The following is a 71923-nucleotide window of genomic DNA, read 5'->3' on the forward strand; positions in this document are numbered from 1 at the left end:
GAAAAATGACTTTCAGATGGAAGGGCTGACACAGCCAAATGCAGGTGGACCTCACTTTGAGAAAATTCCATAAACGATGTAAACTTAGAGACACTCCACACAATTCTTCCTGCATGGTGGGCAGAAAGGATTCACTCCAGCAAGTGACTTCAAGTTCTTTGTACGCTTCAAAGAGGTATTTAAGGGTTGGGAAGGAGGTGGGATATCAAGTTAAAGATCATCGGGGATGAAGAAAATTCCTGAAGTTCTGATGCAAGTCAGAGGTGATACAGAACCTGAAGTGTGAAAATCCATCCCTTACCATGATAGGCAAGGTTATGTAAAGGAAGAGTACTTGACCCTCAGGGGCCAGGGCCAAGATATGGGTCAAGTGCCTGTCTTGGGAAGGTGAGAGCTGACTGGCCACCCCTTGGTGGAGTGGTCGCAGCAGAGTGCTAACCACACAGAGACCCGAAGCAGAGCCCTAACCCTCCCTCCGTTCCTTTCTTGGGAACTACGTGGACCTTCGATTGCCTGAAAGTGAGCAGCCAAGAGAAGCTGTAGTCCAGATCAGTGCACAAGCTCAGTCAGTATTCCGCCCTGAACCGTAACACACTGAGGTCTGGCTCCCCTTTTTTACAGGACAGGAGGGTGGAGTGGGGGTTGGCAAGGAGATTATCCAGTAATCTGCCAGGGTCAGATCAGCTGTGGGGGAGATTTATAGGCCCAGATGGGGACAAATCGCCTTCTTTCAGGCTACAGGACTCTTTAAGGAGGAAATGGAAAGGGTGCAGGGCTGAAGGCCAGACTTTATTAGGACTGGGAGGGGAAAGTTCAATGGTAATTCATGAACATATTGGACTGTCCTTTAGTCCAATGTTACTTGAGGATACTATAGGGAAAACCTCCTGAATCCAAGTCTGTGAGAGGACCAAACTGCAGGGCTCCCTGAGAAGAGCAGAAACACCGGGACAGTAAGCACTGTTAACTAGCAACTCAGTGAAATGACACTTCCCATTCCAAACAAAAGCAACGTAAGAAATTCTTCCTCCAGCTGTTTTCACTGGGTCAATAAAGAGACTAAAATCAATTATCAGAGGAAGTTTGGAAAGCCTCAGTTATATACAAAACAGATGTAGGTATCCAAAGCTTTTTATTAACTGGTGTCAGATCCATCTTGATTTGCTGTCTGCTGATACTGTCACTTGGGAACGTGGCGTTCTCTCTCTTAACAGCCTTCTTGGAGGCAGCCACCAGTTTTTCATCTTTGTATTATGCCCTTTACTGCCTAACAGTGCCTGGCACGTTGTTCGCACTCAGTAGACATCTGATGAACCTTGTGGAACACAAATGATTAGGCAACCCAACCTAAAACCCCTTTCAGGTAAACCAGCTGGGTTTAGAGCATAAGAAAAAAAAAAAAGTTTAAAAAACCATCTCTGGGAATACTTCAGCTGACTGGTGGGGAGTAGTTTTCCTGCAGCCAGCCTGGTGCAGCCCCACCCTCTCGGCCCAGGGGTCACTAGTCCTTCCCTCTCTCTGCCACCCAGTATCAAGATGTGTACACCTGGAGAAGCAGCTCTTCAAAAATTTCTCTATCATCATGGTGAACTGGTGAAGCTTCTGAGGTATTAAGCAATCCATCATAACATTTGTGACTGGTTAACTTTAATTTGTCAAAATAAATCTGCAGTTTTTGCATGTTAATAATACAGTGCTGGTATTGACAGGAAAAATCATCCATCTGCTTACATAGAAACCTTTGTTTAGGAGCACACCTTAGGAGGGAAATGGATACAATAAAAGGCAAAATGCAGGCCAAGAAGCGAGCCCTAGAGCGTAACAGGCTGGATGTCAGATTTGAGGATTATCTAATACAACTCTTTAGCTGCCAATCTGATAAAGGGGACGCTCTTAACCAGGTTACAACCAGAAGAGAAAAACAAACTCTGCTTTTTTGTGAGCGATGGCCGTCGTGCCTTTAACACTTGGTTGAATCAGTTCATCAGCATCAAAACTCAATTCCAGTTCCAAGACAGAATTTCACCACAACCTACTTTGGTGGCCCCCCACCCCCCGCCACGCCCGCCATTTCAGCGGCCCACTGCCACCTCCATCCTGCCAACTCTCTCCCTCCCAAAGAAGACACGACGTGGCTTTATTATTGCAGACAAGCTTGAGTGAATAAAGGATGCATACAAAATAGCATTTTAACCGAAGTCATACAATGAAGTCTCACTCCTGTTTATTATACAATGAATTGATAAAGCAATCATTTCTAGCATATATCTTTTTTTTTTTAAAGAACTAATACTTTCAGGGTTCTGACGACCACACTCTAGCCTGGGGGTAGCGTCCACACCTGCCCCCACTGAGGACTGCTCCTTGGGCCATTGTGGAGGAAGCCGGGCTGCGTCCATCCTGGAGGACTGGATTGCCCTGCTGTCAGAGACGACACGGCCCATTAAGCAGAGCCGGAACCCCATACTGGGCCTGCGTGCCAGGAAACATGGGCTTCCTCCAAATGTGGCCACTATCTGCCCACTCCAGGCCTCAGCAGGGCCATGCGTGGGCCTTCCCTACACGAGTCCTTCCAGTAGTCCACACATAATGCTCTACATATTAAAACAAACCATCTTGGTACTGTGGATAGGAACAGTTGTAACAAAGTCATAGCTACATATTTTTCTCTACATTTTGTTTATTGAGACAAACTAATTAAAAGGCACAAACATAGGGCATGTTTACATGGACATTATAACAAACATATACATTAAAAGTGTAGGAATGTGTTGCCTTCCTGCTAAACAGAAAGTTCCTAAGCTTTTATATATACAAAAGTTGTACAATTTAATGTCCTAAAGTACAAAAGATCATTTATAAAATTATTTTACACTAAGTACTATTTATTTTATTTTTTACTACGTAGTTCAACCCCCTCGAACTGCTTTGTATAATGACACACAGATACCTGTCCCTGATGTAGGAAGTCTGCCTCAGATGCAAGGTATTTTGATGCTAGAACTGACACAGTGGGGCATAAATGGAAGTCATCCAGTTTGATAGTCCTGCAAACATTTTGCAAGATTAACACAACTAATGTCCACTTCTCTTAACTGCAAGATTAAAAAAGGAAAAAACCCAAAAACATATTGCAACTTAAAAAAAAAAAAATCACAGCGTCTTGGTTTTAGTAACTTTTTAAAAAAACACAATGCTTTAAAAACATCAATGTCTGGCATGATGGTGGAGAGTATCTGTTTCCCTAGCTTTTGGTTTCTACTTTATGTACAGAGATAAAAACATCCTGCTAAGAAATAAAAAGCACATGTCTTAACGTGCACAATCATTGCTGGGTTTCTACAGGGAGTGCAGACAGCTGTCTCCCTGAAAACCCCACAAAGCTGATACAAGTGTTTTCTCAAAGGAAAAAAAAAAGTGATGTCTGTATTTACAAAGTTGAACAAATCTGCACAATACTTGATTAAGAAATGGAAGGAGAAATTAAAAAAAAAAAAAAAGATAGACTCTGCTTGTTCTGAAGGGGCATACTACCTAGTTAGTGGTTAGAATAAAAACTGTATACAATTTAATATAAGACATAAACTCTAGTGAGCAACTAACACATCTTTCCCTGCTGAAACATCAACAGGCTCTGATTGGGAGAGAGAGGGGCATATCACATCCCAGTGCCTCCAGCGTCTTCCAATTTAAAGCAAATACATTTTAACTGTTCCGAAGTACTCCGTGACCCCTGAACAGGAGTCCCGCTGGCATCCGTTTGTTAGGAGTCTGCCTGTCCGCACACCTGACTTCTCCTCTGCCAGTTGCGGCCTTTTCTTACCAAAACACAATGTGTATTTTTTTTTTTTTTTTTAAATTTTTTTAAAAAGTCGACTACAATGCTGTATTTCATCAGGATTAGTATGCTGAGCAATATTTACATCTCCAAATATCAGGTCACAATCCCTATTACATGTTGAAGTTAGAATGATAAATTATCATATGCTTTGCATATCAGAGCTGGTATCACCTTTCCCATAGGGAATGCTGCCTGAAATTAACGTATTCCCAAAGGTAAAATGCATATTCTCTGAAATGCATTTTATTACGACAATGCATGTATTTACTCATGAAAACACACACAGACAATTCTACACTAGCTCTCAATCCATGGATTTAGAACTTCAGGTTAAAGTCAGCCATCCACCTTGTTCAATTCGGGAGAAGAGCTCTGCTAGTGTTTAGAATAAAATGATTTCTTGGGATTAGAAACAGTAATGCTGTTTTGAAATGGATTTTGCTTTTTTATGATTGGTTTTAATTCTGACATTTCATCTTGCCAACTACTATCCTGTTTAAGCAATGCTGTCAGCTAAAAGGAATTTCTGATTAAACTAAAGTGGTCCAATGATAAGTGACATACATACCCTACTTTGAACAATCCCAGCCAAATTGGAGAAAAATGCTACTACACTATTATTAACTAATAAAATTTCCCAATTTCATGGTTTACTTTTTGCTTTAATAAACTAAAAGTAAGTTGCTGGTAAATATTTACTTTATCCCATATTCTGATTTTATAACACTGTTTACCAAGGTGGTGATGTAGGCAAAGCTTGGGGTAAGAAAGGCATGCTCTCTACAGGTCTCATTGCTATATTGAGAGGGGCAGCCAACGTCATAGGCGTGGGCAGGTTCATTGGAGACGTGATCGTGACAGGGTGTGCTATATTCACCGGGGCAGTGACGGGGGTGGGCAGGTTGACGGGGGTAGTGAGTGTTAAAGGAGAGGTCATGGATAATGGGCTGGTTATAGTCACAGGATGCCCTATGTTCATTGGGCTGGTTATGTTAACAGCACTTGAAACATTTACTGGACTTCTCATGCTCATTGCAGCTGCCACTGTGACTGGGTTTGACATAGTCCCAGATGACACAGAGGACGTTATATTGAATGGAGTAGTGAGAGTCACAGGTGTCGTAGCAGCCGTGGAGGTTTGGCACAGGTTAGCAGCTTCTAAAATAAGAAGACAAAAGGGCCTTTAGACTCTAAACACAGTGAACACAATTCAGTTTCTGAATCAACTTCTCTTAATTAAAAAGGACAAACATTTAATAAGTTAAATTACAGTTTTCTAGCCCATGGTCAACTGGAAGGGAGGCTCCTTCTGAGCACAAAATTGGGGGTCAGGAATCCCAGCGTGAGGGCAGTTCTCTTTTCTGACACTGGGCCTTCCACAAGGACTGAGCAAACTGGCTTAGCCTTGATGCTTTTGGTTTCAAGTTTAGATTTACTTACCTACTTCACAATGATGCTGGTAGATCAGGTAATTTCTACAAGGCACTCTGCGAGGCAGAGATATCGAGTAGGGCTAAGTATTATCATTACGCTTCATGCGGCTCCTCTGAGTTCTACAGACTTTCCAGGGAAGAGCCAAGCACCCGCAGGCCAGGCTAGAAGAGCTTGCTTACACAGAGCTGAGCTGATGATTACACACCAGATAATTGGAAAAACCTTCTTATAAGGCACACTGTAACTAGCAGATAGAGGTGTGTTCTCGATGCTATGGACTCTAAAGCTTTCTCAGAGGTGAAGCCACATTCTGTTAAGGGTTTAAAAATCCATTAGATAGGGATGGGAAAACAAGCTATTTTAATAATCATCTGTTTATTTCAGTCTTAGACAAATCATTTTAAATAACCCTGTTGTTTCTGCTTGCATTTATTAATGATGTTCAGAAAGAACAAGCATCCCTCAGTAGGTTTATGTTCTCCTCCCCTCTCATTTTTCTCTCTCTGAAACTGACATAATCACCTACTTTACCCCCAGTGACATTTAACTGTACATATGACAAACCACCAACCATGCCAAAGGGGACTAGCGAGGCTAGCAGACCCTGCAGTGAGCTGTGGGACCGTGGTCCTTCTTATCAGCAAAGCCCGAGCACTTCTTAAGGAAAACTTTCCTCTGGGGTGACACCCCCCTACTCCACCCCTCAACCAAAATTCAGCATCATCTGCTGGTGTGTCAGCAAAGAGCAGTAAGAAGATGGATGGGGGTGCTGTGACTTGGTTGTCGAAATGGAGAAATGCATTTGAGACTAAAGATAGAGGTCTGCCTGCATGCCACGTGTTGTCAAATCATCTCAGGTGGACCCTTGTGTCAATGAGCAGCACTTCCTTGATGAGTATGATGTAACCTTGGCACTGCTCCATACTCCTTATCAGGGATTCCCAAACCTGGCTGATGATCAAAATCATTTATCTAGGGAGCACTTAAAAAAAAAAAAATTGCTCCCCAAGAAATTCAATCTTGAGATTTAGATGGAACCTGGGAAATCTGTACATCTAAGAAGCTCCTGAAATGATGATCTGATTGTCATCCACGTTTGGAAACTGAATTACCTTATTTAAACCCAATATTTAAAAGTGACGTGCTGATTCAAGTTCAGGTTTTCAGGTCAGGAGTCTCTTCTCCCCCAAATGTGACATTTACTAACATGAACACAGAAGTTTCTAACACCAGTGGCCATTTCCAAAGAGATTCACATTACAGATGGGACTATAATAGCATTCTGTTTCATGGAGATCAGAAGATGATCTAAACAACTGAGTCTTATTGTGCAAGCACACTGAAATACAATACCAAACAGAAGTGTGCAGAAAAAAAGAAAGAATGAGGGAGAAGCCGGCTCATTCCTGAGGCGATGGCAGCACTGCTACATTCTCCTCCTGCTGCAGCCCGTGAAGTCTCACTCCCCCGTCCTCCGTCTCCCCGCGCCCCTACCATGCTTTCTCTCGAATCGAACCCTGTCCTTCTCTGTAACTTAGCCACGTTTACTTCTTCTCTGAATAAAATATCCTCCATAATGTTTCCAACCCACCAAGCGACTACCATGGTAGGGACACACAGACACACTTTCCTCCCCTACCCACCGTTCTCCACTCCGCCTAGCACAAAACCTTCTATCAAAATGACAATGTCCATCCGGAAGACAGAAGTAAGCAGCGCCAAGCGGAAAGCCCACCCGAACGGCTCCCTTCTTTCCCTCCAACGCCAGTGCGCGCTAGGTCGCTCCAGTCGTGTCCGACTCTTTACGACCCTATGGACTGGGGCCCGCTAGGCTCCCCTCTGTCCACGAGACTCTCCAGGTGAAACTGTCCTCCTCCAGCGGATGTTCCTGACCCAGGGATTGAACTCGTGTCGCCTGTGTCTCCTACGTTACAGGCAGATTCTTTACCTCCGAGCCACCAGGGAAGCCGTCCAATGCCAGCTGATGCATGAAAAAGAATGCTATTCCTTCTATCTTTATCCAAGTCCAGGCTGCTCGGAAGGGATCTGAGAGGAAGGGAATAGCTGCACTCCGCGAAAGCAGAGGGTGGAAGGAACTACACAGCAAAGGGATTACAGCAGAGCCTACACGCAGGGGATTCCTCAAGAATTTAAAATAAGACATGACAAGGGAGAGGGAAGAAGAAAGGAACTTAGCAATCTGTCCTGTGGCTGATGAGACTCTGACAAAATGATTTAACTGCAACGGCTGCACAACCAAAGCTATAGCTACGAAGTCAAAAAGCTGTGTTGAAAACATACTCCACTGCTTCTTTATAAGATATATATGGGAGGAAAGCAAACCATTCGCAAAATTTCAGTAACAATTACAGTCAAGTCACTGCCAACTGAAGTACACACATGTTAAGCTAATGCCAGCCCCAGTGACAAGACTGAAAGAAATTAAGGGTGAGACTGAGAGAAAAGACACTGGCATTACAGAGTCTGAAATACATACAAAATAATACGATTCACAAACAACTCTAAAGAGCAGAAAATAGCACCGTTGTAAGAAAATGAACTTATGTACGCAGAAGGATAGTTCAGCTACCTCTAAGAGTGAGAATATTTTAGAAAGAAAAAAAAAAAAGGAGCCTTTAATGCATGGAGGCTGACGTAAAAAGAACATAAAAAGGAACTCTGAGTGTACATAGCAAAGTACCAGACGTGGCTCCAAATTTTAACGAAAAGTAAATCGAAAGAAAGAACATGGTAAGAAGAACTGAGAACTTTTATTTCCTAGGAAAAAGAAAACTTTATCCAGAAGCTTAGAAGCTTTGCTGCTAGTAACTCAACCAGATACTTCCCAGCATAGAGAATCTCCATAAAGTGTTTCCATAAAGCAGGAATCTCTGAGCTGTGGCTACTTTCCTTTGCTACTTGGCATGCACTAGATGCAAACACTTTTCCAGCCATGCTGTGGGCACCGGACACCTCATCTTACCTTTCTTTCTTGCTTTGACAGCTTCTTCCCACAGTCTCAATGTCTCTACCTGCTTCCCTGGCCAGCTTGTCACATGTTGCTGTTGCTGCTGCTGCTGCTGCTGCTGCTGTTGCTGCTGCTGCTGCTTCTGGTTGCTGGTCTCTTCACTCATGCACGCTACTCCAAAGACAAACCAGACAAACCATATTTACCCTGAAAAAGTGTGGGCTACTTTTCGAAAATCCAAAACTTAGATACCTTGACTCCTCACGCCTCTACCATCTTTATCATTTGACCCAATAACTTTTTTACTCCAGTACATCTTTTGTGCTGCTATGTCTCTATTGGTCAAAATATATAAATTGAAAAAAAAAAAAATCCAGAAAGCTAAGGAAAATCAATATAGAAGAATTCTTTGCTACATTAAAAAGCAAGTATCTTTCAAAATTGAACTTGGGTAATAATATTAGCATGGAATACTTAATGCTCATCAAAATATCTAATATACTTAAGCTATTTGATCACAACAATGTACATTAAAAGTAAATTTCTGTAAAATTAACAAAGTTTGACATGCTAGATAATAAACCCAACATACTTACAAAGACGCAAAAAAAAATGACATTAAAACACATTAGCATTCTTTCCCATTCACTTTTGGCCAGCTATTTTGAGAATCTGATGTTTCTGCCACATAAAGCACATATATAACAGAATACAGAATTAGGAAAACACTTTCTTCTAGTGGTTAGGGAGATCTTAAAGAAAAGGCCTCGGTAAATGCAAGTACGGAATTTTATCCACAGGTCCGTGGAATATTCTGTCTCCGGCTCTGAATTTAAGGTAAGCAAAGCATTTAAACATTTCAAGGGATATGATAAACCTTTTCTGTATACATTTGGGTTTGGAAAGTAAAATTATTTAACACTGCTTTTATCTTTAGGTTATTGAGGACAGGCTATTAATGCAATCAGGAGTTAGGAGGCACTTCTGCCACAATTCTAACAAACTAAAGCCTTCTATTCCAACTCCGCAAGAAGGGACACACTGAAAAACAGCTGCAGGGAAACTGTGCTCCTCTGAGATGGGTATTATTAGTAGACGGTGCAGGAGTAAAGGCAGAATTAGTGGCGAGTTTATCAGTGTTGCCTGTATACATGCATGTTAAGTGTATTTCCAACAGTAACATACACTCTCCACTGACGTCTACTTGTGTACTTTAGTAACAGGAGGAAACAAGTAAGACGAATATGAGTACAGTCCTGAGAACACAAGTGAAGACATCTTCAATATACTATTAAGAAAGAGATCTATACTCCCATCGACCTGAAACACAACCGCCTGAAAGCAAGATACGGGCCGAGGCGCTGCCTACTTTTGCTGACGCCCTGTTTGCAGGTGTTACAGTTGATGCTTTGGCTCTGCCCGTGCGTCTTCAGGTGGCTGGTGATGTACGCTGCGCTCAGGAGCTTCCCACAGATGTTACAGGACACCTTGCCTTCGTGGCGCACCATGTGCGTCCGCAGCCTGTCTTTGGTGGCAAAGGCAGCAGTGCATGTCTGCATGAGGGAGGAAAACTTTTTTTAAATATAGACTATCCTGTTCTACTCATTTTAAAGTACGTTATATTCTAAGGTATTACCCTACCCAAGCAAGCAAGCAGACTGAAATCAGTTGGGTTTTAATTGCATGTCTTACGTAAAACTGTCCTCATAACAAAACACCTGGTCAATTTTGGACTCCACATTTTGAGGGAAAGAAAAAAGTATCAAACGAGTGGTGAAAAGATGTGAGCTGTAGAGTACGTCAACCTTGGATTTAAATCCAGCTTCCTATCTCACTGAACAGTGTAATACTCAGCAACCTAGCTAACCTATCTGAATTTATTTCATCTGTAAAATGAAGGTAATACCTACCTCACAAAATTACTGGTGGATTCAGAGCCTGCCCATGGCCTCATAGCAGGTACTCACTCAATGACACTAGTCTGCTTCCTCCAACTGGGTTTTTCTTAGAATTCAAATCATTTACTTAGTAAAATGTTAGCAACAAATTTAACTAAAAGTAGCACAAAAAGACTTTCTGTGTAAAAAACAGAGTAACTGACACCTGACACAGTCATTTCATCAAGATTCTCAAGCTTTTCGGTACCGTAATTTACGTCATTAGAAATGCTCCAATGTGGCAATGGTAGACAAAAATCCAGGAAGTGGTTACATTTGGGAAAACATTCCTATTTTCTTCTATTATAGTTCAAACCACCTCAACCATCAGCCCAGAAATTAATTTAAAGCACTTCATTCATTTCAAATACACAGTGACCTTTGCAAGACAATACATTGCTTTTTTCTTATAACTAAACACTGCTGCCCAAGAAAAAAGGAAATGTAGCTTAACAAAAACAACATTTATTCACATTTTTAAATGATCTTGCCTCCCAGAAACAGAAGCTGTCATTTATGTTTTATAAAACTAGAATTCAAAAGGACCACATTTACTCAAGTCAGTGATTTTAAGACTACTCAAGAATGGTCAGATTTGATTGGCTCAGACCTTCTGGATAATGTGCATTAAGCGCTACACTAAGGATAAGTCATTTTAACTCTTACTTGGCATTTGAAGGGTCTTTCTGTTGAATGGACATGTTTTACGTGACAGCTTAAGTGGTCAGGCCTGTGAAAGAGAGAGTTTCAACAGAAGATGTAATGGAACACACATAGAGAAATGCTACTTACTGTGATGTTTACATGCTTGGCAGATACGGGTGGGGGGCATTTTAAAGAAAGCTAGCAGAATTACCAACTCCCCCACCCCCAGTGCAAGCCTCCTTACCTCTCTTACCATAAACAAAAGCCTTAGTCCTTTCCTTGTTAATTTTCTCTTCTAGTCAACATCAAATCATTCTAGGGCTTGGCTCTTTACAGTTACAGAATACCCCAAATTTACTACCACTTGCCAGAGACAACTGCTATTAATATTAACTTTAAAAAGCCTTTACAAATGAGAATTAGTGAAATGTTAGTAACCACAGAGAAATGGAAAAACACGCTCTCTTAAAAGTTTTAAGAGTATCCAAGGTCATCCCAGCTTCCAGGATATGTTTCCTTGATTTGTGCAGTGAACCTCATGACCAGTCACCCAACTGAACTGAAAATTCAGCACTGGTTTTGCAGTGATAAGAGGTATTGATATGCTGAATAAAGGCCTGAGTCCACCGAGGCACTTCTTAAATGAAATAATTAGTTAATCCCTATGCCACACTTGTCAACCACACCTAACTGGAATTAGCCCTGGAGGTATGATACTTTATCTGTCACCAACCTCCTCTAATAAGCCAGGCCTGCACATATCTAGCCTCACATAAACATTCTAGATCTAGAGATTGTACTGATACCATAATAGGAAAAACACAAAGCAAAGAGCACTACCTGGAGAAGCCTTTCCCACACACACTGCAGGTATAGGGCTTGGTGATGCCGCCTTCGTGGGACCTCACGTGGTACGTCATGCGGTCCTTTCTCTTGAAGCGCTGATTGCAAATAGGACACTCGAAGGGCTTTTCGTCCGAATGGGAGAGCTTGTGCCGGTTGAGGTGGTACACGTCTCGGAAGGCCTTCCCACACATCTCACACGCGTGGTTCTTCTTGACAGGCTTACTGGGTTTCTTGACAGACTGGGTCACGGGCATAGCTGTGCTGCTGGCACTGCTGCTGGGGTTGGTGCCCGAGGAAGATGTAGTGACTGTGGACAAGATGCCTGCGATGGTCGACACCAGCGAAGTTCGGCTGCTGTCCCCAGCGATGGTGGAGATGAGGGGGACCACCGTGGTGGGGGCTTTCTTTGGCCGGGACACCAGCTTGATGCCTGTGTGGCAGGACTCGTGGCGCCTCAGGTGATAGCTGTCCCTGAAAGCTTTACTGCAGTAAGTGCACACAAAGGAAGTTTTGGGCTTTTCTTTCTTAATCCCAATGGCATCCTTTAACGTTTCTGGAGCAGCCTGAGGTTTCTGAGTTATCGGTATTGGAAGCAATGGTTTCTGATCAGGGGGCTCCACAGCAGAGCTCAGAAGGGGCAGCAAACTGTTCTGTGCTGCCTGCTGCTGGTGATGGGAGGCTTCATGGGCCTAAAATCAAACATTCACACTTCAGAAACTCAGCCTCTCACAACGACCCTCAAAATACAACATGCTTCAGACAACAGAGACCAGAAGAAACAATCAATGAGCCTGTAAGCTACGCTCTGCGGCAGAGATCCAGCAACTACCTAGCTACTCTCAGAGCTCCCGTTACAAAGCATTTAAAATCACTGCACAGACACAAAACTTTTGCAAATAAGTTGCTGACAGTGATCTTGCTCTCAAACAGCTGACTAAACTACACACCACCCTGGTTCATAAGGGATATACCAGCTGACGAAATCAGTTTGCCTTAGTCTGTCAGTGCTGAAACCAAGTTTAAATAACTTGTCAAAAAAAATTACACTTCAGACTTAAGTGTTTAACAGTACCTTACTGCAGTGATGCACAAGCCACACACTCACATACATACACATACAGACATATTATCATCTACTTGTTTATTTTACCTAGGAAAAGACAGGCACTAGTTCTCTGATTATATATGCCAGTTGTTAAGTTTACTTTTAAAGTTTTCACTTAATTCTACTAAAAGATTTGGCTGAAATGAAACCTGGAAGGTGTCTGTGAAGGCAGCCCCCAGCAGACACCTGTCAGTTGCTTTTCAGTTCATCTCATCTCATCCTTTAGCAACAATAGTTCAAACCCTAAACTCAAACTAGTAAGAGAAAACGAGATATAAATAATTTAAATTCCTTTCGTTTTCATCTACTTCTAGTGGTTCTAAGTCCTGTTAAAGTACTGGACCTTCGCTGTTATAAAGTGCTTTCCACTCCTCCAAAACTGGGGGCTGGACACTGTTTGGAAATTTTCTTTAGCTGCACTGAAACCAACATTTCATTGTGGATCAGGTTCTTGGTATTTGTGAGTAATTACTTTCTTGGATTTGATTCTTCCAAAATTGTCCATATCTCCATAATGATAAACATTTAGGAAATGATGGGAAAAAAAATTCCTGAAATAGTTCTTTCTAATATGTTGTACTTGATCAACATGAATTTTGAAACTCTTGACAGTAACCCTGAGCCCCTATGCTTAAGTTTTGTAATCCTAAAAGGATATATGCACTCAGAGGTAAGAGTTCCAAATATTTTAAGGATACAACATCTTTGGAAGGGTCCATCCCATCATCTTAGAGACTCTAGACACTTATTTACCCTTCGTACTCTATAATTCCAAGTCCTACAGTTCACTCCATTAAGGAGAAAAAACCATGGAGACAGACAAGACACACACACACACACACACACACACACACACACACACACCCCCTTTTGATGAATAAGAACATCTACCACATAGCCCCATATTTACTTGATAGCAGCACAATAGTTAACTAAGCCTAGAACCAGACTCCCCTAAATCATCAGGAGATATTACTGAGTTACCATTTTCAATTTAATAATTTTGACTGAATCCTCCTTGTGTGCTTACTTATGAGTTCTCTTTCTGGACTTAGTGCTCATACTGAATTACAGTCCACTTTTAATTTAATTTAGGGAGCTCCTATAATTTTCAGAATCTACCCAAGTGACCTCAGTAGACACTTTTACAGATTTTGGACTCTAATCTTACCCCATCTCCAACCTGGTGTAGGATACCCAAGCTTCCATATAGTACATAAAAGGTTAATAGCTGAAGATAGCTCAAGATATACAATTTCAAAGGCTATCAGATCAGATACTAGGAAACGCAAATCTTCTGGACAAAGCTCAGACTTAGAGTGTTCAGAGGCATTTCTCAATCTAAACAGCCGTGAGTTCGAGGGAGTACTAAAAGCACTTACTGCCATTTTACCAATTCAGATGTCTGTGGCAACATAAAGTATTTTTACAGCATTGCTGACGCTCACTCTCACACGAGGGTCACACCAGGTCCCTGCTTCTCGGGTGAAATGCTGTAGAATGCCTCGACCACTACGGGAATCACTCTCTGAGGATTCCTAGGATCCCCACACTTCTATATGAAGCCTTCTAAGAGGGGAACTGGGTTTCCCCAACTTGTTCTCTGGGGAAGAGACAGAGTAAAATAACAACCATGGCCTGTCTTCAGTTAGGTGATTTTAAAAAATATATAACTTCTGCGTAGACTTTTATTTGACTAGCATCATCAAACCAAAATTTATCTCCCATCTCTTTCAATAGCAAAGCTTTTTTTCTTTTTTAAAACCCTGCCCAAGCTTTCTTATGGGGCTGGCAAAAACAAAACAGAAATGTTACTTCATCACCCAGGGTGGTAGGATGTGGCACCATGAAATCTCCAGTGCCAGAGGGTAAAAGATTTTGTACTGAAAGAAATTAGCATCAGTGAGTCATATCTTGAATGTCCTGTTAGGAGAATCATCCATCAAACATTTTAACGGCTATGGCTTTCACTTTCCACCAGGTTATTTGGAAAGCAAGCAGGTATTAAAATTGTTTTAAAATAGAAATTCAATAAGATGCTCCAGGAAACAACAAGAGAGTCCAACTCTCCATTTCCCCAGTGAAAATTACTTAAAACTGGAACTGAGTAAGTCTATTCATACCTTTCCAGAGAAAAGACTGAAATATTCTCTTTACCCATTCAACTGTCCTCGGCTCTAAATTATCACTGCACACATTGCCAAGCCCAGGATCAAATATTAGCTTTCACACTTCTCCATCAGGTGGAAAAAAAGATTTTAATAGCTGAAAAAAATTAAATAATATAAAATCTAATTAAAAAGTTGATCAATAAATGCCTGGCATTTGCTTCCCCAGGAAAAGAATAATAAAAGTATTCCAAAAGATTTTTCAACAGTTTTCCAAAAATCGGTAAGGGGGTTTTCTTTTACATAAAGAACTCTCAATTTTTTCCAATCTCCATTAAGAGAGAGCACGTGTAATATGGTAAATCTAAGTCATTCCTCATGTGAAAAATCACTTCAGTGGCCCATTAATCCCATATTTTAAAATGACCATTTGAAAGCTTTTTCTCAAGAGGGCATTTGCCACCTTCACACCAACCTGGATGCAAGCTGGTTATATATCATTTCTTTTCCAATGCATTTTTAAGTTGACTTATCTCATTATCAAGCTCATCAAAGCACGTTAAAACAATACTAGATCAGAATGAGAAAAAGGCCAAGTTAGTGAATTCCATAATTTTGAGTATGCTCAATTTTAAGAAGCCTGAATATAATACAACAGTTATTTAAAAAGCAAATTACATTCGAAAGAATATGTCTTCAAACAATAAACCATCTCTACACAATAGGAAACGCTTGAATTATCCAGTTCCCTATATTAACTCCACTGGGATGGGTCCGGGGGGGTGGGAGGATTATTTTTGAAAATTCTGCATCCGTTCTTGGTTAGTCACAAAAGGTTTCAAGCACCCAAGCTATGCGTTTGGGATTTCGCGAAGTTATTCAAAGAAGGAAAATAACTCAAAGAGGCGGGAAGAACGCACTTAAAGTGACGAGCTTCCTAGCCTCCGGTTCCAAAGTTTCCCCGTGAGCTCATTACTACTGCCCACCAAGTGCTTCGTTTGCAAACAGAAACGGAGCAGAAAAAAAAAAAAAAGAAAAAGTTCTCGGTCTTCTAAATAGGGGTCCCCACCTCAAGTGGGCCGACAAGAGGACTGCCAACATATCGGCTACAGTCACCTTCAAGTTTCTTGCAAAAAATGAAGACCAACAGCCCACGAATGACTCATCTGGGGGCTCTGTAAGCGGACTTTGTTTGCTCTCTCCACTTGCCGTCTCCCCCACTTGGCTGGAGGAGACGCTCGAGGTGGGACGAGAGAGAAGCGCGCCCCGGGAGAAGGTGGGGCCTCCCCGCGTCCCGGCCCCCCCGCACCCCTCCCCCCGGCCGGGGGATTCCCCGGGCTGAATGGGACGGCGGGAGAGCTGGACAGAGGGAGCGGGCGTCAGCTGCCAAGGCTCGGCGGAGGCTTGCGAGAGAAAACACGTAAAGCCAGTGAAAAAGTTTGGGGAGGGGACACACAGTCACAACACCCCCAACTGGGTAAACACGAGGGGGGCGGCGGGAAGGGGGAGTGGCGGGGAGCCCAGGGATAGCCGCTATCCGCGGGGACGGGGAGGGGGGGTGTCAGAAAGTCAACACACGCACAAAAAGAGAGAGAGGCGGAAAGGACGGAGAGCGAGCGACAGACAGACCAAGCAGGGGGGGACTGAGTGGGACCCGGGGACCCCCTCACCCCACGGCGTGGGCCCCGGCCCGGCGCGCCGCGGCCAAGCGGCCCGCGCTCTCCAGCGGCCCGGCGCCCTCCTTTCTCCGGGCCGCGGGCGGTGACAGCGGCCGGCCTCCTCCCTTCCCCTCCGGGGCGGGAGCGAAGGGCGTGTGCGTGTGCGTGTGTGTGCTGGGGGGGCCCGGGGGTCACCCCGAGGCCTGCTTTCTCCCCCGCGCCCCGCGAGGCTGCCTCCTTTCCCCTCAGCAGCCCCGCTCCGCCCGGGCGGGCGGGCGGAAAAACAAAGGGGGATTAAGGCCGGGCCGGAGAGCGGGGCCGGGAGGGAGGGAGGAGGAGCGCCCGCCCGCCCGCCCGCCAGCCCCGGGCCCGGCCCCCCTGTCCCCCCCGCGCCCCCCCGGGGGGGCCCCAGTACCTGGAACAGGAACGCGGTCCAGTTGGCCTCCATGGCTGCGGCGGCCGACCCCCCTCCTCCCCACTCCCCCCGCTCGGGGCGCCTCCTCAGCCGGAGGAGGCGACAACAAAGCGGCGGCGGCGGCGGCGGCGGCAGCGGCAGCGGCGGCTCCTCAACATGGCAGCGCCGAGCGCGGCCACTTCCGGTAACCTCCGGGACGCACCACCGCCGCGGCGAGCGCGGGCGGGGGGGGAGCCCCGAGCCGGCCGCCGCCGCCCCCAGCGGCCCCGACCCCTCCCGCGCGGCCCCGCGGCCGGCTCTCGGCCTCGGAGCTCAGCCAGTGCCCGCCGGCGGAGGGGTCCGGGCCCCCGCGGCGGGGCCGGGGTGGGGCCGGGGGCGGGGATGGGGCGCGGCGTCCCCCCCCGCGGGGGTGTGTGGTGCTGCGGTCCGCGGCCCAGGCAGCCGGAGCAGGGGGAGCCCGGGAGAGAACATGGAGGACGCCAGGGTCTGGCGCGGCCTCGCTGGGCACGGCCGCGCCGGCGGCGGCGACGACGCGGGCCCGGCGCCCGGCAGCATCGCGTCCCCGGCAGGCCCTCGGCGGAAGGCGCGGGCTGCGGCGGTCCCGAGGCTCTCCGGTCCCTTTTGCGCAGCACGGCCCCTACCTCCAAGCTGGAGGAAGCCCCTTCGACTTGGAGTGTCTCTCCCGGCTGGTATTTCATCCCAGCGAAACCTCCGCACTCTTGGCGCGACACGCATCTCTGAATGGCCTTCCAGCTCAAGCAGGGAATCCCACTGGGGTGCAGCCTCAGATCCTCCCTGTGCAGAAGGAAACACTTCCCACGCGCAGAGGTGTCATTACTGGGTTATTCTTGGGTGAAGGGCTGAGCTTCCCCATCCTCCTCCTAACTTCAGATATGATGTGAAATCCTACTTAACACCCCCCTCTCCCACCCCCCCCCCCAAATTTTTTTTGAAGAGAAAGTATAGACACGAAATTGTTTTACTTCTTTAGTGCAGTCTGCGTCTTCACACTCCCCAACCCCCCGCCCCAAACAAAAATCGAGCTTCTGGTTGGACGGCGTCAGATGCCACTGAGGTGACCCCAGCCTCTGTTTGCAGTTCCAAGTCTTCCGTGTAGGCGTCACTGCTACTGGAGCTTTGCACGATGATGCCCTGAACGCATTCTATCCATTCCTCACATAGAGGTAGCTATTGGGAATAGCAGAGACAGGCTATTATTAAACAATTGCCTCCAGTCCTGTAAGTCTCCTGTGGCGGGAAATGAGGGGGCAGGCTCTGTCAAGTTGTTTTATGAATTCTGGTTAAAAAAAAAAAATCCTCAGTCACATTATTTCAAGACTTCAACATCTTTCATAACTGACTCTTACGCCCCCCCCCCCCCCATTTATTCCTCTTAAGTCACATTCTAATCAAGGTCACCATCTCCAGTTTCCCCCATACATACACAATAAAAATAATACGGTTGTGGAATTTGACTGGTAAAAGAAACTGAAGAGGCACAGTAGTCTGACAGTCTGTTTCTTTTCCATCCACTACACATGTATACCCGCTGCCCACTCTCCTCTCCTCAGTCACCAGAATGAAGGGGCTGGCAAACGTTGGTCTGGTTTCTTTTAGAGCTGATTCCCTACTGGAAGTCTTGGGGACGAATGAGAAGTTCTGCAGTTTCAATCAGTGGCAGAAGCAGGTAACACATCAGGGAACCAGTCAGCCTAGGACAGGAGGGGACAGAAAATGATGAGTAGTTTCTGATTACACTCCAGCTAAACTGCTACAGTGGCCCTTTATGTCTGCTAAAAAATGTCCTTTAGTCTCTTTTGCAAAGGGAAATAAATGGTTCAGGAAGCCTAAGCTTATATATACATATAAGATAAGGAAAGAACCAAGATGTAAACCTAAGAAATTAACTAGGGAAACTAAAACCTTTTGGCTCTGACCTGAGACACTGCACATTCTTTTGTTTTCATTTTGTGAATGCAGGTCTCTGCTTCTTTCCTATCTTAACACACAGACTTCAAGGTCTCTGTAATACATCTCTCCTCAGTGTTTCTCCTCCCCTGTACAGCCTCTTCTACTTTGCTGCCTTTCAAACTGTCCTGAAAATGAAGCTTCAGGATTCTAAGACTAGCACTGGATGAAGACCATTTTTCTAATGACAATGTTGCTGGACTCTCTTGAACTTCTTCCCCCAGAATCTAGAAAACCCTTTTTAGCAATCCTTCTCAAAAACCTCTGGAAAGGGGGTTCCCCACTACCACAAAGTAGACGTCAAGTGAAAACCGTCTAGTTCTCATTACTGAAGAGCGGGATTCAGAAGTATCACTTTTCCTGACGTAAATGGCTCATTTTTCTATCCATGAGATGAAACCAGAATTCCCAATTGCTCAGATTTTTCTTTCCCCTTAAAAAGAAAAATGAACAATCTTTTAAATTCGGATGAAATGTTAAATCTTAGGCTATTTTCCAAAGAAACTATCCAAAAATTTGGAACGAGTACTCAAAAACAATCAGCTCCAACTGTTTTGAGGAGTATAATGAAATTAGGAAGATCAAAGATTCCATCCTTAGGACAAATAGAATCTTTACAAACAAAATGAACCCCTCTCCTCAAGCCTGCTTCCACAGACCATATTGGGGCCCAATCAAAAGATAGCAATGTCTAAAGATAATACATTCATCTTGATTATTGTAAACAACTTTCAGTGGGTGCATCAGCTGACCTATTCAGTGACCTGTTAAGATTAGTGGTGTTACCTCCAGATATGATGAATAACTGAAATGTCTAGTGTCTAAGACAAAAGAAAAAAACATGTGCCTACATCCACCCAAATAAAATTCAGATTCCCTTCCCACCTTGTTCAGGTTCTTTCCCACCTTCTCTGCCCCAGTGTGTATAACCTGTAACTTAATCTTTCAGGGCCTCAATTTCCTCATCTGGAAAAAGAGAACAAAGTAAATACCTACCTCACAGATAGGACTGTGGATGAAAGAGAAATGGAGACTAAAGGAGAAATGTGTATAAAAAGCTTAGAACATTCCCTGGAATATAACAGGTGCTAAGAAGGTATTTTTATTGGTGCTGTCGAATGGTTCTAGATGAAGTCTAGGGCTGGGAATTCTGCCTAAGAGCCCTGAACCAGTTCTTTCTTTCTCTCAGAGGAACCAGTTTTCCCCTGTGCCCCACCCACCTCTCCCTCAAAGAGCCCTAAGGTAAACAGCCAAAAGGCTAATGACACATGACAAAGGAAGAGACCTATTAAGATTAGCATTTCCAAAGACAACTTTTAGCAAACATTAGAAAGTAACACCAAATCAAATCCAAAACTTTTCATAGAGACCATCTACTCGGGAGCAGCTTCAAACTGGCAGTTAAGAACTAATGCTTCAAGTAAAAAAGCTGGAGCTAACAGATCTAGTAAAAATCAAGACTGCAATACAAGACTGCAAAATCTAGCTGCAAAAATATCAGCTAGAGAAATGATACCCTTAACAGCCTCAATGCAACTGAAGAGAAAGGACACACACTCCACCAGACCAAACCAAAGGTAACCACCACCCCACTAACACCTCCCGTCTCCACCCTGCACCTCCCCCCGCCGCCCCCCCTACACACGAGAGACACAAAAACAAAAACAACCAAGCTTCTCTGAGAAGAAAGCAGAAGTTAATCTGCCCTTCCCACCTCCCCACACTAAGGGCTTTAAGCCAACTGCCTGTGGCCCATGTGGTCAGAAGTTGGGTTTGTGTTTCAATTCCACCACCTAAAGTGTCATCACTAGTCTTAACTGGTAAGGTGAGGAAGGGGAAACAACACTTTTTTCCCTCCTAAATGCCTACTTAAATCCCTTAACAGCTGGAACATAGTCACGGGGAACAAAGGGACAGGGAACAAATCTACCCATTTCCCTAGTAAGACCTACTGGTAGTTGAGGGTCCTGAAATACTCATTTGTTTCTAAGAAGGGCCATATGCCCCAGATACCCAAAACCTACCCAAAGCCATGGTAACACATTTATCACCTTTCACTCTTTCTGAAAGCTGCTGCTACAAACCATGCTTAACCCATCAGTTCCACCCATAAAACATGTGAGTAGAAACACCTTCCATTTTACAACTCCTGAATGGCTGACAGAGGACATACAACGAATAGCAAGCAAAACAGCATAGACACAAGAAGGAAAGAAACTAAGACAGGTCAAAAATACACCAAGTAAGAAACTTAATACAACTGGAAAACATACTCTCAGGCACCAGCATTTCTCCTTTGGACACCTGTTCCTCCCTGCCCTCAGATGCCCCAATCCCAGGGTGATGGCTGAGCTTGAAAAACGTTGACAGGTCACGCAAACTTCGTGGGCCTGCACCAATCTAGCAAGCTTAGTGCAGTGACATCATGCTAATAGTCAAAAACATAAATCCTTATATAAGCAGGTACTCTGGTACAAAGGAAAAGCCCTTTCCAGTGGTATAGCCTCCACCCAGTATATTCCACTGGTTAAAACAGGGCTATAATGACACTGCCCACATTGTGCTAGCAGTCATCCATCTCCATTACCAAAAAAATGACCCATTCGCAAAAAAATAAAATTTAAAAATGGTGCTTGTTAATGCCTGTCCAGATGCTCTTGTGAAGACTGGGGCAGAGCAAGAACATACATACTGAGTAAACACTCTTTACCCAAATTCCAGCAGAAACATGTCAATTTCGTCTTCATCTCAGACTCCATAGTTCAGAATTCAAATAGGATTCTGTTTCTCTTAGTCTTCAGAGCTACCATGTTAATACATTGCAGACCTTATATTATGACCCCCTCTTTCTGAATTGGTGCTCCTTCCTCTTCCTCTCATTGGCTTAGATTTAAAAAAGCCTCATTGGGTCAATCTGATCTTCAACTGAGGATCCCTCTATTCTTCATAGTGAAAGAAACAGGAAATGATGACACAGGTTTTGAGTATGCTCCTTGAGGGAGGGACATGAGCAGTGGTGGCCTAAGACATGTGGCATCACAAAACAGACTAAGCTTTAGGTAGGTGGCTCCACTCCTGACAGCAATGCCGAGATGGCAACGCGAGGCCAGAATAGCGTGAGATCTGGCACAAGCTCCAGGATTTGCTAAAGGATGTTTCTTGACTCTGAGAAATCTCTGAACTATTACAGAAGCTGCCTAAAGTTCTAGAGTCAGTCATCTGGCCCAGTATATAAGCAGGTGCAGGGAACCTGGCAAGCTGGTTTTTAAACTCTACAGAGACAACAGTTGTACTCAGCCTTTAATCCTTAAGTTGTGTACTAAACATAAAGCTTACCTGCTATCTACTAATACTATGTGAAGCATTTCACCCTTGATTTCCTGAACCGTGGCACAAGCTCTTTGCTAGACCTGAAGAGGACAATTCCTAGAGGGCAGGATAGATTCTGACTTGGTAAACAATTTACTATGATACACAGGGAAAATGGATCAGATTCAGAGAATCTAGATGTTTCCTCTGAAGTAATTTAGTCTCCAAAACAAAGCACACAAAGCTCTACTCAACTAGTTGACAGAAGTTAATTAGCCTTTTACCCCTAGGCCTGACCCTGTCCTCTGCAAGCTGTTTTACTGACCTTACATTAAATCCCTCCCCAACTTCCTAGCTCCCAGCTGTTTCCTCTTATTTTTCCAGCTTCCTCGCTCCTCACACACCCCACAACCTCTCATTTCACTTTCTCTCCCCCTTCCTCCCCTTTTATTCAGCAGTGAATGCTGACAGCAGATGGCAAGCACTCAATTCAAGCCAGCGAAAATGTGTCCAAAGCATCAGGTAAAAGGCAGTCCCAGAAAGAAGAATCCTGGGGGTTGCAATACACACACACTCTGCCTCTCACTAATTTATTCTTTAGATGGGAAAGGCATAGGTTTATTCTTCACATATGGAAGAATTATCCTCAGACAGAATTTATTAAAACTAAATCAGATAACTAGTTTTGCTTAGTTATGCTTCTCAGGGACAAGGGGATTTTTTTGGTCTGCATTAGAATTGATAAATTTTATCCCTAACTTGTCCAGGACCTACACAGTACATTTAGCAAAACTCATGAAGCCTTAGGAAGTCCCCACGTATGTTCTATACGCATTCATTTAGCTAAAGATCAGTTACTCTGACCACTTAAGCAAAGCTTATGGAAGGTTCACATTCATACAATCTGTGATTAGCTTTCTCCCCACAGAAGAGCTGAAAAAACTGAAAGGAAACCTCGACTGCTAGAGGGAGGTTTGGGATTTGTTCCACAGTGATCTTAAAACCACAGGAATTTGGGGATGGAAATGTACCTGAGAAAACAGGAAAGGGAGAGGGAAAAGGCACCCCAAGACTACAGCTTCAATCAGTAAAGTTTAAGTCTCCCCCATGGTTCTAAGAACCCTGGTAAACACCTAGTCCTAGAGATACTGCATGGATGCTATCTAATCAGCTCAGCTTCAGCCCAAAATTCAGGCTGTGCTATCTCCAACCTAGAATGATATATTCTAGGTTTTGAAAGGCTAGCCAAGACACCCTAGATACCAACTTTTCAGTTCATAATGGATTGGACAAAACAAAGACCTCCTAATGTGGATTCTCTCCTTAGAAAAATGGCTCATGTGTAGAACTATGCCATAACTATCATCCTTTTTCAGTAAGGAAATATTTATGAAGCATCTATTTAAGGCCAGGAACTGTACTAGTCAGTCACTGGAATATGTTTAAGAATCTCCTCCAATAGAGAAATCAAAACTTGAAATAATTATAGACTAGTTAAATGTTTATACAAAATGATTATAAGAGCACTGGGAAGAAAACAAAACATTAAAGGGGTTACTTGTCGTGCTAAACGAGACTTCACTTCATTGGTTCTCACATAACTGACAGCTTTGACACTGGGCTGTCATCTAGGGCTGAATATCACAACTAATGCCTAATAGGCTGTACGCTCAGGACCAAGTATAACGCAGACTGTTACTGCAAACCGGAAAGTCATCACACGTTGCTTTTAAAGCTGATAAAGCAATTCAATACGGTTTTGTGTATCAGATCTATCTTGCTAATAAGAATTTAAGTGTACACTTAGCTAACAAAACAAGTGCATGTTTACATTTACTGATTCTCAGGATCTTTTTTGTGCTACTATCCTCTGAGACTGGAGCTTGGTAAGAGTAGCTAGCCAGGCTCTGGTCATTGTCTGATCTGCTTTTTGTGGGGCCAGTGTGACCAGTAGGGGTCAAAAGAGGGCAAGGGCTTCTCTGATGTTGGCTGTGCATTGCACACTGGAAAGCCAGGGAGCTAAGTACCCCACTTTGTACTGCTGGGCTCTGGGCGATGGTCACTGTGACAAGATGAACACTTTGAAACAGCCCCATCAACCTGGCTAAGAACATGGATCAAAGACAGCACCACAGGGCACCCTGGTGGCATCAAGTGGGTATTACAGATAGTGACCACTTGGGTCAAAGACTTCTGTCCCCCCAGCCTCTCCACTGGAAAAAGGTCGGTTTTAAAGAAAGCAATATAGTAATAAAATAAACAAGAGCTTGTCACTAGAAGACAGACTCAAGTTCTGTCACTTTAACATCTTCGAGTTCATCTCCTCCAACTCCAAAATAAGGCTAGAAACATCGGAGAATTAGAGTCAAAGCACTCCAAAAAAAAGAAAAAACTCAGCTACTACTTCCACTAAGTACTTGTCCTATGTCCTTGCATATTCCCCTCTAACTTCTCCACTAAGAAGGTAGAAAATGGCACAAACTCTTGAAGTCACGACTTTGGAAATAAGCCCAATCTGACTGGAGGACCACACTACATATAAGATCTAAGCTATGCAGTTCACCTGCTGAGGATTTCATGACCGTATTCATACATAAACAGTAAGGTCAGTGTTGTGCACCAAGCATCTTAGAAAAAGTGTCAGAAAGTTATTAATACAGATTTTGGTCTCTAGGAGTTTACCATGTAGCTGGAGGAAATCAAAACATACATGAAATCAGACAGCAGTTTAAGGGCAACATGGAGGTGTACACGTTACGTGACACTATGCTGAAGCAAAGCAAAGCAGAAACACAATGCAATTAGTGCAAGAATGCTTTAGTCTTCAGCAGATCATGAAGGGAAGTTTTCAAAGGCAAAAGTAATGTGAGTGCTTTCAAGATTTGTGAGTTTCCAGAGTCCGTGGCTTTGAGAACTGCTTATGCTAGCTGATTCTCTCTCAGCCTAAGCATCAGGGTCAGGGTCCTGGAGTAACGTTGAGATTCCCAAGCCAGTAAAGATACTACCCAGTGTCTTCATTCTATCTATAAATCTCTTTATGGATAACTACTAATAAAAAAGAACCAAAATAATTCAACCCTAATGAGAAAACTGTAGAAACTCATTGAGACAGGATTACTAAATTCAGAACTAATTTAAGGCTTCTTCTGTAAGAATTATGCTTAATAATGGAAAATCCAGGAGAAAGCAGGGAGACCTGGGTTTGGAAGATCCCCTGGAGAAGGGAAAGGTTACCCACTCCAGTATTCTGGCCTGAAGAATTCCATGGACTATATAGTCCACGGGGTCGCACAAGAGTCAGACACAACTGGCTTTCACTTTGGGAGAAAGCGAGAGGGAACCCCTCTGCTCCTTTAGGAGACACATCAATTCTAGAGGATCTGCACTGAAGTGTGGCACATCTTGCAACACGGCAACTTTTTTACTTTGCAAGAGTGATTTGGGGGACAGTACTTGTTTTTACGGTTTTACGTGGCTTAAGCTAGCGTTTAAATGAGCTGGCCCTGGAACACAGGCTTGACCATGCAGGGCCACTTGTGTGCTTGTTCTTTCCAGTGCTACACAATCTAGGGTTGGTTCAGTCTGCAGATGCATTAACTGCAGATACAGAAGGCTGCCTGTAGTTATTTTTACACTGTGTGGCAGGTCAGCACCTCTAACATGAATGGTCAACAGTAATTTGCACTTCCTATTTTCACAGCTGAGAAATTATCTGATGCAGTTAGGATTACCACTTTCTCCAATAATCTACCCAGTCAACCAATAGTTTGTGGACTAGGTTTCTATACCATTTTGCTTTTAAGGAGTACTAAAATTCTTTCTCTGTCAATCAACATTTATTAAACTGTGTCAACTGGAGGTGGAAAACAAATCCAAATAGCGTTTTGAAGAACTCCATCTAGTAAGTAAACATTTGGCTCACTGGGAAATACCAATACAACAAAAATTCTACTGGGTAGAAAAAATTAACATACAAATTTCAACAGTAATAGAATTGTGAGACTAACTGCATCACAGAGAAGAGAGCTATTTTATGGGTTTCGAAGCTTGGTTTTTATAATTTCAGAAATTAACTATAACTTGACAGTAATAAGGACTTGAAGCAGCAGGGTGACTACTAATAAGGGCAGAAGTTTGAAAACATAAAATATATAGAAGTAAAAACAATCATGATCAGTAAAAAATGTTTACCAAATCACCCAGAACAGGGAAAATGTGATTGAAAATGGTGATAAACTGTAGGCTACATTCCACTGTTTCATACTAGATGAGCAACAGTTTTAGGAAGATCAGGCTGGATGGCCAGGATGGAGGTGGCCAGTTAACTGGTTTTTCATTTCTTCAGTAATGATTTTGGGTGTGTGGACAAAGACGTCAGCATGGCAAATGAAGTTGGGAGACAAATTCAAATAGCATTTTGAAGTACTCTATCTGGGAAGTAAACAAAACCTTATTCTTGTTAAGTGACAGACACAAATGCACCGTAGCTAAAAACTGGTTATATTAAGACACAGAACTTGATTTTCACCATGCTACACGTTTACTCTGTAGTGTCAGAGAACAAAGTAATCAGTTTTTGTAGTGAGCTTGTTAACCAACAAGCACACTTACTGTCATGTACACTTGTAGTGTACTGTTAACCAACATCTTACATTTCGTCTAAGTTGTGCGTGCTCAGTTGCTTCAGTCATGTCCAACCCTTTGTGACCCTATGGACTGCAGCCCGCCAAGCTCCTCAGTCCATGGGATTCTCCAGGCAAGAGCACTGGAGTGGGTTGCCATGCCCTCCTCCAGAGGATCTTACTGACTCGGACTGAACCAGCATCTCCTGCACTATAGGTGGATTCTTCAGCACGGAGCCACCGGGGAAGCCCCTTAACGTTGTGGATGTCACTTATTTTGTAATTCAAGAAACAATATTCTCCAAAAACTGTTAGAAATATCAGGAGATAAAAAGATGGAAAATATCTTAATGTTACTTAGCTTCTTTATCAACTGAAGGACTGATTTCCAACTTGCAAACAGAAGAACCTGAGTCTATTTACTGGTTACTTACTCAAGATACTCAGAAAGGGAAGTAAAATAACTCAAATTTCTATATTTCTCTTTCTAAGCAACTGAATTGAGTAATCTTTTGAGTATCTACACAGTGCACAACACTGTGCTACGGAAGAACGGGGAAGAAAGGGGAAAACAGGTATGACCTATTAGAAAAGAGACAATAAACTCACTGGCTAAAGGTATACTGGCTTGAGTTTTAAGATATGGCAGAAAAGTGCTATGCAGAACAATGGGGAAGGATGAGTAGTGCTTTTTCAGTGACTACTATCAGGTGACGGACTGTCTTGGTTCCTTAGAAAAAAAACTCACGCATCGAGATGAGGCAGATAAATGGATAGAACGTAACATATGCCATACCAGATATACCTAAAGTCTGTGCCAACACAGTATGGTAGGCGTTATAAGTTCTCAGAGAGATGACTTGATACTGGGATGAGGTTATCAACAGCTTTAGATTCAGCCCAAGGCTCAAGTCCCAGTTAAAGGCTGTAGGTTATGTTTTGTCAACTGATGTAGTAGTCCATTCATAAGGATTAAACCTTAATAAACCTAACCTGAAAGCTTATCTTAAACTTACAAAGGCTCCCCTAATACCCAGCACTTCAGGTTACAATTCTGCCATGTCATCTGGCACTTAAAACCACCTTCAAGTTTAGCCTTTTTCTTTTACAAAGGGAATTCCAGATTTTCAGTTGAACAATTTAGGATTTAGTCTCTTCACAAGTTAAATTAAGATGTCAGAGCTAACATTTCTTGAATTAAGGGATAATTTAGTGCACTTTCAGTACTCAATCCAATTTGCAGCAAGGCTATCTCACTAGTTAGAAACTACCTTTGGTAGCCTAACTTGCTACATAAAATGTGAGCTTGGTAGGCAAGGTTATGTGTGTAAATGTGATTCTCTTCTAGAATACCTGAATTTATCCTCTTTTGGTGTCTTATTCTTCAAAGCAGTTTTTAACATTTGTGTCTGAAGACAAGTGCTCCCATATTGACTAAATGGTATCACAAGTGGGCCTAAAAAGCTTTTTAGTGACAAAAAAGCTTGTGTCCTTTACATTTTTGTAAAGTTGAAAGGAGGTGGGAATGACAAACGCCGAGGTGTTAGTTCCTAACAGAGAAGTCTGTACTGACATTTTGATCACAGGATACTCTGCCTGTTCTGTAGAATAGAAAATTTTAAGTAGCCAACCTGATGAACAGATAGGGTTGTAAGACACAGTAACAATCACTGAAAGTCTCAGTAATGTCAAGAAATAAGACTTCACTCCAGAAAGTGTTTCACACCATATAAAGGTTTCTCAAAGGATACTCATTTTGTATAGCACATGACCAATTTCATGGCTGGAGGGGGGAGGAGGGGGAATGGGTGGCACTCCTGTACCTGATTCCTACACTTCTGGCCTTACTATTACATACTTGGAGATGTACAAGGCAGGCAGAAAAACAAGCAGCTTCACATCTTCAGCATTTTGTCCTAAGTCCCAGAAGCTAGACAGTTTTGTGATTTATTCAAGCTTGAAAGTTGCTCAGTTGTGTCCGACTCTTTGCAACCCGGTGGACTGTAGCCCACCAGGCTCCTCTGTCCCTGGGGTTCTCCAGTCAAGAATACTGGAGTGGGTTGCCATTTCCTTCTCCAGGGGATCTTCCCAACCCAGGGATCGAACTCAGGTCTCCCACCTTGCAGGCAGACGCTTTAGCCTCTGTGCCACCAGGGAAGCCCTTATTCAAGCTTGGTACTCACTAAGTACTATTCAAAACCTAGAGCAAAAGGCAAAGGATTCTGACCAACAGATGGAGAGGCAAAGGCAGAGCTACAGAAAAAAAACTGAAGACCAAAAAATTCTAACTTTGGAGCTGATCGAGGATTAAGTTTCCACCTTGCTGTTACCATTCTTTGCCCTAGGGTATTTCCTGGTTAATTTTGCATCATAGCACCCTCTAGCGGCTATGTGATTTTTTCCTAACATTACTCAAATACGGGGAGTGAAATAAGACCATGGTAAACAAAATAACATCCATCCAGACAACTATTAGACATCTGGCATACCTTTAAAATTGTTTGCTCAGAGTATATTCGGTGAAGATGAGGAAAGCATTCTATAGCTCTTAATTTCTATCTTTACACTGATAATTCTATCAGGAATTATAAAAAGGTGAAACTTTAACCTTTTTAAGAAATGAAGATTAAACACCCAGGATCTCCTCAACCGTTTCTTCTGTTTTGCATACCTACATAAATGGCAATCGCCTTATGTTTTCTCTCTTGCCAGTGAGTGATCTATTTCAAAATCTTTGAGATTTTTTTTCTGCCTCAGCAGCACCAAGAACTTTTGTATAAGAAAAAGATCTTTCTCTCCTTTCATCCCTACAAATCCCATTAAAAGGTTTTCAGGTATAGCTTTCAAAGTTAGAAGCAGCACCCCCCAACCCAATCTCAATCTTAAGTAAAATCACATGGATAAGCTGTCTTAAGTATACTGTAAGTTCTTGGATCTACATTTTAAGCAGAAGTTTTTGCCAGGATTACTATTTATTCAACCATCAGGAGACAAAATGAACACCTTTCCTGATAACCTCCCTTTACTTCATGCCAATCCCACCCTTTCCTATAGGATCAGATTCTTATTAAAAAAATAGGTGCTGGGAAAAATTACCCCCAAAGAGTATTCCACTGCATGGAATGGCAGAGTATTTATTTCCTTCAATGGAAACAATTACAAGTCCACTAGAACAACAGACTATTAAAAAATGTATCATACCTTTTCTGGTGGCTGCTTCAGCCTAAAGAGATGTGGAGCTAACAGCTTAATAAAGAAATCAGAGTAACCGGGTTTGTTTTCACTCACACGCCCAAACTACATAGAAGCCTTCACTCCGTGTAATCTGTAACGGTTCTACAACCCTTTATCCAAACTCTCTGGGGCAGATGTATTTGAAATTCAGAGTGTTTTGCATTTTATAAAGGTTTCATATATAGATCCTCTACCACATTAACACTCAGCACAACCTGTGACAACTGACATTAGTATTTCTTAGTCACACCAAGTACAAAACAAATGCACTGATTTTGGCCATATTTTACATTCAATTTGCTAAACAGAAGATTTTGGAGTTCTGGGATAAAAGATTGAGAACCTGTTTTCTCTCTTTGTATTCTTCATACCCTGACAGAAATAGGTTAAACCAAAGAATGGTTATAACAGAACTTCAGTCTAATAGTTTCTTTCCTTTTAATACTATTTATGGTAAATACAGACATGTAACTTGTGATTTCATTACAACATCATGTACAAAGTAAGCAAAAAAGCACACAAATAATTCACAGAAACTTGAAAAAAAGAAAAAAAAGGTACCTTAACAAGCAAGATATATTTCAAAGACAAAACTGAGAAAGTTAAAACCTAGAATCATATTCAAGTTAAAGCACTACAATGAGTAGATACATTAACATTCCAACCTATAAAACTTGAGGGAAAAACATTTTAAATGAAGGAAATCTGTTCACATTCCAAACAGCATTTTTTAAAAAAATTACTAAACTTAAATTTTAAACATAAAATTCAGATCCCAAACAATTAGGAACCAGAAAATGGGTTTCTTACCTTTTGTTTCCAGGATGTAGGCTGAACAGCAAGGTGGGTTACTCAATCTGATGTTATGAGAAATAATTCTTAAACTTTTCCTTGATTAGAAAATAAATTATAAGCTCCCTACAACATCTAAGGGCACACAAATACGGAGAAAAGCAGAAAATCCAAGACTGTTTTAATCCCCAAGTATGACTTTCTTCTAAGTTGCTAATATAGGTAGAGATTTAAGGTCCATTTCCTAAGACTGACAAATAGTCTGCCATCTCCTCTTACATTTAGTCGTCTAGTCTACTCCTACTGAACTGGAAAACCTGGCCCCTTTCATACACAGGTTAAATCTTCTCTAATCTTAAAAAGCCTACATACAGGCAAGTAGTATTTTCCATCTCACTTCAATCTGATTGGGACTACTAACACTCCTAAAGTAGAGCTCATCTTTCAACTTAGCTTAAACGCACTCAACTTCTGAGGGCAGTTTTCATCTTGGTCCTGTTTCCAAAATAATGAATACTAATTAACTCAGGGCCCAGAAAAGTCTAGCTCTTCCCAAAATCATTTAATGTCTTACAAAAAAACTTGAACTTTTTTGCCAACTCAGATGAAACCTAGTTTTACGTACTGTCTACTCTTGAACACTGTATTTTGAATTCCTACATTAAAACGTTACTCCCTTAATGGATCGACACAAAATGCTCTAAAAAATGGAATCCTAATCTTGACTTTACTATCCTTTCTCTTCCTCATGACATTCCACAAGGTTCATTTAAATGTACTGGCTGGGTGACTTTATGCAGATCTTTAGGCTGTCTCCACTACCAAGATTTCTAGTGTCTCCTAGGTTTGAAATCACATCACCTGAATAACAGCCTTAAATTCTGCTTCCAATTATAATTAACACTCCAGGGAAATCTTATGATTTAGCTATCTTTTAGATGCACAAAAAGTGGTCTGATGATTGTGACTAGCTATCAGGAAATCAGAATAAAGATCAGAAATACTAAGTAAAAACCCCCTCCTTCCCCCAACTCTAAGTGAAAACTTAGCACCAAGGGGCTACCAAGTAAAGATACAAAAACTAGTAGATGACAAGATGTCATCACTGCTTTGGTATGTTCTGGATAGTAACTTTATGGTTAAGAGTTCCAAGGCAAAATTCTAAAGAATGCCCAGCTTTTTATTAGCAATGATTCACTCAAACAGTTAAATCTTCCAGTGTGCTATTCAGATTTCAAACAGTAAATGTAATCTGTGTTAAGAATTATAATCTGTGCTGAATTTTAATACTTACCAATTTTTGAGATGAATTATTTTCATTGAGAAACTCAAAGGCTAATAATACCAACATTCACTAGTCATTACCTGATTTTACACAAAACTCTATGCTAATTACCAAAAATAAGCAGTATCCATAAATTTAGTCATTTTTAACCAGAGCTTTGCAGCTTATCCTCCAGAAACTAAATCACCCCTCACTTATGACATTACATACACAACTATCTTATTCTCACTTTTTATCTTCCCCTGAAGACTTTTACAATTAACAGTAAGAGATAATACCATTTATTAGCAAATTCCTTTCAAGAACCTTTAATTTACTAACACAAACAAAAAAATCAGAATCTTATCAATTTTAAGTATTAACTGAGACTAGTCACCCAGTAAAAAAAATCTTACAAGAGGAAAAAGGACAACCATGCATAGTTTTTTAAAAAATGTTTATTTTTTTCAAAGAAAAACGGCAACAGCCAATTGGAAACCTACTTATTCTTCAACTCCAATTTTGTTTTCTTTAAATTTAGAAGTGACTTACTGATTTACTATTTTAAACAAACCCCCCCTTTCCCCTTTAAATGTTTACCATCTACTCGTGCTGAATCCTTCCAAGGAGATTGCTCCAGCGTATATCTCCAGGTCCTCGCTTTGCTCCTTTTACCAAAAATGCAAAACACAATTCCATCGTGCATCTTAAGGGCTCCAATCGTCAAAAATAGGAAAAAAAAAAATCTTTGGAATAGCCAATTAAGTTGAAAAAAAAAAAAAAAATCCACACGAATGCGGTTTGGTTGGGGCAGGAATCCACTCCTATGTTCCTGGTAATCTGATCCCGCTCCATGAATCCTTGTAATTCATCCTCCCTATCCTATCCACATTATGATTTGAATCCAATGATCCAGCTCCAAGGATTGGGATCCAGTGAGCCCTCTCCAATCCAAACCTTTATAACCAGCAAAACCAAAAAAGAGGAGGCAAAATGTTAGATACTGTAATCAAAAAAGGTTTCTGGGGAATGATGAGTTATGTCTGTCATCAGTTTAACAGATGTACATCAATAACTATCAAATTCCCCAAAACAAGTTTCTGAATGGTGTTCTGATAAATTTTAGAAACTTAATCATCATAGAGACTAACTGGAAGAAGCATTTTATATTTACAGTTCAACTGATAATGCCAACACTTGTTACTGTACAGCGTATTACAGGTTTTGTGGTTGCAAAAAGTTACGTAGTTGAAAAGTTTACTGGTACTGCTACCCCCCTAAGTCTAAACTAAATCTAATGCTCCCATTTGTAATTTAATTTGTAAATTAAAAGTATTTTAAACATGAGTCAATTATGAATACTAGTTTAAAGGGGAAGGTGAGACTTAAAATTATTCCCAACTAGATTATCTACACCAATATGTTGGAATTCTATATTTTGCTTTCATTTTGTCTTTAAAAAATGAAGTAGCAACGCTATATCAGTCACACAGAGGACATGCAGATTTAGCAGTATTGATATTATACTCTATCTGGTTGGAATTAAAGACACCCTGTACCCACATGTACACCAACAGCAGGTCACACATTAACAGTTGTAACTAAGCATTATGACAAATTAGCCAGTTCTTCCCACATTAGTCCCTATTAAAATAAAAAAGGGAAGGGAGCAAAATAGTTACAAAATGGGCAATGTAATTTTGCCACAATTGCCAAGGTTTAAAGAGCAAAGCAATTGTAGCTAAAGGTAACTGCATAAGATGCTTACAAGTGTTTTATGGTAGATGTATACATAATTTAAACCCTTGCCTTTAGTATAAGGTCAATACTGCCAATTTCATCTGTGACAATAGCACTTGGAGTCATACCATTGCCTCCATTATTGATCTGATCCTCCTCAATCCTCCTTTTGACAATCCTAAAATGATTGAAATGTGCTCCACAATCCTTAATCCAAAGCATTCTTAATCCATCTCTTCAGATATGTCTACAGAAAGACACATGAAAAGCAAGATAAACATAAGAACTTCCCCAGGTAAGATAACCACAAACACCCCCAACATCCCAGTTCACACAAACCAGAGCAGAATAGACATTTACACAATATCACAGTCTGAAGAGCATGGAGAGTTAACTAAATTTAAACAATCCTGGCTATGACATCACTTAAAATACAATTTATCGACATGAGGGGAATGTAGATGTTAGGAGCAAGGGGTATTACACAAGAATGCAATTCAACACTTTAGCCCATTCTGAACAAAACAGCTTGAATTAAAAAATGAAAAGATTGTACTGAATAAAGGAAAACTGTATACAACATGGGTTCTACAAAAAAGTGTCACCAATCATCTTATGTACGAGAGCGAGATCTGCTATGACGGGGAGAATAGCGTGGTGATCCTCTGCTTCTCCTTGGGGAATAACTTCGACTCCTGCTGTTGCTTCTGCTACGGCTTCTGCTACGACTACGGCTTCGAGATCGAGATCTTCCATAACTTGGACTTCTGGGCCCATCAACTTTAACCCGGATGTAGGCAGTTTCTCCCTATTGAATAGACAGAACTTTCGATTGAAAGATCTAAGCTTTCACCTGTCTTCAGGCATGCTGAATGAATACAACGTAATTTAAACCAGAGGCACTTTACTGGGTTTACTTGGACACCCTTGCCTGAATCTTACCTTCAAATTCCACAGTTAAGACCACTGTATCCAATTCTGGCCAATAAAAAGAATAAGTGTATAACCTACCTCATGAGATCTAAACTTAGTGTTATCCAGTTTTCGAACTGCATAGGTCATATCTTCTTTCCGTACAAACTCCACGACACCAGTGCCATCTCGGTAAACATCAGCATAACATACATCACCTGCTTCACGCATGTGATCCTTTAAATCCTGCCAGCTTCCACTTGGAGGCAGTCCTGAAAAAGGTTTTTTTCAACAATTATCCTAGTATTTCAGATTAAAGTTAAAATTTACACTAGAACCAACACAACTTTAAAATTAATGATTAGTTTTAACATCCTAGGTTAATGATTCAAAATTCTAGAATTAAAAGCCCCAAATTATTTACAAAGTAATGATCTTCATATTCTAGACACTGCAATCTAATTCGTTAAATCTCAAATACAGTAATTCCTGGTTACTAAATTCATCCATGCGACTGAAATAATTTTAAGACCTACCATGAAAGCTAGCATTTGTCAAACTAGTCATGCAAGGAAAACTTTAAAGTGTAGTATCTGTCCAAAAGTGACATCAACCCGCGCAGAACGGTCAACTTACCAGAGACAACCACTCTGTTTTCAGAACGCCTGGATGGGGGGCCATAGCGGCCCCGGGGAGCCCCGCCACCTCCACCCCCGCCGCCGCCTCGGCCTGTACCACGGCCACTTCGAGGAAACTCCACCCGCAGACGATATCCATCGTAATCATAGCCGTCGCGACCGTACACCGCGTCTTCCGCATCCCTGCGTGATTACAGAAAGCCGAAGGGTAAGGAAAAGGGCCGGGAGGGGTGGCTAACTCCGTCGAGGCGCTAGCAGCGCCCCGCACATGCGCACCCAGGGTGGAAGAGCCCACATGCGCTGCATAATAGGAACGGCCCCTCCCCCACCCAGAAGCACGCCAGGCTCCCGACCACGACAGCAGCCCTCGGCGCCTCAGTTTCCCGCTCCGAGCCCGCGAGCCGGCTCTGGAGACGCCCGGGGCACCCAGTCACCAGAGAAGCCTCACCGACTCGGCTCCTCACTTCACTCGTGCGCGGCCGACTCGTCTTGCTCCCAACCTCAGAGCCCACGTCCCCATTCTCTCTAAGGCCTTGGAGCACTCCCCAACTACTCCAACCTATATCCTCAAGGCCGCAAGTCCCTGGCCGCCTCACCGCGGGTCCTCGAACTCAACGAAGGCGAAGGGCGGTCCTCCGCGGCGATTCTTCAGGTCGATGTCGCGGATAGCACCGTATTTGTAGAACACGTCCTCAATGTCCTTGGTTCGGATGTCTGGAGGTAAGTTCCCTACGTAGATGCGGCAGTCGTTGTTCCCTGCCGGGCCACGAATCACACCACCTCCCGACATGGCGGCGACGAAAAGCGCGGACTCGAGAACAGGCCTTCCCACCAAGCCTAGCGAACGGCAGAGCGAGCCCGCCGCGACACCACGTCTCCCGCGGCCCCTCCAAAATGGCGCCTTTATCAGCTCGGCGCACGGATATGGGGGGGAGGGAAGAAGAGAAGCGGGAGGAAGCAGCTATTCGATCGCACTGCGCACGCGCAAGAGCGTAACGGGTGTGCAGCGAAAGGGACTCTGGCGCACGCGCGACGTCACCCTCCGCGCGAAGGGAAAAAAGTTCCCGCGTTCCCGTTGTGCCGAGAGCTTTGCAAAGGAAGTGACCGGCCCTGTGGTAAAGATTTAGGGCAGAGCACTTGTAAAAGAGGGTTATTAATCTTGTCGAGTCCTAAAGAATAATCAATTTCCCCAGGAATAAGTCTCTTAAAGCAAAGGCGCTTTGGAAGGATTTAGTGAAAACTAGCCTATAGCTTTATCCCACAATGCTCTGCGGTGTTAACGGCCTTGGGCGGGAAAGACGCCCCCGGGGGCGGAGTCCATGGGGGAGGGACTGGGCGGTTGCTCCGGAAACGGGCGCGTCTTAGGAGACTGCGCCCAGTCCGGGAGTCGGCGTTGTCTGTGATTCTGTGCAGAGGCAAGCCATCACTGTGTTTCCGCCCCGTCTCCTGTGAACCTGTGCGCTGCCTAGACGAGTGTGTAATATACGGGAGCCGAGCTTAGATTCCTTAGATTCTACATCAAGTGCCGTTCTGCCTTCTGTTCAGCACCAAGCTTTGTATATATTTAATAACTACATTCAACACTGCTTGTGTTAGTGGCGGCGATTCCTGCTCTGACCAATCGTTGGTGGTACCAACCGGGACCCAGATCTCTCTCTTTTTTCATCGCCTATTACTAGGCCCAGCGCAGCGGAAAGGTGCATTGAAGGCTGCAGAATGAATGGTGCCTGTTACTTCTCCATCCTTTTTCAAAGAACGAGAAAAAACACACGCGCCTGCCTGTGTGTATGCAGAATCCCTGAAGTTCCTTGTTTTGAACTCAGTAGCAGGCCTCTCAAGTAATATAAATGAGCCCGATGAACTTTGAGAACTTGTGGCCGCTGGAGACCACAGTTGCTGCTCAAGACTGAACTGCTGGTCAGGTCCAGGGAGATTAGAACTTCCTACATTTTTTCCTATAGAGATATCTATTTGAAATCTGGTTTTTTATATGAAATGCTGGGACTTTACATTATTAGTGATGAATTCAAATTAAAACGACAAACCTGCAGTCATAAATATGCCAAAACAGCTCTGCACCCTAAGGGTAAGGATGATTTTCTTCAGTTTATGTATTTATTTGTAATAGTCCCTCTCCTCAGGGCTGTAAGGCAGTTTTATAAAGATACTAAAAAACATTATTAAAACTACGTGGAGAAATCTAGGTGCATTTGAAATTAAAAAAAAAAAGATGACATGCTTTCAGTTCTATAAGTTGACTGAATATATTTTAGTAAATGTTTCTCAGTAATCCCAAAATACAGATTTACTTTGCTCCTCAACAGATCCATGGAGGAGCTTTGGTAGTGCTTGAAATCTCTGTGATAGTTGACAAAATTTTGTGTATGTATACTTTTTTGTCCTTTAAATCATCCTTCATTGACATGTTTTATCTATTGCCTTTTCATTTTTTAAATACTTAACCTATTTTTAGTTGGTTGATGATTGGTTTATAATATTGGTTTGATTTCTGTCTTACATCAACATGACTTCAGTTCAGTTCAGTTCAGTCGCTCAGTCGTGTCCGACTCTGCAACCCCATGAATCGCAGCACTCCAGGCCTCCCTGTCCATCACCAACTCCTGGAGTTCACTCAGACGCACGTCCGTTGAGTCAGTGATGCCATCCAGCCATCTCATCCTCTGTTGTTTCCTTCTCCTCCTGCCCCCAATCTCTCCCAGCATCAGAGTCTTCTCCAATGAGTCAACTCTTCGCATGAGGTGGCCACAGTACTGGAATTTCAGCTTCAGCATCATTCCCTCCAAAGAAATCCCAGGGCTGATCTTCAGAATGGATTGGTTGGATCTCTTTGCAGTCCAAGGGAGGTTTAAGAGTCTTCTCTAATACCACAGTTCAAAAGCTTCAATTCTTTGGCGCTCAGCCTTCTTCACAGTCCAACTCTCAAATCCATACGTGACCACAGGAAAAATCATAGCCTTGACTAGACGGACTGTAGTCGGCAAAGTAATGTCTCTGCTTTTGAATAACTTTTCATAACTGGTCATAACTTTTCTTCCAAGGAGGAAGCGTCTTTTAATTTCATGGCTACAGTCAGCATCTGAAGTGATTTTGGAGCCCACCAAAAATAAAGTCTGACACTGTTTCCACTGTTTTCCTATCTGTTTCCCATGAAGTGATGGGACTGGATTGCACCATCTTCGTTTTCTGAATGTTGAGCTTTAAGCCAACTTTTTCACTCTCCTCTTTCACTTTTATCACTTTTTTTTTTAGTTCCTCTTCGCTTTCTGCCATAAGGGTGGTGTCATCTGCATATCTGAGGTGATTGATATTTCTCCTGGCAATCTTGATTCCAGCTTGTGTTTCTTCCAGTCCAGTATTTCTGATGATGTACTCTGCATAGAAGTTAAATAAGCAGAGTGATAGTATACAGCCTTGACGTACTCGTTTTCCTATTTGGAACCAGTCTGTTGTTCCATGTCCAGTTCTAACTTGCTTCCTGACCTGCATACAGATTTCTCAAGAGGTAGGTCAGGTGGTCTGGTATTCCCATCTCTTGAAGAATTTTCCACAGTTTATTGTGATCCACACAGTCAAAGGCTTTGGCATAGGCAATAAAGCAGAAACAGATGTTTTTCTGGAACTGTCTTGCTTTTTCGATGATCCTGCGGATGTTGGCAATTTGACCTCTGGTTCCTCTGCCTTTTCTAAAACCAGCTTGAACATCAGGAAGTTCATGGTTCATGTATTGCTGAAGCCTGGCTTGGAGAATTTTGAGCATTACTTTACTAGCATGTGAGATGAGTACAATTGTGCGGTAGTTTGAGCATTCCTTGGCATTGCCTTTGGGATTGGAATGAAAACTGACCTTTTCCAGTCTTGTGGCCACTGCTGAGTTTTCCAAATTTGCTGGCATATTGAGTGCAGCACTTGCACAGCATCATCTTCTAGGATTTGAAACAGCTCAACTGCAATTCCATCACCTCCACTAGCTTTGTTCGTAGTGATGCTTTCTAAGGCCCACTTGACTTCACATTCCAGGATGTCTTGCTCTAGGTGAGTGATCACACCATCGTGATTATCTGGGTCGTGAAGATCTTTTTTGTACAGTTCTTCTGTGTATTCTTGCCACCTCTTCTTAATATCCTCTGCTTCTGTTAGGTCCATACCATTTCTGTCCTTTATCGAGCCTATCTTTGCATGAAGTGTTCCCTTGGTATCTCTAATTTTCTTGAAGAGATTTCTAGTCTTTCCCATTTTGTTCTTTTCCTCTATTTCTTTGCGTTGATTGCTGAAGAAGGCTTTCTTATCTCTTCTTGCTATTCTCTGGAACTCTGCATTCAGATGCTTGTATCTTTCCTTTTCTCCTTTGCTTTTCGCCTCTCTTCTTTTCACAGTTATTTGTAAGGCCTCCCCAGACAGCCATTTTGCTTTTTTACATTTCTTTTCCATGGGGATGGTCTTGATCCCTATCTCTACAGTGTCATGAACCTCATTCCATAGTTCATCAGGCACTCTGTCTATCAGATCTAGGCCCTTAAATCTATTTCTCACTTCCACTCTATAATCATAAGGGATGTGATTTAGGTCATACCTGAATGGTCTAGCGGTTTTCCCTACTTTCTTCAATTTGAGTCTGAATTTGGTAATAAGGAGTTCATGATCTGAGCCATAGTCAGCTCCTGGTCTTATTTTTGTTGACTGTATAGAGCTTCTCCATCTTTGGCTGCAAAGAATATAATCAGTCTGATTTTGGTGTTGACCATCTGGTGATGTCCATGTGTAGAGTCTTCTCTTATGTTGTTGGAAGTGGGTGTTTGCTATGACCAGTGTATTTTCTTGGCAAAACTCTATTAGTCTTTGCCCTGCTTCATTCCGCATTCCAAGGTCAAATTTGCCTGTTACTCCAGGTGTTTCTTGACTTCCTACTTTTGCAATCCAGTCCTCCATAATGAAAAGGACATCTTTTTTGGGTGTTAGTTCTAAAAGGTCTTGTAGGTCTTCATAGATCCATTCAACTTCAGCTTCTTCAGCGTTACTGGTTGGGGCATAGACTTGGATTACCGTGATATTGAATGGTTTGCCTTGGAGATGAACAGAGATCATTCTGTCGTTTTTGAGATTGCATCCAAGTACTGCATTTCGGACTCTTGTTGACCATGATGGCTACTCCATTTCTTCTGAGGGATTCCTGCCCACAGTAGTAGATATAATGGTCATCTGAGTTAAAGTCACCCATTCCAGTCCATCTTAGTTTGCTGATTCCTAGAATGTCGACGTTCACTCTTGCCATCTCTCGTTTGACCACTTCCAATTTGCCTTGATTCATGGACCTGACATTCCAGGTTCCTATGCAATATTGCTCTTTACAGCATCGAACCTTGCTTCTATCACCAGCCACACCCACAGCTGGGTATTGTTTTTGCTTTGGCTCCATCCCTTCATTCTTTCTGGAGTTATTTCTCCACTGATCTCCAGTAGCATGTTGACTTAACCATAGGTATATATTTGTCTCCTCCCTCTTGAATCTCCCTCCCACCTCCCACCCAGTCCCACCCTTCTAGGTTATTACAGGGTCCTGGTTTGAGTTCCCTGAGTCTTATAGCAAATTCCCATTGGCTCTCAATTTACATATGTTAGTATATATTCCTCCACGCTACTCTCTCCATTTATTTCACCCTCTCCCTCATCTTCTCACCCTTGTCCATAAAGTCTGTTCTCTATGTCTGCATCTCCACTGCTGATCTGCAAACAGATTTATCAGTACCATTCTTCTAGATTCCATATATATGTGTTAGTATACAATATTTGTTTTTCTCTTTCTTAGTTACTTAACTCTGTATAATAGGTTCTAGGTTCATCCACCTCATTAAAATGACTCAAATGCCTTCACTGACATATTTTTAAACTGGGCTTGTGATTTAGAAAGAGAAGACCCTGGGAATTCCCTGGCAGTCCAGTGGTTAGGACTCCAGCTTCCACTGCAGGGGGCACTGGATTCATCCCAGATTGGGAAATTAAGATCCCACATGCCAAGGTGTGACCAAAAAAGAGACAGAGAAGACCCTGAAATGAGAAGCTAGCCAAAAGGGACACTGTTTCAACAGATGTACTCAATAAGTTATTTACTGAACACAGTTTCTTTCTAACTTTATCCATCCATTTATGATTATACAGGTTGCTCTTCTCTTGATTAATGTTAAATCAGTAATAACTGCAGTGATTTAAACATAGCTGCTTTTAATTTCAAGGTATTTTAATTCCAGGAAATAAGAAAGCCACAAATTTAATTTGATTTGTTCTCATCCAGTTTGGTGGCTCAGATGGTAAAGCATCTGCCCGCAATGCTGGAGACCCGGGTTCAGTCCCTGGGTTGGGAAGATCTCCTGGAGGAGGAAATGGCAACCCACTCCAGTAGTCTTGCCTGGAAAATCCCATGGACAGAGGACCCTGGTAGGCTGCAGTCCATGGGGTCACAAAAAGTTGGACATGACTGAGCGACTTCCCTTTCTTTTCTTTCTGTCCAATTTAATGCAGTCATTTCTGATTTTGTTCAGTTTAGAGAAATACAAGGTAGAATTTAATAGAGTGAATAGAACATTCTTGTTTCTTTATTGGCCTATTGTATTTGAGTGTAACCAAATTATAGGTTCTGAGGTCTATGACCAAGGTCATGGATGGTTGTTTATCAAGGTCTCCCAGGATGATATTAGCTTGGAGATTATTACATTTAAGAGTGTGATCTTATACTATCAGTGTCTCAGAGTTTTCTGGCATGCTTTAGTCCAGAAGAGTAAAAAACAAGAAAGCAAATAAACCAAACCATTTGTTCATTTGTTGGTGGCAGAGGGTGAAGCAGATTGATTTTTGATAACAGGAATGGTCAGATTGTACATGCCAAGAAAACTCTTCGTCAGGTCTAGAAAGCAAGTCAGGAAGTTTCATAAGTAAGTGAGGAATCAAAACAAAATGAGGTGGATCATTTTGAGAGAGATTTCATTCAGATCCTGGTGAAACCTGATAAATGATTCCTGTCCCACAACCAAGTGTGCCTCTTCAAATACAGGAAAATTCATACCCTCTAGACCTCTGTTTCTGCAGTAGTGCTGGGTAAAGACTGGCAATTCTCTTTCTGTAGGCAGACTTTCTTTAAACAGTGTACTAGGCAATCGATGAGAGTTTTACTGACCAAATTATAGCCACTTCATTTTGTCTCCTGAGATTACATCCTCATCTTAATTAGGGGTTTAGAGTGTTTCTAAACTTCTCAGTTACACATTCACAGACAGGTTTAAGGATTGCTCCCATAACCAGCTAATTTATTAAGTATGGATTTTACCATTTTAATTCTCAGAAGCTGCCCTGTTTTCAACACTGTTGGTGTATATGTAAAGCTACTTCCTCAAAAAGAAACTAAATGCTTTCGATTCAGTCCAGTAGGTATAAAGTAGTGTCAGCACTGTACTGCACCCTGGAAATAATTACTTGGGCGGGGGGGGGGGGGAAGGAAAAGAAATTCAACGAGTTAGTTACTGTAAGGGTTGAGATCACAAACCCTAATTTTTCAGTGATTTTCCTAATTCATAAAGCTACACGTGTTATGATAGTTATGTCACTCTGAATACACACCCCAAATCATTGAATTAGAGAAGTAGAGTGAGGGAATTTTATGGTGTGTGTGTTTGTGTGAGTTGCTCCGTCATGTCAGACTCTCTGCGACCCCGTGGACTGCAGCCTTTCAGACTCCTCTGTCCATGGGATTCTCCAGGCAAGAACACTGGAGTGGGTTGCCGTGTCCTTCTCCAGGGGATCTTCCCGACCCAGGGATCAAACCTGGGTCTCCTGCATTGCAGGCAGATTCTTTACCATCTGAGCCACCAGGGAATTTTATGGTATGTAAATTATAACTCGATAAAACATTTTTAAATGACTGGAGAAAAAAATATCTCCACAATCAGCAGAATCTCTAGTACCATTGCTCTTAAGGCATTATTAAGGCTTGGAGGAGTTCTGAGGTAATTTGTGTTGAAATATGTCTTCCCTAATCTGGAAGTTCTGTTTTCAGTATTTGTATGTCAATCCCTACTGTCGTTTCCGGGGATATATGTTAATTTTACGAGGTAAGAAGAGACAAAGGTTAGGAATACTTGATGCCGTGAATAGCAGTTGCCTCTAGAAATCGCTCACTTGAATCATTCTCTGTTCCCTTGCTCTCCTTGTTCTCCTTGATTAATATTCTCTGAAAAAAGAAAAAATAATAGTATCTCTTTTTATTTCATTTATATTTGTCTCATCTTCTCTAGTAAACTATGTTGAGGAAAAATTTCTGTTATAACTCACTGTATTACCAGTAAATTTGCTGTTAAAATGAATATTATTGACTTTTTACTGACTGTTTTTTGAACAAACTGGGACTTTAGATGAGCAGTATGTTGTTTCTATGGAAACTGTATCATGTTTCTGTCAGTGGATAGACACAATGGGTACAACAATTGTTTTTCATTTCACAGTGTGGTAATGATGGCCACTTTTCAAGCCCAAATAAACCATCTAAATAATACAGTCCTGGTAATCTTATTTTAGGACTGACCGCCCTCATTCTTTGATTCTTCTTATTTTGTTTTTGGCTGATTCTGCCCATCTTCATTGTCCCATTATGGATAACAATGGTATATGTTTGTGCTGGAAAACAGCTCTTAGAATGATCCGTTACAAAGAGGTGTATTTTCACCATGTCTCCCTTTCCCTGTTAATACTATGGTTATTCCCTCTCCCTCGCTTCCTGCTTAGTTCTTTCTCTTAAAAAATTAAAACTCCAGTTCATCATATTGTATATATCTTAATTGGAATAAATAGTTGCTTAAAGAATTGTAATGAAAATATAGCAGATGTGCTTTATTTGCTAAAAATGCTACCTTTTCCAGCTTTATATTAATAGTGTGAGTCCCATATAAGTGTTAGCTATTAGTAGTAGTAGTAATGACGGTGTTATATGTTAATACTGTTGTCAAGTATGTTAGAATAATTTCAATAAAAATTTTATTTGAAGTTTTGAGAATGTGACTTTTTTCCCCCTTTATTGGTTTAAAAGATTATCTGAAAATTCTCAGAATTACTTTGCTAAATTTGCTTGCAGAGTTCAGTAGTTGCAGCATAGAATACATGGCCCACAAGCCTAAAATGCCTGGCTCTTTCCAGGAAAAGTTCCTTTCAACTTATGGCCAAGAGAGAAAAACCTGCTTTTGTAATGCTTGCTTAAACCTAATTTAAAAATTCAGTTTTGTCATGTTCTCTCTCTCTCGTAGGTGTTTTTAATGGGTAATATCTTACATTGTTAATAGTTGTAAGCATAAGAAATACACTTTTTCAAGTGATATGTTGCTTACACATGCTTCAGCAGCCATTGCTGCTGCTAAGTCACTTCAGTCGTGTCTGACTCTGTGTGACCCCACAGACGGCAGACCACCTGGCTCCCCCGTCCCTGGGATTCTCCAGGCAAGAACACTGAAGTGGGTCGCCATTTCCTTCTCCAATGTATGAAAGTGAAAAGTGAAAGTGAAGTCGCTCAGTCGTGTCCGACTCTTAGTGGCCCCATGGACTGCAGCCCACCAGGCTCCTCCATCCATGGGATTTTCCAGGCAAGAGTACTGGAGTGGGGTGCCATCGCCTTCTCCAGCCATTCAGCAGCCATTACTACAGTTTAATACTAAGGTGCCCTGTCAGCTTGCCCAGCTGAGAAGAGGCACTGCTCTGCTCGAACTGGGGGCGTTTTTTTGGTGTCTCATTGACTAAAAGTTGCTTGTTGTAAGAGTGCAGGTAATTGTTCTTGCTTTGAAATAACGTGGCATGCAAAGAGTCCATAACAGGTTCTGTTCTAAATAAGTATTAAAGTCTACTCACTGTTTCATTTGTAGATGAAATTTCCAAAAACTGCAGATTGTATTCCACAGTTCTGGAAACCCAGCAGCTTTCAGGCTGGTGCTAGTACCACCAGTGTGGCCCCAGAGTTCTACTCAATGTGGATACCTGTGTAGTCCTTCCTTGTCTGGTTCCAACCTGCATCCATGCGGTCTGGAGCTCATCAATTGCAATTCCTTCCAAGTCAATTTCTACTCTTTGTAGAATCCAGGTTCCAGGGAGGAAAATTTCTTTCCCTTGATTCAGAATCTCCATTTCCTATCTTGGGATTTACCTTTTATATAAGATGATTGAGAATGAGAATATTTTCTTTTAAAGGGATTTCCTCTCTTTTCTGCAGGAATATTACCTCTCCCTCTGCCTCCAATGTTTATGGGCAAACATTGATGTATTTTCCAAAGTCTGGATTGTTCAGTTAATAACACACGTAGCATGTTCTCACTGCATAGTCCAGGTTGAACCTCAACAGCCAAACATGGTCCGGTACATTTTTCTTTTTCTAGTTTCCAGTTCTTCTAGTAAGTGATGAAAAACAAGTGTGAATACCTTTATGTGGTCTCGTGGATCTCAGTTTCTGATACAGTGCAAGCCACAGCTTAAACAAGCATCTACGCATCCCCCAAAAAACATCTACATCCATAAAGAGATAAGTATTTTTATCTATATGTTCTTAATTCCCCATAATAATTTTGCAGTGGTAAAGCATATCTTTGCTAAAAACAATGATTTATATGCCCAACTAATATATTCAGCCTCTCAGTCTAAAATATCTGCAGTCAGGAAAGAGCTTTCTTTATAATTTTTCCCAGGTAAGTAGGTGTTATTTTAAATTTGTGCAACTGGAGAGCCCTGTTAAATAGGCTTCCTAACACAAAAGAGAAGAAATAGTCTAAAGGATTATTCATATCTTCCACCTTTATAGATATACTAACTGCTTATCACCTTAAAATATGTTTTCCTAGTTCAACTACATCCAGATTTAAAAAAAATATATAGGCATTTCTGTTAATGTTTTATCAAGTCACATTTCTTGAACTTTTCTTATAAATTCTTGGTTTGTGAGGCTTTGGTGGTGGTCCAGTGGTTAAGAATCTGCCTTGCTGTGCTGGAGATGTGGGTTCAATCCCTGGCCAAGGAAGTAAGATTCCATATGACTTGGGGCAGTTAAGCCCATGCGCTACCAACTACTGAAACCTGAGTGCCCTACAGCTCGTACTCTGCAACGAGAGAAGCTACCACAACTAGAGAGAAGCTCCTGCTCACTGCAACTAGAGAAAGCTGAGTGCAGCAACAAAGACCCTATGCAGCCAAAAATGAATGAATGGATGAGTAAATAAAGTCTTCCTTTAGCAAAAAAAAATTATTGCTTTGCAAGTACACCTGTGAATATTTGAGGCTCCAGTTACAGTTCCCATCTGACAGTGTACTGTTAAGATTCTCTAATTGCTCTTAAGAGAATATAATTGTCTCTCCCCAGTCAAGGAGACTGTCTTTCCACCTCTCTGACTTTGAAATTCCACACAATTAGCCCCCTTTTGATATGAGCTATAAACAGGGCCAGACCAAGCTAGTTACCACCCCCTAAATAGCTTATAATTTGGTGTCCCTTCAAACGGATGTTCTTAGGTGTTTTTGCACCAATTTGTATGCAACTATTAGAATACTGAAGCCATGCATGCCCTGGCAGACTCATGGTCTTCCCTGCAGAGCTTCAAGCACGTTTGAGGTCTTAAATAAAAGAAAGTACTTGTTTGGGGATGGCATAAAGTAATAGAGGCTCTCACTAAGCATGATTTGCACTGTAACCATGTTATTAAAGTGGTTTTTAAAGCTTACACCACTATATTTAAAAATGCCTGTACCAACCAACCTCTGTTAAGTAATGCTCCAATAATAAAATAACCCCCCAGATCTCAGTGGCTTAACAAAATAGCCAAGGATTACTTCCTGCTTATGTTACTTGTTGGCAACCAGGGGTCGGCAGAGGCACTTCTCTGCATATCTTATCCTGGAATCCGGCAATCCAGTGCATTGGAAAGATAAGCTTTGAATAAGATGGATTTTTGTTCAAATCTCCTATACCATTTACTACCTGTGTGGTCTTGCATAACTCCCTTAACCTACTTAAGCCTCTGTTTCTTCATATATAAAATAGGGGGATAATATTTTGGGGGTTGTGAGGATTAAATGAAACAACATGGGAATCAACTAGTAGTGGAGTGCTCTGCCCACAGAGGTGTTCAATAATTAACAACTTATTCAGGCTCTAAACGCCTATGAGCTTGGGTTTTTCTGGTTCAGCTGTTTGTCTATTTCGCTCCTCTTTGCGAGAAGGAAGAAGTGAAACTCAGGTAAGTCTGTTTTGTGACTAACTTGATATTTTGGATGGATAGCTTAGTAGAAAAGAAGATTGGAAGTCTTGCCTAAATTAGATTTTTGCTTTTGAGAGAGAAGATCTGGTCTATGCAGAAAAGAAGTTGAGAAATCCTCCCCATGGATCATGTAGAGAAACAGAAATGCCTCCTGGCCATGCAGGATGCAGCCTGTTGTTGCTGTTTAGTCACAAAGTCATGTCTGACTTTTGCGACCCCATGGACTCTTGCACGCCAGGCTCCTCTGTCCTTCACTGTCTCCCGGAGTTTGCTCAAACTCATGTGCACTGAGTCAGTGATGCCGTCCAACTATCTGTTCCTCTGTTGCCCCCTTCTCCTCCTGCCCTCAATCTTCCCCAGCATCAGGGTCTTTTCCAGTGAGTCAGTTCTTCACATCAGGTGGCCAAAGTATTGGAGCTTCAGCTTCAGCACCAGTCCTTCCAATGAATATTCAAGACTGATTTCCTTTAGGATGGACTGGGACTTCTCAAGAGTCTTCTCCAGCACCACAGTTCAAAAACATCAATTTTTCAGCATTCAGCCTTCTTTATGGCCCAACTCTCACATCCATACATAGCTACTGGGAAAACCATACCTTTGACTAGACAGACCTTTGTTGTCAAAGTGATGTCTCTGCTTTTTAATATGCTGTCTAAGTTGTCATAGCTTTTCTTTCAAGGAGTAAACGTTTTAATTTGTGGCTGCAGTCACCATCCACAGTGATTTTGGAGCCCAAGAAAATAAAATCTGTCACTGTTACTGCTTTTTCTCCATCTATTTGCCATGAAGTGATGGGACCAGATGCCATGATCTTCATTTTTTGAATGTTGTGTTTTAAGCCAGCTTTTTCACTCTCTTCTTTCACCCTCTTCAAGAGGCTCTTTAGTTCTTCTTTGCTTTCTGCCATTAGGGTGGTGTCATTTGTATATCTGAGGTTACTGTTATTTCTCTCAGCAATCTTGATTCCAGCTTGTGATTCATCCAGCCCAGCACTTCACATGATGTACTCTGCATATATGTTATATAAAGCAGGGTGACAGTATACAACCTCAACATACCCCTTTCCCAATTTTGAATCAGTCAGTTGTTCCATGTCTAGTTCTGTCAATTCTTGACTTGCATACAGGTTTCTCAGGAGACATGTCAGGTGGTCTGGTATTCCCATCACTTAAGAATTTTTCAGTTTGTTGTGATCCACACAAAGACTTTAGCATAGTCAATGGAGCATAGGTTGATGTTTTTCTGGAATTCCCTTGCTTTTTCTATGATCCAACAGATGCTGGCAATTTGATCTCTGGTTCCTCTGCCTTTTCTAAACCAGCTTGTACCTCTGGAAGTTCTCGGTTCCTGTACTGCTGAAGCTGTGCTTGAAGAGTTTTGAGTGCTCCCTTGCTAGCATGTGAGATGAGTGCAGCTATACGGTATAGTAGTTTGAACTTTTTTGGCAAATGTAACTAGAGGAAATGTGGTGTAGTTCTTTTGTCTTTCTATGTTTCTGGAGAATGTCTCCCTTGTGGAAAAGCTGACTGGATGATTAAAAACCTCCTGATCAATGTAATGCTTTTCTTTGTTGCTTGGGGCTTATCTATGTGTGTGTGGTTTTGTTTTTTAACCAACTAGTTAGAGAAAAGTCTCAGGTTCTCCCTTGCTAGTCTGGTGTACTAAGCAGGAGCCTATTGGAAAAGTACAGACTATGGATTTAAACAGATCTGAATTTGAATCCTGACACCTCCACTTACTACCTGTATTATCTGGGACATCTAAGTTAATCCTTTATTCATTGATTCATCTATTTGTGTATTCACTCTGATTCAGAACATTTCTAGAATACCCTCACAATGATGGGGGTACAAACATAAAGGAATGTGACTCCTGTCCAGGATAACTTGCCTTTGATCTACCACAGTAGCCTACAAACTTTCCTGACCACTTATACCATCAGTAAAACATCCTTGAGCAGAAAACTTTCATATGTGTACATTTTAATATATTGTGTATGTGACTTCATTGTTATGCACATATGCACATAAAAAGATATTTGATTTTTAAATGTATTATATCACATACCACCTGGGTGCATATACCCATTTTAGGAGCTGCTGGCCTAGTGGTAAACCTATCTAAAGTTCACTTTTCTCGTCATTAAAATTGTGATGATGAACTCTGTTTCATGGTATTGTTGCTCATTCATTCACTTAATGAATTTCACTGAAAACTCTCCAGTGCTGATTCTGTCTGAGGGACTGGAGCGTTAAATGTCAGCTGTGTTTTTTTACTGTCTAAGGGGAAACTTTCATTGGGTGGGGGATACTATTATCCTTACTAATGTTTTAATTGATATTCAATATAGTTGGCCTTCTGTATCTGCAGTTTCCGTATCTGTGCGTTCAGTCAACAGCAGATTGAAGATATTTGAAAAAAAATTCACAGAAAGTTTCAAAAAGCAAAACTTGAATTTGCTATGTGTTAGCAACTATTTACGTAACATTTACATTGTAATAGGTATTATAAACAATGGGATAAAATTATTTTAAGGCCAGATAAGAAAAACTAAATATATAATTCTCTCTCTGCTGGTTTGATCCACTGCCTTGCTTCCCTTTAGCTTGCATTGTGAGTCTTTGTTATACATTAACTAGATCCTGTTAGAAGACATGGGAATGCCTACTCAGCCAAGAAAAGCAATTTCCTCTTGATGCCAGCAAGGTAACTCCTTAGGAGATAACTCCTTTCTCAATTATTAATTGTTAATTATTATAATAATTATCAATGATTAATATGTTGTATAAAGGTAAGATCCGTTATTTTTACTTATTCTGTGATTAATATTCAATTAATACCTACGTTTAAAGATTAAATCTTGAAACATTTAGCATATAAGTAGTTTATCATTTTATTAAACATTTGAAATACGCTTAAAAAATTTTTTTCATAATGGTATATATTTAATGGTGTTTATGGTTATTATAATGTTTCAAATTAATTAATTTATTTTAATTGGAGGCTAATTACTTTACAATATTGTAGTGGTTTTTGCCATGCATTGACATGAATGAACCATGGGTGTACATGTGTCCCCCATCCTGAACCCTCCTCCCACCTCCCTCCCCATGAAGTACACTTTTAATAGGGTCACATAGGGTCATGACTGTAGTGACTTAGCACACACACACACATTTAATGTATCTAATCCTCTCAAGCTTTTCAAATTCTTAATGTCATTCTACATTAGTCAGGGTTCAATGCAGGAAACACTCTAGGTGTTTTAAGCAGAAAGGGATTAAATACAGGAGACTAGGTACTTAACAAAATTGTTGGAAGAAATAAAGGAGTGGGTTCAAGGTGTACCTCTAGGTGTGACACCCAGAACATTGCACAACTGATCTCAAGAATGTTGCTTCCTCAGCCACCATCAGGAAAGTGGAGCTCTGGAGGCCAGAACCTGAGCTGGTCAGCCAAAAAAAAAATCTCAGCACACTGCCTAAAACACAGTTCAGAGATCACAGAACTGCAGTAGCCATCGCCACGACTGCCTGGTCACTGAACTCTGCTCTCTGGCTGCCGCTGCTGCAGTTGCTCCTCAACACCCAAGAAGCTGGGGACTGGACCCTGGCAACTCCAGATTTTACCAGCACTACACACTGCACCGTATTAGGAAGATGGCCTTGCCACACTATCGTCTGACTTATTTGATTGTTGTGGCTCCCGTGTGTAATGTGTTTCCCCTAAGTGAATTGAAACTTCGGTGAGGAAAGGTGCCATAATTTCTTTTTATTTTTCAGCCTGTAGCACAGTCACACAGAATTTGTTCGGTAAGTACACACTGATGCTTGACTATTCAGTAAATTGGTATTTCTTGCTGTCATTTTGATGCATTGGTTTTGATTGATTATTCTAGTCTCCCATCCCCTTCAGCTCAACTTCCAGTGTGCCAACCATAAGCAACTGAGCGCGCACAGTAAATACTGTTGAAGAACTGGATCACTTCATTGGCAACTGGTCAGAGACATCCATTGTAGACACTTACTATATGGTTATAAAACATTTGCTGATAATAGATGTTTAGTAGTATCTGTACACAAAGGAAGGTTTTATACTTCGTTACATTAGGGCATCAATACATCTAACTTCGTTTATACCCAAAGCCCTAACTGCACAAATGTGTTGGGAATGGAACCCATAAATAACACTCATAGCCATCTTGAAAATCTATATAAAAAATAATTTCCTGATGTAACACTACTCTCCAATCCAATAATTTAAAAAATTTTATTTAGAAAATTAACCAAATTCTCTTCCATTTGCAGATTAAAATCACAAGTGAGAATCAAAACTTTTCAAACAAATTATGATCCTGGGAGACCTCTGGTTTTAAGATGGCAGATTATAGAGACTGCTGTCCCATTCTCATCTGAAAAAATACAAGAAATGCAAACTCAGTCTTTGATGAAGTTAGAAGACACCTGAGGTCTTAAATCATACAGGAAAGTAGAAAGTCAAAGTAGAAAGTGATGCGTGACTTGGCAGAGTGGCATAGTCAGAGAAAGGCAAAAACTGAGCACCCTAAACAATAAGCTGAATTCTCTCATAAAACCCATGAATGGCTCAGAAACAGGGGTTCCAGGTACCAGGGTGGGTGAGGCTAACACAGGAGATAAAATCTCTGGAAAAATTCAATTTGACCAGTAGCAAAGAAGTTATACCCAGCTCTCCCAACAGTGAAGTCCTGCCTATAAATGGTACTTTCAACTAACTTTTTGGTGCCTTACTCATATGCATGAATGGCCAGCCAATGGCTGCCAGACATGTTTTCTTTTAAATTTATTTATTTTTGATTGAAGGATACTTATAATATTGTGTTAGTCTCTGCCATCCATCAACGTGGATAAGCCATAGGTATACATATATCCCCTACCTCTGGAGCCTGTCTCACTGCCCAACATTTAAGGAAAATGTCTAACGAGAGAGACTGAGCAAATAAATAGGAAAAAAGGAGATTGGGCATGCACATGTGGTATATCTATAACATAATCATGGAAAAAGAGGCGCACGGTTGGAAATTCAAAATATGATGGCAAAAATTAAAGAAGAAACTAAACATAAGTGTTAAAAGATAAAATCAAGGAGACCTCACAGAAATTAGAATGGAAAAGCAAGTAGATAACAATAAGGAGAGAAAGGATAAGAAAATTAGAGGATTCATTCAAGAAATTTAAAAATGGACAATGAGCATTCTAAAAAAGCAAAATGGTAAGGAGAAGAATATCAGAGTTCTATTTCCCAGAACTAAAGGATATGAATCTTCAAATTGATAGAGACCACAAATGCCCAGCAGTATGAAAAAAAGAAGACTCTTACCAAATTACATCACTGTAAACATTTAGAATTTGTTGTAAGAGCTTCTAAAGAAAACAAATAGATTACATACAAAACTCCTCCCTCTCCCCTCCCTGTCCTCTTCACCATTGCCCCAGCATCAGAGTATCTTAAAATTTCTTAGTAACTACACTGGAGCTAAAACAGCAATGATAACAGTAATGGGGGAACTCCCTTGACATTTTCTGAGTGAAAATTAATATTAGGTGTTCAGTTCTATACCGAGCCAAACTCTGAATCATGAAAGAAGCCAAAATTTTTAGTGAAATTTGGGAAGCTGCTGGGGGACTGGAAGAAAGAAGTAAACCAAAAAAAAAAAAAAAAAAAGAGGAAGACACTGGCTGCAGAGGAACAAGTTTATATAGAGATAAAGGAAATTCCAAGCATGATGTCAAAGGATAGACCCAAGAGGATAATCCTGTAGGTTCTTTCAGTTCAGTTCCGTTCAGTCGCTCAGTCGTGTCCAACTCTTTGCAACCCCATGAATCACAGCATGCCAGGCCTCCCTGTCCATCACCAACTCCTGGAGTTCACTCAGACTCGCATCCATCGAATCAGTGATGCCATCCCGGCATCTCATCCTCGGTCGTCCCCTTCTCCTCCTGCCCCCAATCCCTCCCAGCATCAGAGTCTTTTCCAATGAGTCAACTCTTTGCATGAGGTGGCCAAAGTACTGGGTTTCAGCTTTAGCATCATTCCTTCCAAAGAAATCCCAGGGCTGATCTCCTTCAGAATGGACTGATTGGATCTCCTTTTAGTCCAAGGGACTCTCAAGAGTTCTCCAACACCACAGTTCAAAAGCATCAATTCTTCGGCGCTCAGCCTTCTTCACAGTCCAACTCTCACATCCATACATGACTACTGGAAAAACCATAGCCTTGACTAGACGACCTTAGTCGGCAAAGTAATGTCTCTACTTTTGAATATGCTGTCTAGGTTGGTCATAACTTTTCTTCCAAGGAGGAAGCGTCTTTTAATTTCATGGCTACAATCACCATCTGCAGTGATTTTGGAGCCCCCCAAAATAAAGTCTGACACTGTTTCCACTGTTTCCCCATCTATTCCCATGAGGTGATGGGACCAGATGCCATGATCTTCGTTTTCTCAACTTTTTCACTCTCCTCTTTCACTTTCATCAAGAGGCTTTTTAGTTCCTCTTCACTTTCTGCCATAAGGGTGGTCTCATCTGCGTATCTGAGGTTATTGATACTTCTCCCAGCAATCTTGATCCAGCTTGTGCTTCATCCAGCCTGGCATTCCATATGATGTACTCTGCATATAAGTTAAATAAGCAGGATGACAATATACAGCCTTGATATACTCCTTTCCCAATTTGGAACCAGTCTGTTGTTCCATGTCTGGTTCTAATTGTTGCTTCTTGACCTGCATTCAGATTTCTCAATAGGTAGCTAAGGTGAAGAAAGCTGAGCGCCTAAGAATTGATTCTTTTGAGCTGTGGTGTTGCAGAAGACTCTTGAGAGTCCCTTGGATTGCAAGGAGATCCAACCAGTCCATTCTGAAGAAGATCAGTCCTGGGTGTTCATTGGAAGGACTGATGTTGAAGCAGAAACTCCAATACTTTGGCCACCTCATGCGAATTGTTGACTCATTGGAAAAGACCCTGATGCTGGGTGAGATTGGGGGCAGGAGAAGAAGGGGACGACAGAGGATGAGATGGCTGGATGGCATCACCAACTCGATGCACATGAGTTTGAGTAAACTCTAGGAGTTGGTGATGGACAGGGAGGCCTGGCGTGCTGCAATTTAAGGGGTTGCAAAGAGTCGGACACGACAGTGACTGAACTGAACTGAACTGAGGTAAGGTGGTCTGGTATTCCCATCTCTTGAAGAATTTTCCATAGTGTGTTGTGATCCACACAGTCAAAGGCTTTGGCGTAGTCAATAAAGCAGAAGTAAATGTTTTTCTGGGACTTTCTTGCTTTTTCTATGATCCAACGGATGTTGGAAATTTGAGCTCCAAATTTGATTTCCATATATATATATACACACACACACCACATCTTCTTTATCCATTCATCTGTTAATGGATAATTCAGGTTGTTTCCATGTCTTGACTATTGTAAATAGTGCTAATTCATACAAGTTTTAATTATCATTCAGGAGATTTGGGGAACCCAGCATGAAATACAAAGTGTGATAAAATAATCTAAATATGCTACAAATATATAAAGCAACCTCTCTGAAGCAAGTAGGGGAATAAAGGGAATGAGTGGAGTTTATGAAACTAAAGATAAAAACAACTGTATATAATCCCTGTACACTAGTTGATAAAAAATAAGTTGCTTCTCATTTTAACAGTTCTAAAATCACTACCCGTGTACAGTGAAATTGAACAATTGAGTAAATGGGTGGCTGATGGTGGGAGCTCAATTCTTATTGTTGGAATCATTTTATGCAATAAAGATATAATCACTTATTAATTAAATGTCTTTATAGCTCATCCAGAATTGCCACACACCAGCAGAATACCCAGAGAAGCAAATAATTATCTTTATGCCCTTGGATTAGACAATGGTTTCTTAGACGATGACACTAAGAGCACAAGTGACGGGGAAAAAAATAGATAAATAGTAAATTAGTTTCACTTCATCAAAAGTAAAAATATCTTGTGCTTCCAAGGAAAACAAAAAGGTTAAAAAAAAACCACACAATATGGGATGAAATGTTTTTAAATCTCTGATAAAAGATCTCATTTCTACAATATGTAAAAAGTCTTATAAATCAATAATAAAATGACAATCTAATTTAAAAAATGGACAAAGGATCTGAATAGACATTTCTCAAAGAAGATATACAAATTGCAATAAGCACCTGAAAAGATGCTCAACATTATTAGCATCAAGGAAATGCAAATGAAAACTGTGAGGTACTACTTCACATCTACTATTGTTGTTCAGTTGCCAAGTCTTGTCCAACTCTGTGTGACCCCATGAACTACAGCACACCACGCTTCCTTGTCCTTCACTATCTCCTAGAGTTTGCTCAAGCTCATGTCCATTGAGTTGGTGATGCCATCCAACCATCTCATCGTCTGTCTCCCCCTTCTCTTCTTGCCTTCTGTCTTTCCCAGCATTAGGGTCTTTTTCAGTGAGTCAGCTCTTCACATCAGGTGGCCAAAGCATTGGAGCTTCAGCTTTAGCACCAGTACTTACAATGAATATTCAGGGTTGATGTCTTTAGGATTGACTGGTTTGAACTCCTTGCTGTCCATGGGACTCTATGGAGTCTTCTCCAACACCACAGTTTGAAAGCAGCCATTCTTCGGCACTCAGCCTTCTTTATGGTCCAACTCTCTCATCCATACATAACTTCTGGAAAAACAATAACTGACTATATGGACCTTCATTGGCAAAGTGATGTCTGTTTTTTTTACACACTGTCTAGGTTTGTCATGGCTATTCTTCAAAGGAGCAAGCATATTTTAATTTCGTGGCTTCAGTCACCATCCACATTGACTTTAGAGCCCAAGAAAATGAAATATGACGCTGTTTCCAGATTTTCCCCATCTATCTGCCATGAAGTGATAGGACCAGATGCCATGATCTTCATTTTTTGAATGTTGAGTTTTCAGCCAGTTTTTTCACTCCTCTTTTACCTTCATCAAGAGGCTCTTTAGTTTCTCTTCACTTTCTGCCATTAAAGTGGTATCATCTGCCTATTTGAGGTTGTTGATATTTCTCCTGGAAATCTTGATTCCAACTTGTGCTTCATCCAGCCCAGCATTCCTCATGATGTACTCTTCATATAAGTAAGTATGGTGACCATATGCATCCATGATGTACTCCTTTGCCAATTTTGAACCAGTCCATTGTTCCATGTCCAGTTGTAACTGTTGATTCTTGACCTGCATACAGGTTTCTCAGGAGACAGGTAAGGTGGTCTGGCATTCCCATCTCTTTAAGGCTATTCCACGGTTTGTTGTGATCCACACAGTCAATGGCTTTAGCATAGTCAATGAAGCAGAAGTAGATGTTTTTTTTCAATTCCTTTGCTTTTTCTATGATCCAGTATAGGTTGGGAATTTGATATCTGGTTCCTCTGCCTTTTCTAAACCCAGCTTGTACCTCTAGAAGTTCTCGGTTCACATACTGGTGAAGCCTAGCTTGGAGGATTTTGAGCATAATCTTGCTGGCATGTGAAATGAGTGCAATCGTATGGTAATTTGAACATTCTTTGGCCTTGCCTTTCTTTGAGATTGGAATGAAAACTGACCTTTTCCAGTCCTGGGGCCACTGCTGAATTTTCCAAATTTGCTGGCATAAAGAGTGCAGCACTTTAACAGCATCACCTACTAGGGTGGCTATAATCAAAGAGTCAGCTAATAACAAGTATTGACAGGATGTAGAGAAACTAGCACCCTCATATACTGCTGGTAGAAATGTAAAATGGTGCAACCACTTTGGAAAACAGTCTGACAGTTCACCACATAGTTAAATGTAGGTTACCATATTACTCAACACTTTGGGTCCCAAGTATATATTCTAGGACATAGGGAAATATATGTCCACACCAAAACTTGTATATGAATGTTTATAGCAGTATTATCCATAATATCCAAAAGGTAGAGCAACCCAAATGTCCATCAACTGATGAATAAATAAGCAAAATGTATATCCATACAATGGAATATTATCTGGCGATAAAGAGAAATGAAGTATTGAAACACTACAACATGGATGAACCTTGGCAATATTAAAAAGTGAAATCGTTAGTCACTCAGTCACGTCCGACTCTTTGTGACCCCATGGACTAAGGCCCACCAGTCTCCTCTGTCCATGGAATTCTCCAGGCAAGAATACTGGAATAGGTAGCCATGCCCTTCTCCAGGGGATCTTCCTGAGCCAGGTATCAAACCTGGGTCTCCCACATTGCAGGCAGATTCTTCACTGTCTGAGCCATGAGGGAAACGTTCAGTTCATTTGCTGAGTCATGTCTGACTCTTTGTGACCCCATGGACTGTAGCACGCCAGGCTTCCCTGTCCATCACCAACTCCCAGAGCTTGTTCAGCCTCATGTCCATCGAGTTGGTGATGCCATCCAACCATCTCATTCTTTGTTGTTGCCTTCTCCTCCTGCCTTCAATCATTGTGCAAGTCAAAAGCAAGTCACAGAAGACCACATAGTATAAAATTTTGCTTGTATGAAATGTCCAAGATAGACAAAGTGGATTAGTGGTTACCATAGGGTAAAGGTTGGGAGAAAATGGTGGTGGGGGTATGTGATTCTCAATAGGTATGAAGTTTCTTCTGGAAGCTTTGAAAATGTTCTGAGATTAGATACCAGTGATGGTTGCCCAACTCTCAGAATATACTAAGAATCATTGAATTGTATATTTTTAATTGTGCATTTAAATATTGAATCATACATCTTAATTGGTAAATTATATGAAATGTGAATTATATCTCATGAAAATTGATATTTTAAAAAATGCCATCTAGCATTTTTTGACCCATGGTAGAGACTGAAAGAACTATAAATACAGACACAGATACAGAAGAACTATACAAAAAAGATCTTCATGACCTAGATAATCACAATGGTGTCATCACTCACCTAGAGCCAGACATCCTGGAATGTGAAGTCAAGTGGGCCCTAGGAAGCATCACAGCGAACAAAGCTAGTGGAGGTGATGGAATTCCAGTTGAGCTATTTCAAATCCTAAAAGATGATGCTGTGGAAGTGATACACTCAATATGCCAGCAAATTTGGAAAACTCAGCAGTGGCCACAGGACTGGGAAAGGTCAGTTTTCATTCCAATCCTTAAGAAAGGCAATGCCAAAGAATGTTCAAACTACTGCACAATTGTACTCATCTCACATGCTAGTAAAATAATGCTCAAAATTCTCCAAGCCAGGCTTCAATGATACATGAACCATGAACTTCCAGATATTCAAGCTGGTTTTAGAAAAGGCAGAGGAACCAGAGATCCAGTTGCCAACATCTATTGGATCATCAAAAAGCAAGGGAGTTTCAGAAAAACATCTACTTCTGCTTTATTGACTACACTACAGCCTTTGAATTTGTGGATCACAATAAACTGTGGAAAATTCTTCAAGAGATGGGAATACCAGACCACCTACCCTGCCTCTTGAGATATCTGTATGCAAGTCAGGAAGCAACAGTTAGAACTGGACATGGAACGACAGACTGGTTCCAAATCGGGAAAGGAGTACGTCAAGGCTGTATATTGTCACCCTGCTTATGTAACTTATATGCAGAGTACATCATGAGAAATGCTGGGCTGGATGAAGCACAAGCTGGAATCAAGATTGCTGGGAGAAATATCAAGAACCTCAGACATGCAGATGACACCACCCTTATGGCAGAAAGTGAAGAGGAACTAAAGAGCCACTTGATGAAAGTGAAAGAGGAGAGTGAAAAAGTTGGCTTAGAGCTCAACATTCCGAAAACTAAGATAATGGCATCTGGTCCCATTACTTCATGGCAAATAGATGGGGAAACAGTGGAAACAGTGGTGGACTTTATTTTTTTGAGCTCCAAAATCACTGCAGATGGTGACTGCAGCCATGAAATTAAAAGACGCTTGCTCCTTGGAAGGAAAGTTATGACCAACCTAGACAGCATATTCAAAAGCAGAGACATTACTTTGCCAACAAATGTCCGTCTAGTCGAGGCTCTGGTTTTTCCAGTGGTCATGTATGGATGTGAGAGTTGGATTATAAAGAAAGCTGAGCACAGAAGAATTGATGCTTTTGAACTGTGGTGTTGGAGAAGACTCTTGAGAGTCCCTTGGACTGCAAGGAGATCCAACTAGTTCATCCTAAAGGAGATCAGTCCTGAATGTTTATTGGAAGGACTGATGCTGAAGCTGAAACTCCAATACTTTGGCCACCTGATGTGAACAGATGGCTCATTTGAAAAGACCCTGATGTTGGGAAAGATTGAGGGCGGGAGAAGGGGATGACAGAGGATGAGATGGTTGGGTGGCATCACCGACTTGATGTACATGAGTTTGGGTAAACTCCGGGAGTTGGTGATGAACAAGGAGGCCTGGCATGCTGCAGTCCATGGGGTCGCAAAGAGTCGGACACGACTGAGTGACTGAATTGAACTGAACTGAAGAGACTGAAAGGTTCTTTTTCTCTTTGTTCTTCTCCACACTTCCCTACCTGAGACTTCCTAGATTTTTTTTCACCTCTGACAGGATTTTTAGCTACCACTGTCTTAGCAATTAGGGCTTCCCCTGTGGTTTAGTGGTAAAGAATCTGCCTGCAGTGAATGCAGGAGATAAAGGATACTCAGATTTGCTCCCTGGGTCGGAAAGATCCCTTGGAGGAGGGTATGGCAACCCGCTTCAGTATTCTTCCTGGGAAAATCCCATGGGCAGAGGAGCCAGGCAGGGTGTAGTCCACAGTGTTGCAAAGATTTAGATGTAACTGAGCACATGTATCTTAGCAATCAAGATTTTCTCCTTTTACACATCCTTTGGATCTTCCCCTTCCCCTTCTGCTGCCTGCTGTCATCCTCGGAGTAACCTTCTAGGATAGGACAACCTTAGAAGACACTCATTTGATTACTGAGGGGCCAGTGACTGGCTTGAAGCAGCTGTGTAACCCAGGCTCTGCACTGGCTGTGTCTGGGGCACCCTTCCTCTGCGGTCACTTCAAAGCTTCCACGACTCATGCCTACCTCTTCTGTCCCTCTCTTCTTTCTCTGGTTCAAGTCAGACCTTTTCTCCCCTCCACTCCCTTTATCAATGATAGAATGCTCTTTCTGGACACCAGGTCTACCCTTCAGTAAACTTAAAATTAAAACAACAACAAAACCCACCAACAAAACCCAACAAATTATTAGCTTCTTCACAATTCCCTAAAACCTGATGGAGAAATATTCCCGAGTCTCCACTTTACCAAAACCTCCCTCAATTAGTCCTACTCTTGGTCTGATGTTACTCTTTGGACTCTCTTTGAGAAGAGTTCAAGGGTGAATGGAGTCCAGATTTCCTGAGGCTACTCAGTTCTTATATTTTACCTTTACCTTCACAGAAGCTTTTTCTAATGGCTGCTCATAATAACTGTTCATACTGCCTCATGTATGTTACTTTTGATTTTTATAGCATTAATGCTGAAAGGGGTGCTTTGGAACTCATGTTGAAAGCAGGGAAATGAGAGCAAGGATTAGAACCTGGGCCTTTCTGTTCTTTCTCTGTGTCCTCTCATTGTCAAACTCTACTCTCAAGAGCACAGAGCCAGGCGACCTTGAACCCTTGGTATGATGATTAATCTTACTGTAACGTGAACTAGTATTCTTTCCTGGAAAATTCCATGGCCAGAGGAGCCTGGCAGGCTACAGCCTGTGGGACTGTAGAGTCGGACACGACTGAGTGCCTGAGCACACACGAGCACAATGTGAACCACGAGGGCCAAGGACAGTGGTAACGGCCTGACATGCATTATTTTATTCAATTATGATGGCCTTATTGTGACTTCCTCCTTTACAAGCTGAGTTTTGTTTTATTTTTGGTGGGGGGGAGGGGTGTGAGCTCGCCACTTGGCATGCAGGATCCTAGTTCTTAGACCAAGGATTGAACCAGAGGCCCCTACAGTGGAAGGACAGAGCCTTAACCACTGGACCACCAGGGATGTCTCACTTGCTCTTTTATAGACAATAAAGTGAGGCCCCAGGAGGTTAAGACTCTAGCCCAAAGTCAATTAGCTAGTAAAACAAGTGTCTAATATTGGTACCCAGGGATACCCAGTTCTTAATGTAGATGTTGCGTTTCTGAGGACTGATGTCCATTCTGATGACCGTATGTCCATCTGAATGGGGTTCTCAAGTGGGAGAAGTAGGAGGATAGACCCTGTGACCCTTGATACCCAGAGTGGGACCAAACAGTCACCTAGAGCAGATAAGTGGGTAATCATAAAGGCATCTCTTGGCAAAGTTCTTGGAATGTGAAAGCTTCCAGTTTTCCCTGAGTGACGAAATTGTAGCCCAGTTTGGGTTTTGAAAGCATCATTGCAACTAGCCCTTTGCCCTTCTCTCCTTCAGAATCCTGTTCCTGTGGCCCCAAATGAACTCAGAGCCTTTTGAGTCAGTTAAAGCTTGGACAGCAGAAATTTAAAATACTTGAACCATTTGAAAGGGCCTCCAGTCAAGTTGTTGCCATAAAAACACAAATACTGGAACCCAGAAAATACTAAGGAAAAAAAAAAGAGAAGACAAAATTTCTTTTTCTGGTACATTTGCTCATAAAAGGAAAGCAAGCTCTTTGCTGCCCAGGAGAGAAAAATGAGTATGAAGAGCAACAGAAGAGATGTAGTGACTGTCATTGGATTTACTTTGGATCTGAAAATGACCTAAGACACAGAGGTTTTCTTAAAAGCAGGAAAATCACTAACTTTGAGCTGCTGCTGCTGCTGCTAAGTCGCTTCAGTTGTGTCTGACTCTGTGCGACGCCATAGATGGCAGCCCACCAGGCTCCACCGTCCCAGGGATTCTCCAGGCAAGAACTCTGGAGTGGGTTGCCATTTCCTTCTCCAATGCATGAAAGTGAAAAGTGAAAGTGAAGTCGCTCAGTCGTGTGCGACTCTTCACGACCCCATGGACTGCAGCCCACCAGGCTCCTCCATCCATGGGATTTTTCCAGGCAAGAGTGCTGGAGTGGGTTGCCATTGCCTTCTCCGAACTTTGAGCTAGAAGCAAACAAAAAAATCAAAATCATTGTCTAATAATCTAAGACAAAAAAAAAAATGAGGCTTAGAGAGTGAGGAGGTTTCCTGAAGGTCACCTGTCTGCAAACAGGCGGTGGCAGATTCAGACTCAGTGGCCAGGTCTCGGGTCCAGTCCACTCTCCACAGCTCTGCCCACCTGGCTGAGGCCCCAGGAAGCCCGTGAACCAATGAGGCAGGAAGCACAAAGCAGCTTTGGGGCTAAACAGAGCAGGTTTGTTGGGAAGAAAGAGCCACCGAAGGTTGAGAATATGGGTGATTTGAAACCCTCCTAGAACTTGGGCTACAGTCTGAAGGCAACGGGGACTCCAGGAGCAGTTTGGAGGAAGGGACAAGGTAAAAATGGGACTGAGGATGTTAACCTGGTGGGGATGTGTGGGCTGTGTTTGAGGAGGGATATTTTAAGGCAGCGAGTTCGGTGAGGACACGATGGGGAAGATGTGTGCTAGAAATCCTGGGGTTTTATGTTTTACTTCCTAATGCTGCTTCTATGAGTGTGTGTGTGTATGTGTGTAAAAGAGAGAGGTCTCAGACTGATGCTCAGCTAGAACTCAGACTTGGGACTCGACCGGGGAACAGGGTGGGCCTCCATCCAGAGGCATGACCTCTAAACTCCTTCATTATTTTCCAACACGTCCATTTCCATCCTCTCTTGCCCACCTGTGGGCCTCCAGCTTAAATGAGTCTGCTTCACCCCAGGCGCAAAGAGGCCTATTGATGATACATTGTGAACAAAGAACCTAGTGGCACGGACAGTTCAGCATGACCTCCCAGCCAGCCCAGAGCAGAATTCCTCCCATCCAGACAAATGGAGCAGGTTCTCTCCTGGCTCCTCCTGGACCAGATTCCGCTCATGGTTCCCCCTTCCTCCTGTCCAGGGAGAGCCTCGGGCACTCAGGACATCCTCAGAACAGGTCGATGGTGTTCCACCAGCTGTAGACTTTGCTCAGGGTGACCTTGGGTATTGGTTCCCCCAGCTCCACCCTGTAGAGAGGGGTGGCTCCTGGCCAAACAGGTCCTTTAGTGAGAGTGGAGCCTGGTCTATCATTGGCTTCTCTCTCCCCAGTAGCCAGTCTGAGGAGTAAAGGTCTATTTGTGAATGGCATCTCTTCCTAGCTTTCTTAGAAGAGCAATTTAACAAGTCAGTATTTTTTTTTAAGTTGAAGTATAGTTTATATATAATGTGTTAGTTTCAGATGTACAGCCAAGTGATTCAGTTATACATACAAATCCATCTTTTTTTCAGATTCCTTTCCCTTATCAGTTCAGTCGTGTCTGACTCTTTGTGACCCCATGGACTGCAGCACACCAGGCCTCCCTGTCCACCACTAACTCCTGGAGCTCACTCAAATACATGTCCATTGAGTCGGTGATGCCATCCAACTATCTCATCCTCTGTCGTCCCCTTCTCCTCCCGCCTTCAATCTTTCCCAGCATCAGGGTCTTTTCAAATGAGTCAGTTCTTCACATCAGGTGGCCAAAGTATTGGAGCTTCAGCTTCAGCATCAGTCCTTCCAATGAATATTCAGGACTGATTTCCTTTAGGATGGACTGTTTGGATCTCCTTGCAGTCCAAGGGACTCTCAAGAGTCTTCTCCAGCACCACAATTCAAAAGCATCAATTCTTCAGCTCAGCTTTCTTTATGATCAGACTCTCACATCCATACATGAGTACTGGAAAAACCATAACTTTAACTAGGTGGACCTTTGTCAGCTAAGTGATGTCTCTGCTTTTTAATACTCTGTCTAGGTTTATCACAGCTTTTTTTCTAAGGAGCAAGCATTTTTTCATTTCATGGCTGCAGTCATCATCTGCAGTGATTTTGGAGCCCCCCAAAATGAAGTCTGTCACTGTTTCCATTGTTTCCCCATCTATTTCCCATGAAGTGATGGGACAGTTGCCATGATCTTTGTTTTCTGAATGTTGAGCTTTAAGCCAACTTTTTCACTCTCCTCTTTCACTTTCATCAAGAGGCTTTTTAGTTCCTCTTCCCTTTCTGCCATAAGGGTGGTGTCATCTGCATATCTGAGGTTATTGATATTTCTCCTGGCAATCTTGATTCCAACTTGTGTTTCTTCCAGCCCAGCGTTTCTCATGATGTACTCTGCATAGAAGTTAAATAAGCAGGGTGACAATATACAGCCTTGACGTACTCCTTTTCCTATTTGGAACCAGTCTGTTGTTCCATGTCCAGTTCTAACTGTTGCTTCCTGACCTGCATACAGATTTCTCAAGAGGCAGGTCAGGTGGTCTGGTATTCCCATCTCTTGAAGAATTTTCCACAGTTTATTGTGATCCACATAGTCAAAGGCTTTGGCATAGTCAATAAAGCAGAAACAGATGTTTTTCTGGAACTCTCTTGCTTTTTCGATGATCCAGCAGATGTTGGCAATTTGATCTCTGGTTCCTCTGCCTTTTCTAAAACCAGCTTGAACATCAGGAAGTTCACGGTTCACGTATTGCTGAAGCCTGGCTTGGAGAATTTTGAGCATTACTTTGCTAGCATGTGAGATGAGTGCAATCGTGCAGTAGTTTGAGCATTTTTGGCATTGCCTTTCTTTGGAATTGGAATGAAAACTGACCTTTGCCAGTCCTGTGGCCACTGCTGAGTTTTCCAAATTTGCTGGCATATTGAGTGCAGCACTTTCACAGCATCATCTTTCAGGATTTGAAATAGCTCAACTGGAATGCCATCACCTCCACTAGCTTTGTTCGTAGTGATGCTTTCTAAGGCCCACTTGACTTCACATTCCAGGATGTCTGGCTCTAGATGAGTGATCACACCATCATGATTATCCGGGTCATGAAGATCTTTTTTGTATTCTTGCCATCTCTTCTTAATATCTTCTGCTTCTGTTAGATCCATACCATTTCTGTCCTTTATTGAGCCCATCTTTGCATGAAGTGTTCCCTTGGTATCTCTAATTTTCTTGAAGAGATCTCTAGTCTTTCCCATTTTGTTCTTTCCCTCTATTTCTTTGCATTGATAACTGAAGAAGGCTTTCTTATCTTTTCTTGCTGTTCTCTGGAACTCTACATTCAGATGCTTATATCTTTCCGTTTCTCCTTTGCTTTTCGCCTCTCTTCATTTCACAGTTATTTGTAAGGCCTCCCCAGACAGCCATTTTGCTTTTTTGCATTTCTTTTCCATGGGGATGGTCTTGATCCCTGTCTCCTCTACAATGTCATGAACCTCATTCCATAGTTCATCAGACACTCTATCTATCAGATCTAGGCCCTTAAATCTATTTCTCACTTCCACAGTATAATCATAAGGGATTTGATTTAGGTCATACCTGAATGGTCTAGCGGTTTTCCCTACTTTCGTCAATTTAAGTCTGAATTTGGTAATAAGGAGTTCATGATCTGAGCCACAGTCAGCTCCTGGTCTTGTTTTTGTTGACTGTATAGAGCTTCTCCATGTTTGGCTGCAAAGAATATAATCAATCTGATTTCCTTGTTGACCATCTGGTGATGTCCATGTGTAGAGTCTTCTCTTGTGTTGTTGGAAGAGGGTGTTTGCTACGACCAGTGCATTTTCTTGGCAAAACTCTATTAGTCTTTGCCCTGCTTCATTCCGCATTCCAAGGCCAAATTTGTCTGTTACTCCAGGTGTTTCTTGACTTCCTACTTTTGCAATCCAGTCCCCCATAATGAAAAGGACATCTTTTTTAGGTGTTAGTTCTAAAAGGTCTTGTAGGTCTTCATAGAACCGTTCAACTTCAGCTTCTTCAGCATTACTGGTTGGGGCATAGACTTGGATTACCATGATATTGAATGGTTTGCCTTGGAAACGAACAGAGATCATTCTGTCGTTTTTGAGATTGCATCCAAGTACTGCATTTCGGACTCTTTTGTTGACCATGATGGCTACTCCATTTCTTCTGAGGGATTCCTGCCCACAGTAGTAGATATAATGGTCATCTTAGTTAAATTTACCCTTTCCAGTCCATTTTAGTTCACTGATTCCTAGACTGTCGACGTTCACTCTTGCCATCTCTTGTTTGACCATTTCCAATTTGCCTTGATTCATGGACCTGACATTCCGGGTTCCTATGCAATATTGCTCTTTACAGCATCGGATCTTGCTTCTATCACCAGTCACATCCACAACTGGGTATCACCTCCCAAATCTCCCTCCTTCAAACACCATCACATCTAGGGCTAGGATTTCTACATACGAATTTTGAGGAGGCACAAACATTCAGTCCCTAACACCTCCATTGTTGTCATATGCAGTTCTTTAGTCAGACTGATGTACTTTCCTTGGGCTTATCACTTGCTCCTTCTCCCATCCCTAGGAATCTGGCCATACCTCTAGTTTCTCTGGGAATCTGGCCATACCTCTAGCTTCTCTGGGTTTCCCTGATTCCCAGTTGGATTCCTGGGTCAGGAAGATCCCCTGGAGAAGGGATAGGCTACCAACTCCAGTATTCTTGGGCTTCCCAGGTGGCTCAGCTGGTAAAGAATCTTCCTGCAATGTGGGAGACCTGGTTTCGATCCCTGGGTTGGGAAGATCCCCTGAAGAGAAAGGCTACCGACTCCAGTATTTTGGCCTAGAGAATTCCGTGGACTGTATAGTTCACGGGATGACAAAGAGTCCGGCACAACTGAGCGACTTGCGCTTTCCCCTTACTTTTCTCCTGGCTGAGATCTCTCTGCCCCTCTCAGCTGTTCTCTCGGTAGGATCTTCGGCTATTCTAGGCAGCCCTCTCTCTCACTCACTCACAAGCTTTCTTCTTTGCCCTTGCAACTCTGTGAGTATAGTTACTTTCCAAAAGTAAACTCTACCCTGCCATCTTTCTTGCTGTTTTAGTTTCTCAGTCTTTTTTTTTTTTTGGCCAAGCTGTGTGGCTTGCAGGATCTCAGTTTCCCCTAACAGTGAATGAACCCTGGGCCAAAGCAGTGAAAGTGTCAAATGCTAACCACTAGACCCCCAGGGAACTCCTGTGGTTTCTCAGTCTTGACACATTTGAGATAGGAATGGGGGGGGGGGCGGGGGGAATTTATAACACAACTTTCTGCAAAGAAATTCTCATCTAAAATCATCTAAAATCTCATCTAAAATCCTCAACTCTATTGGACCTTAAAGTCTTTGCCACTTAGTTTGTAAGTCCTGGTCTAGCACCTCCCTGTGGAATTTGGAATTTATTGTGATTTAGCTGAAACTTCTATTTTAATATCTGCTTTCATTTGATTTAGGATACATCTTGAACCAAAATGCTTCTATTATCTGAATCCTAGCATTGATATGACCTTTACTTCTATTTTTCAGGCGTAAGATACTGTATACCATTTGGATGTATTTCCCAGGCCCTGCTTCCCTGGTGGCTCAGATGGGAAAGAATCCGCCTGCAATGCAGGAGACACAGGTTCGATCCCTGGGTTGGGAAGATCCCCTGGAGAAGGAAATGGCAACCCATTCCAGTATTCTTGCCTGGAGAATTCCACAGGCAGAAGAGCCTGGTGGGTTACAGTCCATGAGGTCACAAGGAGTCGGATTTGACTGAGCGCCTACCACTCCCAGGCCCTGCCGTTATAGGTCCAGATCTGCATTCTAGTGAGAGAGGGAGCGCTAGTGAAAAAGAGAGGCGGTGCTTCAGGCAAGCTCTGTATGGCATGGGCGTCCTTCTGCGGTATTTTGACTCTGGAGTGGAGTTGCTGTCCCTCCCTGCTTTGTAGCATGTCCAGGGTGTGGTATGAGGCGGTGGAGCAGACTTCTTCAAGAACGGACTGAGACATCGCTGGGGACTCCTGCAGGAAGAGGCAAGAGCCAAAGAAATTTGGAAACTTGGACTGTACATAATCTTGAGCAATTTACCTCTCTGAGTCTTGGTTTCTACCTCTGTAGAATCAGAACAGGAAGCCCTATATTCCTTATAGCTGAGCTCCTATGAAGTGCTTTTTAATTTGAGAAATGGGTCATGAGGGTCAGGAATTGGGGACTTGCTGGTAGACACTATTGAGTCCCCCACCTTGGACTGTGTGGACCTTGACGTCAGAAACTGAGTCATGTTGTTTTTCTTCCATCTCAAGGTGAGTACAGTTTATTAGTAATGGTAGCGCTGTTGCCTGTATCTCTTTGGAACACCTGTGGTGTGGATTTGCTTTGCAGAGTTGCCTGTTTATTTCACATGTGCTCTCTGTCAGGCCAAATCCAGAGAAAGTGAAGGCAAGACCAGTGCTTCTCCAGCTTCATCACATCCCAGATATCCTCCACCAAAGCCCTTTCATACTGATTTGGTTGCTTGGTTTCATTTTCCAAGATATTTTTTTCCAAGATGTTGAACCCAGTTCTCTTCGCTTCTGCTTTTGCTGTGGTGCCAGTTCTCATTTCTGAAAGTTTTCTTGCTTTCCCCCTCATTCCTTCAATAATGTTTTCGTCTTCACTGGCCTCTGGGTTTTTGGTGTGCCCTGTGAACTGTATTCACTTGCTCAGACAGGGGTGTGGAGGAAACGTAGGCCAGGAAACCCCAGCAACCTCCAGCTAACATGCGGGAGCCTTTCACTTTGTGATTACTGCAATTGTTGCCTAGTAGAACAGTGAGCCATTAGCTGGGTTCTCACCCCCCTATTAGCATTACCCTGTAATTTAATCACAATTAGATTCCCAGAGACATAGACATAGGAAACCAGTGGGCAAAGAAGGTAGATGGCAGAAAGTAACAGCAGCCAGGGCTTTTCATCAAAGGCACTGTTTTCCGAAGGTGCAGGGCTAAGGAAGAGTGAGGTCGGGGCCTGGCATGAGGTGACTGGGTAAACGGTTTAAAGGACTTGAGTTTTACTTTCTGGCATTGAGGTTGGGAGTCTGTGAACATTGATCTCATGTGCTGGGCTGAGACAATTTGTTTAATAGCAATTGAAAGACATCTTGAAAGATGACCCCCTGCGCCCTTCACCTTCTTTCCTTGTGGTCTGGAGAGGAAGCGCTCAGAGGAGGCTTTTCTTTATCTCACCTGGTTTCCTCCCTTGTGTCCCAAAGCAAATCCTTCTGTATATGTTGGAATCAACCTCCTTCCTGAGGGACTCACAGAGGCCCAGGCCCGGAGATTACCATTCCAATTGATTCCGTATCCTGCTGAGAAGTGCAGATGCAGGCAGTGTATACAGCTAGTGCTGGAAGTAGACAGTTGTGAAGAGTGGGATCCTTAGATCCTTCCTAGGGACTGTTGTCCTACTCAAGCTTCAGATACCCAGTTTGTAGTGTAGAAAGGAGGAATCCCAGCATTTGAGCGCCTAAATGACGAGGAAATGATTCAGTCACTCTTCTCCATGGGACTGATCCAAGAAGAACTAAGTGTGAACATTCAGCCCAGCCCAGAACTTCTTCCTTCTTCAATAAAAGCAGCCACCTTTGGCCAAAGTCAAGTTGTGAAGGGCAGAGGGAGCTGTGAGGGCCTGGCAGGGAGTAGGGGGAGATTGGAGCTGAGCAGGGTGAGCAAGAAACTGAGAGCCCATGAGGCTGTAAGCCAAATCGAGACATACTTTGGAAGCCTTCACCTTCCCCTTACTCTCTCTGTTTCTCCTCTTCCCAATCAGGAGCCAGTCCTCCTACAAATCTACTTGTGTATTTAATTACTAAGCACCCTCAAGGGTATTAGGAGACGTTTCTGGTATTCCAGAGGGTTCTGGAAGCCCAAGGCTCCTTTCCTCCAATCAATACACCTGGACCTAGGTGTATGGGATAAAGGACTTCTCCCTCCTTCTGAATGTTTGACATCAGATTCTTCACTTCTCATGTTAACCTTGCAATTCTAAGTTGGGGGCTCGCCAGGACAGTTCTAGTTTTAAATATTTTATCCGATTGTCTTCATAAGTACTTGCAAGGCCACACGCCCTGAATCTGTTACGGGAAAAAAAACACAAACAAACCTGTAAGTACAATCTTAACTCAGAGCATTTCCAGTCCAGCTGAATCTATATAACTCTTGTCCTTCCCCAGCACCTAGGCAGAGTGGCATTTGAAAGATTTGCTAGAATCCCAGCTAAGAAAAAGTTAGCTTGTGGGTTGGTGTAGGAACAAAAGATGGGAGATCTCCTGTATTTGGAAGCTTGATTCTGAAGCCCCCAAAACTTATGCAAAAAAACCCTCTCTCCTGATGAACAGAGATTCAAACTTGCTTTCATTTTTAAGTCTCAGATGTGGCTGCAAGGCTTCAGCTTTCAGAATTCTCTTTTCCACTAATTCCCTGATAAAAATCCATTTAAGAGGGAATAGAGTTTGTTTCTATAATCAAAGGTGAGAGTTAACTGGCCTCTTCCACCTGGGGCATTGTTTTTCACACTACTGGTCTCAAAACACTGTTAGGTCCTGAAATCCATTTAGAAGGTACTAAGTTTTAGCAAAACTTCAAAACTACAGATAGACAGAGAGATACAGATAGACAGAGAGATACAGATTTAGACAGAGACACAGAAAAGAAAAGAAAAAGGAAGAGAACAGAATGTGTCAGGATACATCACACTTGATTTGGCTAAATACTGTTTCCTGAAACTTCTGATTCTTGTTTTATTTACTTATATATATGTGCGTCTTGGGTCACTATGTAAAATTTTTTTTTTTTTTTTTCCCATCCTGTGAGTGCTAAGTCACTTCAGTCTTGTCCAGCTCTGTGAGACCCTGTGGACTGCAGCCCACCAGGCTCCTTTGTCCATAGGCTTCTCCAGGCAAGAATACTGAAGTGGGCTGCCATGCCCTCCTCCAGGGGATCTTCCCGACTCAGGGATCAAACCTGCATCTCTTCTGTCTCCTGCTTTGGCGGGCAGGTTCTTTAACACTTCCCTAGTGGCTTAGTAGTAACAAATCTGCTTGCAGTGCAGAAGACCGTCTGCCACAGCAGGAGACAATTTGATCAGGAGACACAGGTTTGATCCCTGGGTCAGAAAGATCCCCTGGAGAAGGAAATGGCAACCCACTCCAGTGTCCTTGCCTGGGAAATCCCAGGGACAGAGGAGCCTGGCGGGCTCTGGTTCATGACCTTGCAAAGGTCAGACAGAACATAACAGCTAAATCATCATCTACCTGGGAAGCCCTTTTTCTCTGATGGTCACTGAAAAAAGTTCAAGACCTCCTAGGAGAGGTCACAGAGTTCACACTGAGACTGAAACT

General features: G+C 42.3%; 3 protein-coding genes across 10 annotated transcripts; all 3 read right to left on the reverse strand.

Moving 5' to 3' along the window:
* Window positions 1-1682: 1682 nt before the first annotated feature.
* VEZF1 (vascular endothelial zinc finger 1) lies at window positions 1683-17013 on the reverse strand. 8 transcript variants are annotated; one of them, XM_052658113.1, is made up of 8 exons: window positions 16958-16981; window positions 14934-15041; window positions 14159-14379; window positions 11666-12360; window positions 10847-10910; window positions 9613-9814; window positions 8259-8417; window positions 1683-4999 (listed from the first exon to the last, which is right to left on the reverse strand). In XM_052658113.1, exons 3-8 carry the CDS (start codon window positions 14162-14164, stop codon window positions 4572-4574), a joined length of 1554 nt encoding a protein of 517 aa, XP_052514073.1. In that variant the 5' UTR covers window positions 14165-14379; window positions 14934-15041; window positions 16958-16981; the 3' UTR covers window positions 1683-4571. The 8 variants fall into 8 exon arrangements, with proteins under 8 accessions (XP_052514073.1, XP_052514072.1, XP_052514070.1 ...); XM_052658112.1 differs by lacking the exon at window positions 16958-16981 and adding an exon at window positions 16001-16046; XM_052658110.1 differs by lacking the exon at window positions 16958-16981 and adding an exon at window positions 15360-15450.
* Window positions 17014-17043: 30 nt separating this feature from the next.
* LOC128064769 (translation initiation factor IF-2-like) lies at window positions 17044-17655 on the reverse strand. Its single transcript, XM_052657703.1, has one exon. It carries the CDS (start codon window positions 17653-17655, stop codon window positions 17044-17046), a length of 612 nt encoding a protein of 203 aa, XP_052513663.1.
* A 14934-nt stretch (window positions 17656-32589) lies between these two features.
* SRSF1 (serine and arginine rich splicing factor 1) lies at window positions 32590-36331 on the reverse strand. The gene is given in 6 exon segments (XM_052657324.1): window positions 32590-34133; window positions 34492-34618; window positions 34620-34694; window positions 34898-35070; window positions 35435-35619; window positions 36033-36331. Coding segments are annotated over 6 exon segments (777 nt in total). The 5' UTR covers window positions 36227-36331; the 3' UTR covers window positions 32590-34110.
* Window positions 36332-71923: the final 35592 nt, after the last annotated feature.

Source organism: Budorcas taxicolor, chromosome 19 (genome assembly GCF_023091745.1).
Source record: "Budorcas taxicolor isolate Tak-1 chromosome 19, Takin1.1, whole genome shotgun sequence".
Lineage (NCBI taxonomy): Eukaryota > Metazoa > Chordata > Mammalia > Artiodactyla > Bovidae > Budorcas > Budorcas taxicolor.

Coding starts and splice junctions, on each gene's coding strand:
- LOC128064769 (XM_052657703.1), bottom strand. CDS start 17,655: ATGAAATACCAGCCGGGAGAGACACTCCAAGTCGAAGGGGCTTCCTCC.
- VEZF1 (XM_052658106.1), bottom strand. CDS start 16,990: ATGGAGGCCAACTGGACCGCGTTCCTGTTCCAG. Junction 8,418..9,612: donor CAAACAGGGCGTCAGCAAAA/GTAGGCAGCGCC, acceptor TTGTCTTTGGAG/TAGCGTGCATGAGTGAAGAG. Junction 5,000..8,258: donor TGTCAAAGCAAGAAAGAAAG/GTAAGATGAGGT, acceptor TTCTTATTTTAG/AAGCTGCTAACCTGTGCCAA.